This window comes from Aegilops tauschii, chromosome 6 (genome assembly GCF_002575655.3).
Source record: "Aegilops tauschii subsp. strangulata cultivar AL8/78 chromosome 6, Aet v6.0, whole genome shotgun sequence".
Taxonomy (NCBI): Eukaryota; Viridiplantae; Streptophyta; class Magnoliopsida; order Poales; family Poaceae; genus Aegilops; species Aegilops tauschii.
The window spans coordinates 2,226,122-2,297,079 of record NC_053040.3 but is presented as its reverse complement, the minus strand read 5'-3'; the positions used below and the strand labels follow the sequence as shown (position 1 = coordinate 2,297,079).

Here is a 70,958-nt window from a genome sequence, read left to right as displayed (position 1 = left end):
TGGACCACAAGATAAAATCCTAGGGGCATTTTGGGAACTCAAATGAGGTTGGTTCCAACATGACAAATATCCAGGGATTATTTGCCACACTTTGAACATTTTAGTTTTCATGTTTGGCAATTTGAATTTTGGACTTTGATTTGAATTTGAAATTTGAACCGGTTTCGAACCAATGTGAGTTTAACAACAGTAATCATGATGATGTGGCATCATTAAGAGGGAATTACTGTAGCTTAATTATCCGGGCGTCACATTGATGACGACAATCAAGATGATAGTCACGGTCACAACGACTATGCCAACGATGAGGATGTCGACAGCGTGGATGCCAACAATCCGGCATCTACCACGCCCAGGACTCAGCCGTCTTCCTCAAGTGCATCGACGCCGACAAAATTTGTGTCGCCTCCTTCACAAGCCACAACGGATTCTTCCGGGCCTCGTCGCTACAAGACCCTCAAGAAAGTCTACAAGTACGAAAAGCCAGTTAGGCTCGAGTACTCCGATTTGTGTTTACTCGGAGTTGAGGAGCCGGCGAACTTCGTAGAGGTGAGAAAAATTTCAAGTTGGATGCACGCCATGGATGAGGAGATGAAGGCGATCGAGAGCAATGGCACGTGGACTTTGGTAACCCGACCTCCGAACCAAAAGGTGATAGGTTTGAAGTGGGTTTACAAGTTAAAGAAGGACACGAAGGATGCCATTGTGAAGTACAAGGCAAGACTCGTTGCAAAGGGCTACGTACAACGTCAAGGAGTTGACTATGAGGAGGTGTTTGCACCGGTTGCTCGAATCAAGACGGTGAGAGTGCTCCTAGCTTTGGCAGCACAAGAGGATTGGAAGGTTCATCATATGGATGTTAAATCCGCTTTCCTCAACGGTGACCTCACAGAAGAAGTGTACATGGAACAACCCCTCGGCTACGAGAAGAAAGAAGAAGAAGGGAAAGTTTACAAGCTCAAGAAGGCACTTTACGAGCTGAAGCAAGCGCCAAGAGCTTGGAACTCAAAGTTGGACCGAAGTTTGGTCTCACTCGAGTTCAAAAGATGTTCCCTCGGGGATCCGATAGACACGGTACTAAGCACCGAAGAACAGGTGAAGGTTCAAGAAGCGACCAATGAGGAGTGTTGCCGTCAAGCTATGAAGGAGCTAATGGCAGCAAAGACGGTCCCTGAAATGCTACGAAGAATGGCAGATGCAATGCCTAGGATATTGCTTATGAGTAGTAGTCATCGCATTTAGGATCCAGGTCGCACCGAGGAGGCGAGGACGTCATGTTTAGGGGGTGAATATTGGGATAAACCTGACGTCCGAGTATAGATGTGTGTACGTATCCGAGTAATACTCCTAAGTAAGAACCGACTAGGTTAGCTTGGGCTGTTTAGCTCCTTTATATTTTTTTTTTGAAACTGGGCAAAAGATTTGCCACTTTCATTGATTAAGAAGAAGGTTTAGAATTTTTGGCCAAAGGCCGAATTACAAAGACATCACTCTCGCGGCACTACAGTAATTAAATATTTGGCCCCTGCAAGGCACCAACACTTTGAAACATCTTTGATTCTTGCAACAAGAACCCCAACCGGCACCGCGGTGTTACGGAAGACGCGTGCATTCCTCTCGTTCCAAATTTCCCATGAGATAAACCTGGTATATAAAGGAGCTATAAAGGAGGTATATAATATATAGCTCCTTTATATACCCATGTAGCCCCATACTATAACAACGAAAAGAAAGCAATACGAGCCTGTTGCGATCCATCGATTCGGTACCTCGTATCTGTTCCGCCGAGACTGCCGAAGTTAGCTGTCCACGTCTAAAGGAATCGATCAAGCTGCTTGCTAGCTTTGCACTACGTGTATGAGATCCTGGGTGATTTGATCTAGGGATCAAAAACCAACAGGAACGAGCAGAACGATCGGTGGTGGCACGCAGTTAGGGGGCCACGAGTTGTACCGCAAATAAATCCAGTGCAAAGACAACAAGAAAGTCGCGAGTTCTACACGGCACAAACCTCCTGTTCTTCCTCCTTGCGATTGTGTGAGTCCACAGAGAGAGAGAGAGAGGGGGGGAGAGAGAGAGATTTGCCAACGTGCAGTGAGTGCATACGGAAACCATGCAGCTTATATCTATTTTTCACCCTCTGCAAGTTTGTACTCCCTCCGTAAACTAATATAAAAGCGTTTAAATCACTAATTTTTTTTCAGGATATCGGTGGCTCAGAACCGAGCCGAGAATTGAACTGTGTGAGATAAAAAAATACTACTGGGCAAGGGTAACACGGAGGGGTTATGGGCTGTTGATACGTGCCTAGGGCCGACACGTGCGACTCCCGCTCTGACGCTAGGGCCGATACGTGCCTAGGGCCGACACGTGCGACTCGGCACGTGCAGCCCGTTACCGCTCTGACGCTAGGCGGGCGGCTACGGGTTGTCGGGATACAAGGCCACAACAGTTTGTGTTCAACGCGGAGCTGGATGAGACGCTGCAGTGGGCGGCGGCCGAGTCGAGGAACTGCCGTCGGGCGGCCGGAGACCATGAACAGGATCAGCCTCTTCACAGCTCAGGTTAAAACTAACTCATAGCGCAACTCCATCGCGTATAATTTTGTGATAGTCCATGACTCGGGAAATGTTCATAGGGTTTGGTAGAAGGAGCACCTATTTTTTCTTAGCTTATTCCACACATTGCGTGAGATATTAGGGATCAATAAGCAAAATTATTAATCAACAACGCTTTGAGCAGACCACTTGTTTAGGATTGGTCTGGGACTCCATGCGTGGGTAACGGATAAGAAATCCTAGTAATATATCACGAGTTCTGACATGAAGAAGATGCTTCCTTTTTGAAAATTAATTAGTGCAAGTAAGTATAGCAGAGTTCGCACAAAAACATAACAGAAAGGAAAACACCACATACGTGCCAGAAACATAAAATGAATCGATTACAGTTTATGAACAACAAACAGGGACACATTTGAGCATATCACCAAACTTTGACTAACCAGATGCAACAATAACTCAGTAGGAGTTTCCCTTTCACCGTCCAGATAAATGGATTAATTCTGACATCCCACCGGCATAACCAGACTGGAAGGAGTTCTCCTCGTTGCTTACTCCAGAAATTGTCAACTGAAATTGCCTTCGAATTTCAGCATCCATGGGGTTCATACTACTAGTTGAAGCAGAAACAGACAGCTTTTCGCTTGAAACTACTGGCAACAACTCTTTGAGCCTTGAAACAACCTCGGTCATGGTCGGCCTATGGATGGCCGCGTTTTCGACGCAGTTCATGGCGAGGTCTACCACACTCTGGAGAGAATTAGCATCGTACTGATCCAACAACCTCTTATCCACGATGTCATGAATATTGCCCATGGCAATCTTATGGCGTACCCAGTTTGGTAGATGAAAGGTTTGTGGCTCCATCAATACCGGGGGCTGGCTAGTGATGATCTCCAAAAGCACGATGCCGAAGCTATAGACATCTGTCTTGACTGTGAGTTGGAAAGTTGCATGGTACTCAGGGTCAAGGTAGCCAAGAGTGCCAGCAGCAACAGTAGATATGTGTGTGTGAGCATCATTAAAAGCGCGGGAAAGCCCAAAATCAGATATTATCCCCACCAGATTCTTGTCTAGAAGGATGTTGGGGGTCTTTACATCTCTGTGAACTATTGATGGGGTGCATGACTCGTGTAGATACTCCAGCCCTATAGTTTATTGAAGTTCATACTTAGTCAAAACAAGCATACATACATACAATACATGAAATAAATAAATAATCAAAATATGGACCTTGTGCAGCATCAAGTGCAATATGAAGTCGTTGTTCCCAATTCAAACTATAGTCATCTCCTGCATCAAGACATACGAGATTAATATAAGTTCCTTGATACGTGCATAGCATGTAAATATATGTTATTATTATTGGTACTACTACCATTACTACTACTACTACTACTACTACTACTACTTCTACCACCACTACAACCACTACTACTACCACCACCACCACCACAATTATTACTATTATTGTTTTCATGTTGCACATATATTCAAGCTAACAAATTATGCACACTGCCTTAATGGTTGAGCATGGAACCAATTGATATATTAAGATCTTAAACCTACATAAAACTGAGCTTTGATATTCGAGAGGCGACTGATGCTTTTCCTTCTCTTTGTGGGAGTTTTTGTTATATCCAAATCAAATTAAGAAGAGAACCATCTATTACATTATTAGTTTAAAATTTTCCTCAGAGTTGATTTCTTTCTTGTTAGCTTTGAAAGATGCTTACAATTCCATCATATCATGGTTATGACTCTAGGAGTGTAACTATGCTTTCCTCAGTTTGTTAGCCACATATTTATGAACAATTAATTGAACATTCCATGGTTGTGACTTCAAGAATGTGCAGCTAGGGCCTTAATTCTTACTATATCATCTACATATACACAGTAAATTAGGTCCACCAACTCAAATGCATTTACTCAAAGTAACAATAACAGTCTAGGCAACTCAAATGCATTTACTTATGGACATGTCCTATGATTTTTTATATTACTCTACAAAACAGCATATATTCATATAATTTGAGAAGTACTTGTATCCCAAGGGTTAATTAGACCATGTGGTCAAGGTGTCTGTTTTGGTTGTTTGTTCTGGAGGAATTAAAACCCTGAATTTGTCAACCTTCATTTTAGATTTTACCGATTTTAGGTTTCGCTGAAGGTTAAAATTTATTGATTTAGATGACAAACAATATCTATACAAATTTAACTACAACCTAACAAGTCAACAATGTTTGATATAAACATTAATAAAAGGTATAAATTAATAAACAAACCTCCTCTTATGAGCTGTTGAAGATTCCCTCTTGACATGAAGTCATAAATGAGAGCGAGGCACTTCTTGTTTTGGCAATATCCTTTCAAAGTCACAAGATTCTTGTGATGAACTTTGGACAAGGTTTGTACCTGTGGGAATACATATAGTTACCAAACATACAAGCCAATTGCATTTATTGCGTATGGACTACATAAAGGGTATATTTATCTTGCTCATTTATTGTATATGGTCTATTGAAGAATCCATGATTTGACCATGTTGGTTTCGTGTTATACCTCAGGGAGGAAGTCTGTTGAGTCCTCTATTGATGTTTCCATCAGCACCTTAACAGCTACTTCATCACCATTTTCCAGTTTGCCATGATAAACAATACCAAAACCTCCTTTTCCAATGATTGATTGGAAGTCATTTGTTATGAGCTTGAGCTCTACGTATGTGAATCGTCTGATGTCAACATGTAGGGAAGTTTCCTCTTCATACATGGCATAATCCTCATGGTCTGACTTCCCTGGATAGTCAAGAAGTTACGTTACATGAAAGTTTAGGTATGAATTTGTTGTCTAATGTCTACCTAATTTTATTGCAGCAACCAAAGGGGATTTTAGAGCGTAAAAGTTATATTTTACCTTTCCAGCATAACTTCCAGATTATGCACATCAATACTATGAGGGATACCAGTACCACAGGAACCGTCACTGCAATAACCATTGTTTGTATGGCATTCTTATTCTTATTTGAGCAGTATGTATCTTTGACTTTTGAGCATATGGGGTTGCCTTCCAATCTTGTGACACAAATGCACAACATATCTATAAATAATCTCTCAAACATATTAGCTGCAACGGCTCTACAAAATTATGATTGTAACATACTTCCCTTTTCTAGCACGACTAACCCTCTAATAGTTCTTATAAGGACATCCAACCTCTAAATTAACAGACTGCATGGTTTTCAAATCGCATCCCATTATGAATAGGTCATCATCTTCCTCTCATGTTGAAGGCTCACAAATGATAAATCATTTTGTAGTTACTAGATGCTAGTATATGTTACTTGGGTACGTTTGGATGAATAAGAACTGCAAAAGTACGACTATTTTGTGGCAGACTAATTGGGTGCCACACAACTTAGTTGCATTTGACGGGAGTTTATGCATATAGCTGGTTGAGCTATGGAAGTGTGTTGCTGCACAAGTAGAAAGTGAGCATGTGTAGCTCTTGTTTGGGAAGGCGTGCCAAAGAAACATAATGTGTTTCTACCAATAATTTATATAATATTTGCAACTATTGTTCCTAAATGCCCATTATTTCTGTCATAATGAACCTTGGGTTGAGCCTATTGGTGTGTTTTTCAGCTTGATCAGAAATATAAATATATCAACGAATTGCACAATACAGCACGGCAAACCTTAATTCAAGCAAACCAGCCTGAAATCTTCGAAGAATAGAATCAGGGATTGGCCCAACGAGCTGGTTGTTTGACAAGTTGCTGGAAAATAATATTTAAAATTATTCACGTGAAATCAATATCATCAACCAAATATGCATTCAGACTTACAGAATTTTGAGTGACTTTAGTTGATAGTCTGGAATAGCTCCCGTCAAATTGTTGTGTGATAAATCCCTATATAGGTTTTGTGCTTAGGGTAAAAAATATGCCAACATAATCGCAATAACTGTCTAGCATATCATAATATTGTGGTAAGTACCACTTACATGTATACTAGTGATACCATGTTCATCAAAGATACGGCTAATCCACCTTTCAATCCACTCGCAGAGAGATTTCTGCGAAAGCAACTCATGTTACAACAAGTTCTATTAATCTAGTGATTTCATCGAGCTGACATATATTTTCAAGATTATGTAAGCTTATTTCTGTGGTCAAGGTTTACAATAAATTACATGTTCTTCTTTTCTAATAAATTATCTGTGTTATAAAGATCTTTGCCGGTAAGAAACAGGACCAAGGGTCTGTATAGTTAAATATTTATACATAACATATATTTGGAGAAACACTTAAGTCAGGAGGGGGCTTTTGTGGAGCATTAAACTTATGCATTAAAATTGTTAAAAAATTAAACTCCAATGCTTTAATTTCAAATGTATATTGTATTATGTTCTTACACTGAAACAATCCTTGGATTCTGGTTGCTCTTTGAGTAGTCGCAAGTCAAACCTTCCCAGGAATATTCTCTTGGGGAGCACGGATCTCCATTCCAGTTTACCCGTGTCAAATTGTAGTGGTTCTTGACTTCTTTCATGTAATTGACTACAATAGGAAAAACACAGAAAAATATGAACCCGGAATAAAAAACATGTATATGTTGGTTATAGGGCTTATATGTATTAAAAAGACGAAAACATTAACTTAAGTAGTTGTGTTATATGAGGGCATGCTTTCCATTTTCGAGATTGGACTTCTAAAGATAGAGGTTGGTCTTCAAGGTTTGGATTTCCTCGGGGTGTCTCCGTGTATACAAGGAGATACCTGCCATGAATGAAGTATACTGGAAGTTACCCTAACTTCTCCCATCTCTCCCCTTTCCCTAGCCAAAGCATCTCCAACAGCCTAGGCGGTAGGTCATAATAACAATTTGCAAAGTTATTTCAGATGCAAGTATTTATCTTTTCATATAATTGAATAAATTGTATGAATTCATTCCTCAACTATGGTCTTGGCCATGGCTCATTGGCAATTTGACCTTTATATTCTGGTTTACTCAACTAGTGAGCCCACCGGCTGATGAACTTGTTTCTACTAGTTTAGTGCAGATCGTGACAATACCAAATGGAGTCGAGAATCTTTGGGGGCCTACACAGTGATATCCCGGTCATTAACATTTCTTTATAAACGCGTGTATGCAGCTGGAGGTGCTATTCAAGCAACTGAATAAATTGCATCACGATCATATGAATCTGTCATGCATATACGTACTAAATGACAAGTGTGTAATGAACGTGCAGTATATACATCAGCTTACCATCTTCCGAGTCAGTAGTGAGGTTATCCATCCGAACGAGGGAGTAGGACTCGAACGCGTTGATCAATGGCTTGAGTGTCGAGCTGACCGTCTTGTTCAGGAGGAAGGATGCATTTGGGTTGCGCAAGAACCGGCCGTTCTGGTGCATGCTGTCCACCTGGAATCGTGAAGGGGAGAAATCTGAGAAGAGCAATTCGCCGGCACTGTAGATGTCGAACCTCCTGTTTGGGTTGCTCCCATTGATCTCGGCAAAGTGAAAGATTGGGAGAAGCTGCATGTTCTTAGTGTCTATATTGGGACCTTCTGGTGGGGTGATGATTATCCTGGACCTGGAGAAGTTCATGTCTACTGTCAAGGCATTCTGCATGATGACCGACGGTATATTGAAGAAGTTGTTGCCCGGGAGGCTCTCCACTTTATTGGTAGTGCTCAGGATGACCCCGGGGTAGGATGTGGAGTCGCTTTCCCAGATGCGGTCATAATTATCTGTTGGATACCTAATTAATTGGACACAAGTGTTAGAATACATATGGGTTTGAGTTAGAGATAAGAAGATAGAGATATAATTAGTTTAAACATGCAATGTCTTGTCTTGTACTCAAAGTCTCTACCCCACCATGTACTTCTATATATAACTTATATGAGGGTCGGATCAATATAACAGAACAACACAACAAATATTAGCAATCCTATAATTGCAACAACAAGGACACAAACAAGACAGATAAATAGGTAGCACGGTACAGTTTGGCATTTACTTACAAGTTGTATTAAGATTTAATTACTACTATTAGTTTTTGTTAGAAGAAATTGCAGGATAAAGGAAAAAAGCAGCAAACACTATATGTGCATTAAGCTAGCAAACTGAATCGAAAACCATTTGCAGACACAACTTATATCTACTCCAATATTATTATGGACGGACCTTGTGATAGAGTCGGCGACGTTGCCAAATCTGGTTCGAGCCAAAAGGCTGATTGAAACAGAAGTATTGACAAAAGGGTACATCGTATCTTCGAGTGGCCTTAGCTCCAACGAGGATATGAAGGGAATCCCTGAACCCAAGTTTACCAAGCAGACGGACAAGGAGTTGCTCGGAGCAACGGTGAGCAGCTCCTTCCATAGTATACTCGTGTGGTCCCAGTTTGTCAAGTTCACCGCCTCCCAGGAATTAACGCCGATATGGAGCCCAAACAGAAACAGCGACCCGTCCAGAGTCTTGTTCAACCCATCATAGTTGCCATAAGTAAACGTGGCTCTCAATAGATACTTCTTACCGATGGTGGATGGCAGTGTATAGCAATTCCTTGAGCCGTCAGGAAAGCTCATCAGGGTTTTTTGTTGCTCATTGAAGGGATCAGCCATAAACTTTTGAGATATCTGTTTTCTCATGCCACCCTCGACATATCCATCGTCAGGATCGAACCATAGCCCGGTGGCGCTGTCGTTGTAGGAACTGCTGTTTCTCAATCCACAGTCGATGCTTATGAACCCTATATATATACAATGGAGAATATGTATCAATTTCATGTGCTCCAACATCCAACGGTTTGGGATTGATTGATGCAAGATCACTAGCTGTGCACTGGATACTCAGAAGCTGATAATAATGTATGGATGTTCAGATTACCCGCAAAAAAAAAGATTACTGTAAAGCGAGATTTCTTTAAGTTGCATGTTAAAGTAAACACAACTGTACTGTATGCATTGCAGATGGAGCATAGCTTAAAGAACTGTAGGATCTACAACTGAAAAGCTCAGAGGATATGCTTGTGTTACCAGAAGAAGGAGGCTGGCCGTGGACTTGAATCATCGGGACCAGGTTGAGCAGCAGCGCCAAGATCCATGCCGGTTTGGTACTTGGCCAGCAAATGAAATTGATCACCATGGTTTCAAGCAAGAAACGGCGTACGTATCTCCTACAAGTGACTTGTGGGGTTAGTTATATAGCAGAGGAAATCAATTAGCAAGGTTTAGTGCTTGCTTCCCATGACTTGGCCTCGATTGGCACATGCGGTTAACGGTGCGAACAAAACTAAAGTTTTGTTCATCGGTAGGTGAACTTGTCTTGAAAGAAATGCAACTTGCATTAAACTAAGGAATTAATAGAGATGGTGCAACTTGACGTGGAATTTTGTTTCACTGTCTTTGCAATTTTCCGGCCAGCGTGGGCTTTGACCAACCATGCAACTCGGTCCAATAAGCTATAGCGAAAGCACACGTTGATATTTCGTTGAATCAGTTTGCTATGCTAGGTTAAAGGACAAACAAACTAAAGTTACAAGTCTAAAATAAAAGAAAAACATTCAAGAAGAAAGCCCACGATGCTAATGTAATCACAGAAGCAACTGGGAACGTACGTGGGAGCCATTAAGCCAATGATCATTTCTTAATCAGCAAAAAGACAGTCAAGTTGAACCCACGTGGTTAAGGGGCTGGTGCATCCGGAATCCTAATATAAAACACTTCGTTGGAAGGGTCTTGGCTGCGAGACATGCAAGCTGCCACATTCGAATCCCCTCCAACGTAAACAAATATCACAACCCCAAGCAAAACAATGTGCGGGAGCCATTTCACAACCCCAAGCAAAACAATGTGCGGGAGCCATTAAGCAAAGGATCGTTTCTTAATCAGCCCATGCGATTAAGAAACGATCCTAAGCAGACATATATATATATTTATGTTTCTCATTCAAAGCAGCCGACGCGAGCTTGACCAAGGCCTGGGAATCAATCCCATGATTGCACGCGACGCTTTGCTTTGGCTCTCATGAATTAGCAATCTGCTTGGACGCTAGCGGTGTACATTTTTCTGATTGATAAAACAACGAACTACCTAAAATGCCCCTAACTACCCAGTATACTACCAGAAATTTGATGTAGTATTGCCTTATCTGGGCCGTCCAACCACAAAAAACAAACGGTCCTAATTGACTTGACGCACCGTAAAAGGTCTCTAAACCCCGGCTCCCTCCGTATCTCTGTTCTTCTGTTAGGTGTTACTCCCTCCGTTCCAAATTAGTTGACTTGAATTTGTCTAAATACGGATGTATCTATACTTGTTTAGTGTCTAGATACATCTATGTCTAGATAAATATGGGTCAAGTAATTTGGAACTGAGGGAGTAGGTGTCTTGGACATGTTGAGTTTCGTCACTGAAACACTTCACATATGGGCGTTTTTTCCAGCAATCTTCCCAGGCCTCTGACTCCTCAGATTCCTCATGGTCATTGCCTCCTATCGCCCCCTCTGCTTCTCCACAGTGAAGTTTCCGTAATCACGTTTTCAGAAAAATGAGTATTAGTCGTTTTTGAGTTTTGACAAAACTCACTTTTCTTGGAGTGGGATTTCCTCCGCTTTGGTATACCCGAGGATCATATCCCCAAAAGTAGCCCCCCAAGCTGTTGGGGTCCTGAGGTCTCAGGACGAAGGGTGCCAGCTGTTAGAAATCTGCCCTAGAGGCAATAATAAAATGGTTATTATTATATTTCCTTGTTCATAATAAATGTTTATTATCCGTACTATAATTGTATTGACTGGAAACGCAAATACATGTGTGGGCAAGTGACTTGTTGGAAATCACACATGCTGATGTGTGCGGTCCGATGAGTGTTGACGCACGCAGTGGATATCATTATTTTCTCAACTTCACCGTTGAATTGAGTAGATATGGGTATATTTGGTTAATGAAGCATAAGTCTGAAACATTTGAAAAGTTCAAGCAATTTCAGAGTGAAGTTGAGAATCATCATAACAAGAAGATCAAGTTCCTACGATCTGATCAAGGGGAGAGTATCTGAGTTATGAGTTTGGCAATCACTAATGACAAGGTGGAATCGTTCCACAGTTGACGCCACTTCAAACACCATAGTGTAATGGTGTGTCCGAATGTCGTAATCGCACTCTATTGGATATGGTGCGATCTATGATGTCTCTTACCGATCTACCGCTATCGTTTTGGGGTTATGCATTAGAGACAGCTACATTCACTTTAAATAGGGCACCATCTAAGTCCGTGGAGACGACACCGTATGAACTATGATTTGGCAAGAAACCTAAGTTGTTGTTTCTTAAGGTTTGGGGCTACGATGCTTATGTCGATAGGCTTCAGCCAGAAAAGCTCGAACCCAAAGCGGACAATTGTGTCTTTATAGAATACCCAAAGAAGAAAATTGGGTATACCTTCTATCTCAGATCTGAGGGCAAAGTGTTTGTCGCTAAGAACAGGTCCTTTCTCCAGAAAGAGTTTCTCTCTAAAGAATTGAGTGTGAGGAAGATAGAACTTGATGAGGTTGTTGAACCTTTACTTCAACCAGAGAGTAGCGCAGCACAGAAAGATGTTTCTGTGGCACCTGCCTCAGTTGAAGAGAAAGCTAATGATGATGATCATGGAGCTTCAGATCAAGTTACTGTCGAACCTCGTAGGTCTACAAGGGTGTGTACAACTTTTGAGTGGAAACCCTGTCTTAAAGGTCATGTTGTTGGACAACGATGAACCTATGAGCTATGGAGAAGCGATGGTGGGCCCGGATTCCAACAAATGGCGGGAAGCCATGAAATCCGAGATAGGATCCATGTATGAGAACAAAGTATGGACTTTGGTGGACTTGCCCGATGATCGGCAAGCCATTGGGAATAAATGGATCTTTAAGAATAAGACAGACGCTGATGGTAATGTCAGCATTTATGAAGCTCGACTTGTCTCAAAGAAGTTTCCGACAAGTTCAAGGAGTTGACTGTGATGAGACTTTCTCAATCATGGCGATGCTAAAGTCTGTTAGAATTTTGTTAGCAGTTGTTGTTTTCCATTTACGAAATCTGGCAGATGGGTGTCAAAACAAAGTTTCCTTGACGGTTTCCGTGAGGAAAGGTTGTATGTGATACAACCAGAAGGTTTTGTCGATCCTAAGAATGCTAAAAGGTATGCAAGCTCCAGCTATCCTTCTATGGACTGCAGCAAAAATCTCGGAGTTGGAACATACGCTTCGATGAGTTGATCAAAGTTTTTGGGTTTATACAAAGTTTGCAAGAAACTTGTATTTACAAGAAAGTGAGTGGGAGCACTACAACATTTCTGATAAGTATATATGAATGACATATTGTTGATCGGAAATGATGTAGAATTTCTGGAAAGCATAAAGGGTTGTTTGAATGGAGTTTTTCAAAGGAAGACCTGGGTAAAACTGCTTACATATTGGGTATCAAGATCTATAGAGATAGATCAAGACGCCAGATAAGACTTTCACAGAGCACATACCTTGACATGATCTTGAAGGAGTTCAAGATGGATCAGTCAAAGAAGGAGTTCTTGCCTGAGTTGTAAGGTGTGAAGTTAAGACTTAAAGCTCGACCACGGCAGAAGAAAGAGAAAGGGCGAAGGTCGTCCCCTATGCCTTAGCTGTAGGCTCTATTTGGTATGCCATGCTGTGTACTGCACCTGATATGTGCCTTGCCACGAGTTTGGCAAAGGGGTACAAAAGTGATCTAGGAATGGATCATTAGACAGCGGTCAAAATTGTCCTTAGAGGAATAAGGAAACGTTTCTCGGTTTTGGAGGTGATAAAGAGTTCGGCGTAAAGGGTTACGTCGATGCAAGCTTTAACACCTATCCGGATGACTCTGAGTAGCAAACCGGATACGTATAGTGGAGCAACCATTTGGAATAGCTACAAGTGGAGCGTGGAAGCAGCATTTACAATATGACCTAGAGATTTGCGAAGTACATACGGATCTGAATGTTGCAGACCCGTTGACTAAAAACCTCTCTCACAAGCAGAACATGATCAAACCCCAGAACTCATTGAGTCTTAATCACATAATGATGTGAACTAGATTATTGACTCTAGTAAACTCTTTGGGTGTAGTCACATGGCGATGTGGACTATGAGTGTTAATCACATGGTGATGTGAACTAGATTATTGACTCTAGTGCAAGTGGGATACTGTTGGAAATATGCCCTAGAGGCAATAATAAAATGGTTATTATTATATTTCCTTGTTCATGATAATTGTCTATTATTCATGCTATAATTGTATTAACCGGAAACCGTAATACATGTGTGAATACATAGACCACAACATGTCCCTAGTGAGCCTCTAGTTGACTAGCTCGTTGATCAATAGATGGTTGTGGTTTCCTGACCATGGACATTGGATGTCGTTCATAACGGGATCACGTCATTAGGAGAATGATGTGATGGACAAGACCCAATCCTAAGCATAGCACAAGATCGTGTAGTTCGTTATCTAGAGCTTTTCTAATGTCAAGTATCATTTCCTTAGACCATGAGATTGTGCAACTCCCGGATACCGTAGGAATGCTTTGGGTGTATCAAACGTCACAACGTAACTGGGTGACTATAAAGGTACACTACAGGTATCTCCGAAAGTGTTTGTTGGGTTGGCACGAATTGAGACTGGGATTTGTCATTCCATATGACGGAGAGGTATCTCTGGGCCCACTCGGTAATGCATCATCATAATGAGCACAATGTGACTAAGGAGTTAGCCATGGGATCATGCGTTACGGAACGAGTAAAGAGACTTGCCGGTAACGAGATTGAACGAGGTGTTGGGATACCGACGATCGAATCTCGGGCAAGTAACATACCGATGGACAAAGGGAATTGTATACGGGATTGATTGAATCCCCGATATCGTGGTTCATCCGATGAGATCATCGTGGAACATGTGGGAGCCAACATGGGTATCCAGATCCCGCTGTTGGTTATTGGCCGGAGAACATCTCGGTCATGTCTGCATGGTTCCCGAACCCGTAGGGTCTACACACTTAACGTTCGATGACGCTAGAGTTGTTATGGGAAATAGTATGTGGTTACTGAAGGTAGTTCGGAGTCCCGGATGTGATCCCGGACATCACGAGGAGTTCCGGAATGGTCCGGCGGTGAAGATCGATATATTGGACGAAGGGTATTGGAGTCCGGAAGTGTTCCGGGGGTACCAGGCTATGGCCAGCATGACCGAAAGGTGTTTCGGGAGCCCCGACAAGTGTTGGAGGGCCTCATGGGCCAAAGGGGAAGGGGCAAACCAGCCCACTAAGGGGTGGTGCACCCCCCACACCCTTTCCCATGTTACTTGGGGAGGTGGGGCGCCTCCACCTGGCTTGGGAGGCAAGCCTCCACCTGCTTGGCTTGGGGGGCAACTCTCCCTAGGATTTTCCCTAGGGAGATCCAATCTGCTTGGCCGCCGCCCCCTAGGGGAAACCCTAGGGTGCCTCCCCATCTCCCCTTGCCCCTATATATAGTGGAGGGATGGGAGGGCAGCCGTGACCTCTTCCCTGGCGCAACCTGTTGGAAATATGCCCTAGAGGCAATAATAAATGGTTATTATTATATTTCTGTGTTCATGATAATAGTCTATTATTCATGCTATAATTGTATTGTCCGGAAATCGTAATACATGTGTGAATACATAGACCACAACCTGTCCCTAGTACGAGTAAAGAGACTTGCCGGTAACGAGATTGAACAAGGTATTGGGATACCGACGATCGAATCTCGGGCAAGTAACATACCGATTGACAAAGGGAATTGCATACGGATTGATTGAATCCTCGACACCGTGGTTCACCCGATGATATCATCGTGGAACATGTGGGAGCCAACATGGGTATCCAGATCCCGCTGTTGGTTATTGACCGGAGAGGCGTCTCGGTCATGTCTGCATGTCTCCCGAACCCGTAGGGTCTACACACTTAAGGTCCGGTGACGCTAGGGTTGTAGAGATATATGTATGCGGAAACCCGAAAGTTGTTCGGAGTCCCGGATGAGATCCCAGACGTCACGAGAGGTTCCGGAATGGTCCGGAGGTGAAGAATTATATATAGGAAGTCCAGTTTTGGCCACCGGGAAAGTTTCGGGGGTTATCGGTATTGTACCGGGACCACCGGAAGGGTCCCGGGGGTCCACCGGGTGGGGCCACCTGTCCCGGAGGGCCCCGTGGGCTGAAAGTGGAGGGGAACCAGCCCCTAGTGGGCTGGGGCGCCACCTTGGGCCTCCCCCCCATGCGCCTAGGGTTGGGAACCCTAGGGGGGGGAGTTCCCCTTGCCTTGGGGGGCAAGGCAACCCCTTCCCCCCTTGGCCGCCGCCCCCCCTTGGAGATCCCATCTCCTAGGGCTGCGCACCCCCCTTGGGGGCCTATATAAAGGGGGGGGGGGGGAGGGAGGGCAGCACACTACGGCCTTTGGCGCCTCCCTCCTCCCCTGCAACACCTCTCTCTCTCGCGCAGAAGCTCGGCGAAGCCCTGCCGGAGAGCCGCTACATCCACCACCACGCCGTCGTGCTGTTGGATCTCCATCAACCTCTCCTCCCCCCTTGCTGGATCAAGAAAGGAGGAGACGTCGCTGCACCGTACGTGTGTTGAACGCGGAGGTGTCGTACGTTCGGCACTCGGTCATCGGTGATTTGGATCACGGCGAGTACGACTCCGTCATCCACGTTCATTGGAACGCTTCCGCTCGCGATCTACAACGGTATGTAGATGCACTCCCTTCCCCTCGTTGCTAGTAGACTCCATAGATGCATCTTGGTGAGCGTAGGAAAATTTTAAAATATGCTACGATTCCCAACAGTGGCATCATGAGCCAGGCCTATGCGTAGTTACTATGCACGAGTAGAACACAAAGCGGTTGTGGGCGTTGAGTTTGCCAATTCTTCTTGCCGCTACTAGTCGTTTCTTGTTTCGGCGGCATTGTAGGATGAAGCGGCCCGGACCGACCTTACACGTACGCGTACGTGAGACTGGTTCCACCGACTGACATGCACAAGTTGCATAAGGTGGCTAGCGGGTGTCTGTCTCTCCTACTTTAGTCGGAACGGATTCGATGAAAAGGGTCCTTATGAAGGGTAAATAGAAATTGGCAAATCACGTTGTGGTCATACGTAGGTAAGAAACGTTCTTGCTAGAAACCTACAAACCACGTAAAAAACTTGCAACAACAATTAGAGGACGTCTAACTTGTTCTTGCAGCAAGTGCTATGTGATGTGATATGGCCAGAAGATGTGATGAATGATATATGTGATGTATGAGATTGATCATATTCTTGTAATAGGAATCACGACTTGCATGTCGATGAGTATGACAACCGGCAGGAGCCATAGGAGTTGTCTTTATTATTTTGTATGACCTGCGTGTCATTAAGTAGACGCCATGTAAATTACTTTACTTTATTGCTAAACGCGTTAGCCATAGAAGTAGAAGTAATCGTTGGCGTGACGACTTCATGAAGACACAATGATGGAGATCATGATGATGGAGATCATGGTGTCATGCCGGTGACAAAGATGATCATGGTGCCCCGAAGATGGAGATCAAAGGAGCATGATGATATTGGCCATATCATGTCACTATTTGATTGCATGTGATGTTTATCATGTTTTTGCATCTTATTTGCTTAGAACGACGGTAGCAAGTAGGATGATCCCTTATAATAATTTCAAGAAAGTTTTCACCCTAACTGTGCACCGTTGCGAAGGTTCGTCGTTTCGAAGCACCACGTGATGATCGGGTGTGATAGATTCTTACGTTCGCATACAACGGGTGTTGACGAGCCTAGCATGTACAGACATGGCCTCGGAACACACGCAATACACTTAGGTTGACTTGACGAGCCTAGCATGTACAGACATGGCCTCGGAACACGGAGGACCGAAAGGTCGAGCATGAGTCGTATAGAAGATACGATCAACATGGAGATGTTCACCGATCTTGACTAGTCCGTCTCACGTGAAGATCGGACACGGCTAGTTGAGCTCGGATCATGTTTCACTTAGATGACTAGAGGGATGTCTGTCTGAGTGGGAGTTCATTAAATAATTTGATTATATGAACTTTATTATCATGAACTTAGTCTAAAATCTTTACATCATGTATTGTAGATCAAATGGCCCACGTTGTCCTCAATTTCAACGCGTTCCTAGAGAAAACCAAGCTGAAAGATGATGGCAGCAACTATACGGACTGGGTCCGGAACCTGAGGATCATCCTCATAGCAGCCAAGAAAGATTATGTCTTAGAAGCACCGCTAGGTGAAGCACCAATCCCTGAGAACCAAGACGTTATGAACGCTTGGCAGCAGCGTGCTGATGATTACTCCCTCGTTCAGTGCGGCATGCTTTACAGCTTAGAACCGGGTCTCCAAAAGCGTTTTGAGAAACATGGAGCATATGAGATGTTCGAGGAGCTGAAACTGGTTTTTCAAGCTCATGCCCGGGTCGAGAGATATGATGTCTCCGACAAGTTCTTCAGCTGTAAAATGGAGGAGAACAGTTCTGTTAGTGAGCACATACTCAGAATGTCTGGGTTGCACAACCGCTTGTCTCAGCTGGGAGTTAATCTCCCGGATGACGCGGTCATTGACAGAATCCTTCAGTCGCTTCCACCAAGCTACAAGAGCTTTGTGATGAACTACAATATGCAGGGGATGGAAAAGACCATTCCCGAGGTATATTCAATGCTGAAATCAGCTGAGGTAGAGATCAGAAAAGAACATCAAGTGTTGATGGTGAATAAAACCACCAGGTTCAAAAGGGGCAAGGGTAAGAAGAACTTCAAGAAGGACGGCAAGGGAGTTGCCGCGCCCGGTAAGCCAGTTACCGGGAAGAAGTCAAAGAATGGACCTAAGCCCGAGACTGAGTGCTTTTATTGCAAGGGAAGTGGTCACTGGAAGCGGAACTGCCCCAAATATTTAGGGGACAAGAAGAAGGCCGGCAACACCCAAGGTATATGTGATATACAAGTAATTGATGTGTACCTTACCAGTACTCGTAGTAGCTCCTGGGTATTTGATACCGGTGCGGTTGCTCATATTTGTAACTCAAATCAGGAACTACGGAATAAACGGAGGCTGGCAAAAGACGAGGTGACGATGCGCGTCGGGAATGGTTCCAAGGTCGATGTGATCGCCGTCGGCACGCTACCTCTGCATCTACCCACGGGATTAGTTATAAACCTCAATAATTGTTATTTAGTGCCAGCTTTGAGCATGAACATTGTATCTGGATCTCGTTTAATTCGAGATGGCTACTCATTTAAATCTGAGAATAATGGTTATTCTATTTATTTGAGAGATATGTTTTATGGTCATGCCCCGCTGGTCAATGGTTTATTTTTGATGAATCTCGAACGTGATGTTACACATGTTCATAGTGTGAATACCAAAAGATGTAAAGTTGATAACGATAGTCCCACATACTTGTGGCACGGCGGCCTTGGTCACATTGGGGTCAAGCGCATGAAGAAGCTCCATGCAGATGGACTTTTGGAGTCTCTTGATTACGAATCATTTGACACGTGCGAACCATGCCTCATGGGTAAGATGACCAAGACTCCGTTCTCCGGAACAATGGAGCGAGCAACCAACTTATTGGAAATCATACATACCGATGTGTGCGGTCCAATGAGTGTTGAGGCTCGCGGAGGATATCGTTATGTTCTCACTCTCACTGATGATTTGAGTAGATATGGGTATGTCTACCTAATGAAACACAAGTCTGAAACCTTTGAAAAGTTCAAGGAATTTCAGAGTGAAGTCGAGAATCAACGTGACAGAAAAATAAAATTCTTACGATCAGATCGTGGTGGAGAATATTTAAGTCACGAATTTGGTACACACTTAAGGAAATGTGGAATAGTTTCACAACTCACGCCGCCTGGAACACCTCAGAGAAATGGTGTGTCCGAACGTCGTAATCGCACTCTATTGGATATGGTGCGATCTATGATGTCTCTTACCGATTTACCGCTCTCATTTTGGGGTTATGCTTTAGAGACTGCCGCATTCACTTTAAATAGGGCACCGTCTAAATCCGTTGAGACGACACCGTATGAATTATGGTTTGGGAAGAAACCTAAGCTGTCGTTTCTAAAAGTTTGGGGATGCGATGCTTATGTCAAGAAACTTCAACCTGAAAAGCTCGAACCCAAATCGGAAAAATGCGTCTTCATAGGATACCCTAAGGAAACTATTGGGTATACCTTCTACCTCAGATCCGAAGGCAAGATCTTCGTTGCCAAGAACGGGTCCTTTCCAGAGAAGGAGTTTCTCTCGAAAGAATTGAGTGGGAGGAAAGTGGAACTTGATGAGGTGATAGTCACCCCTTCCGAACCGGAAAGTAGCGCAGCACGGGAAAATGTTCCTGTGGTGCCTACACCGACGGGGAAGGAAGTTAATGATGATGATCATGAAGCTTCGGATCAAGTTGCCACTGAACTTCGTAGGTCCACAAGGACACGTTCCGCACCAGAGTGGTACGGCAACCCTGTCCTGGAAATCATGTTGTTAGACAACGGTGAACCTTCGAACTATGAAGAAGCGATGGCGGGCCCGGATTCCGACAAATGGCTAGAAGCCATGAAATCCGAGATAGAATCCATGTATGAAAACAAAGTATGGACTTTGACTAACTTGCCCGATGAGCGGCGAGCCATAGAAAACAAATGGATCTTTAAGAAGAAGACGGACGCAGATGGTAATGTGACCATCTACAAAGCTCGACTTGTCGCTAAGGGTTATCGACAAGTTCAAGGGGTGGACTACGATGAGACTTTCTCACCCGTAGCGAAGCTGAAGTCCGTCCGAATCATGTTAGCGATTGCCGCATACTATGATTATGAGATATGGCAGATGGACGTCAAAACGGCATTCCTTAACGGCTTCCTTAAGGAAGAGTTGTATATGATGCAGCCGGAAGGTTTTGTCGATCCTAAGAATGCTAACAAAGTATGCAAGCTCCAACGCTCAATCTATGGGCTGGTGCAAGCATCTCGGAGTTGGAACATTCGCTTTGATGAGATGATCAAAGCGTTTGGGTTTACACAGACTTATGGAGAAGCCTGTGTTTACAAGAAAGTGAGTGGGAGCTCTGTAGCATTTCTCATATTATATGTGGATGACATACTATTGATGGGAAATGATATAGAATTCTTGGAAAGTATAAAGGCCTATTTGAATAAGTGTTTTTCAATGAAGGACCTTGGAGAAGCTGCTTATATATTAGGCATCAAGATCTATAGAGATAGATCGAGACGCCTCATTGGTCTTTCACAGAGTACATACCTTGACAAGATATTGAAGAAGTTCAATATGGATCAGTCCAAGAAGGGGTTCTTGCCTGTATTGCAAGGTGTGCAATTGAGCACGGCTCAATGCCCGACCACGACAGAAGATATAGAAGAGATGAGTGTCATCCCCTATGCCTCGGCCATAGGGTCTATTATGTATGCCATGCTGTGTACCAGACCTGATGTAAACCTTGCCGTAAGTTTGGTAGGAAGGTACCAAAGTAATCCCGGCAAGGAACACTGGACAGCGGTCAAGAATATCCTGAAGTACCTGAAGAGGACTAAGGATATGTTTCTCGTTTATGGAGGTGACGAAGAGCTCGTCGTAAAGGGTTACATCGACGCTAGCTTCGACACAGATCTGGATGACTCGAAGTCACAGACCGGATACGTGTATATATTGAATAGAGGAGCAGTAAGCTGGTGCAGTTGCAAGCAAAGCGTCGTGGCGGGATCTACATGTGAAGCGGAGTACATGGCAGCCTCGGAGGCAGCACAGGAAGCAGTCTGGATAAAGGAGTTCATTACCGACCTAGGGGTGATTCCCAATGCGTCGGGCCCAATGACTCTCTTCTGTGACAACACTGGAGCTATTGCCCTTGCGAAGGAGCCCAGGTTTCACAGGAAGACCAGGCATATCAAGCGTCGCTTCAACTCCATTCGTGAAAGTGTTCAAAATGGAGACATAGATATTTGTAAAGTACACACGGACCTGAATGTAGCAGATCCGTTGACTAAACCTCTCCCTAGGGCAAAACATGATCAACACCAGGACGCAATGGGTGTTCGATTCATCACAATGTAACTAGATTATTGACTCTAGTGCAAGTGGGAGACTGTTGGAAATATGCCCTAGAGGCAATAATAAATGGTTATTATTATATTTCTGTGTTCATGATAATAGTCTATTATTCATGCTATAATTGTATTGTCCGGAAATCGTAATACATGTGTGAATACATAGACCACAACCTGTCCCTAGTAAGCCTCTAGTTGACTAGCTCGTTGATCAACAGATAGTCATGGTTTCCTGACTATGGACATAGGATGTCACTGATAACGGGATCACATCATTAGGAGAATGATGTGATGGACAAGACCCAACCTAAGCATAGCATAAAAGATCGTGTAGTTTCGTTTGCTAGAGCTTTTCCAATGTCAAGTATCTTTTCCTTAGACCATGAGATCGTGCAACTCCCGGATACCGTAGGAGTGCTTTGGGTGTGCCAAACGTCACAACGTAACTGGGTGACTATAAAGGTGCATTATGGGTATCTCCGAAAGTGTCTGTTGGGTTGGCACGGATCAAGACTGGGATTTGTCACTCCGTGTAAACGGAGAGGTAACTCTGGGCCCACTCGGTAATGCATCATCATAATGAGCTCAATGTGACTAAGGCGTTAGTCACGGGATCATGCATTGCGGTACGAGTAAAGAGACTTGCCGGTAACGAGATTGAACAAGGTATTGGGATACCGACGATCGAATCTCGGGCAAGTAACATACCGATTGACAAAGGGAATTGCATACGGATTGATTGAATCCTCGACACCGTGGTTCACCCGATGATATCATCGTGGAACATGTGGGAGCCAACATGGGTATCCAGATCCCGCTGTTGGTTATTGACCGGAGAGGCGTCTCGGTCATGTCTGCATGTCTCCCGAACCCGTAGGGTCTACACACTTAAGGTCCGGTGACGCTAGGGTTGTAGAGATATATGTATGCGGAAACCCGAAAGTTGTTCGGAGTCCCGGATGAGATCCCGGACGTCACGAGAGGTTCCGGAATGGTCCGGAGGTGAAGAATTATATATAGGAAGTCCAGTTCTGGCCACCGGGAAAGTTTCGGGGGTTATCGGTATTGTACCGGGACCACCGGAAGGGTCCCGGGGGTCCACCGGGTGGGGCCACCTGTCCCGGAGGGCCCCGTGGGCTGAAAGTGGAGGGGAACCAGCCCCTAGTGGGCTGGGGCGCCACCTTGGGCCTCCCCCCCATGTGCCTAGGGTTGGGAACCCTAGGGGGGGGGGAGTTCCCCTTGCCTTGGGGGGCAAGGCAACCCCTTCCCCCCTTGGCCGCCGCCCCCCCTTGGAGATCCCATCTCCTAGGGCTGCGCACCCCCCTTGGGGGCCTATATAAAGGGGGGGGAAGGGAGGGCAGCACACTACAGCCTTTGGCGCCTCCCTCCTCCCCTGCAACACCTCTCTCTCTCTCTCGCAGAAGCTCGGCGAAGCCCTGCCGGAGAGCCGCTACATCCACCACCACGCCGTCGTGCTGTTGGATCTCCATCAACCTCTCCTCCCCCCTTGCTGGATCAAGAAAGGAGGAGACGTCGCTGCACCGTACGTGTGTTGAACGCGGAGGTGCCGTACGTTCGGCACTCGGTCATCGGTGATTTGGATCACGGCGAGTACGACTCCGTCATCCACGTTCATTGGAACGCTTCCGCTCGCGATCTACAACGGTATGTAGATGCACTCCCTTCCCCTCGTTGCTAGTAGACTCCATAGATGCATCTTGGTGAGCGTAGGAAAATTTTAAAATTATGCTACGATTCCCAACACAACCCTCCCTCCTCCTACACCCCCCCTCCTCCATAGTGTTTAGCGAAGCCCTGCTGGAGAACCACGAGCTCCACCACCACCACGCCGTCGTGCTGTTGGAATTCTCCCTCAACTTCTCCTCTCCCCTTGCTGGATCAAGAAGGAGGAGACGTCCCCGGGCTGTACGTGTGTTGAACGCGGATGCGCCGTCCGTTCGGCGCTTGGATCGGATCTTCCGCAATTTGAATCGCCGCGAGTACGACTCCATCAACCGCGTTCTTGTAACGCTTCCGCTTAGCGATCTTCAAGGGTATGAAGATGCACTCCCTCTCTCTCTCGTTGCTAGCATCTCCTAGATTGATCTTGATGACACGTAGGAAAATTTTAAATTATTACTACGTTCCCCAACAAGGGCCGTCAGGACAAAGGTCCTTTCAGCCCCCAATCCGTGAATCACTCACGGGTGCTCCACGAGCCGACCCGACTTTAGTCACCACATGTATCATGTATAAGTTTATAGTATATACCCGTGATCACCTCCCGAGTGATCACGGCCCGATAGTATAGCATGGCAGACGGACAAGAATGTAGGCCACTGATGGAATACTAGCATACTATACTAAGCAGGTAGGATTGCAGGTAAAGGTAACAACAGTAGTAGCAAGGACAGGTTATGCATCAGGATAGGATAAACGGAAAGCAGTAACATGCTACACTACTCTATTGCAAGCAGTATAGAGAAGAATAGGCGATATCTGGTGATCAAGGGGGGGGGCTTGCCTGGTTGCTTTTGCAAGGAGGGGTCGTCGGGGATGTAGTCGTACTCAGTCGCATCAACGTCGGTCTCGGGGTCTACCGGAGAAGAAGAGGGGGAAGAAACAGTAAATACGGAGCAAACAAAGCATCACAAAATATAACAAGGCAATACGCGGTGCTAGGGGTGATCTAACGCAGGGATAGGTGATACCGGCGAAGGGGGAAAACATCCGGGAAAGTATCCCCGGTGTTTCACGTTTTCGGACAGATGAATCGGGGGGAGGGGGGAAGTTGCGTGTTCGATATGCTAGGGGTGTGTGGCGGACGAACGGGCTGCGTATTCGGATTCGTCTCGTCGTTCTGAACAACTTTCATGTACAAAGTATTTTCATCCGAGTTACGATTTATTTTATATGATTTTTCAAAGTTTTATTGATTTTCTGAAATTAATATTAATTCAAAATTAATAGACAAAATGCTATGGGTACCCAGCCCTGTGTACACAGAATGTACACAGAGGCTGACATGTGGGCCAAGGGACCCAGTTGACCAGTCAAAGTTTAACTGGTCAACAGAGGGTGGCCCCCTGTCATTGACTGCCTAGTTAACTAACAGTTTTAGTTAGACTAATTAGGTAGTTAACAGGTTAATTAACATGATTAATTAGATTAATTAATTAGGTTAATTAAACATAATTAATTAAGTTAATTAGCTAATTAATAAATTAATATTTATTATTATTATTATTATTTAAAAAAAATCTTTTTTATAAACGTTCTGGGGTTGGGGCCCCCTTGTCATTGGCTCCCAGAGCCAAACGGGCACGGGAAAACGGGTAGTAGCCCGGGAGCACAGCGGGGCGAGGCTGGCGGGGCTCTGCCCGAGCGGGCGCACGCCCAGGGGCGCGCGGGGCGGCGGACCTGATTGGGTGCCGGAGCAGGGGGGCGGTGGCCTGGGGCTGGCGGTGAGGGGCTGGGCGCGGCAAAGGGGCAGTCCCGGCGGGCGCTGCCAGGCTGCGGCGCGCAGGCGCAGCAGCCAGCCGCGGGAGCAGCGCGCAGGGTTGCGGGACGCGGCACGGGCGGGCGGATGCGACTACGCCGGCGGGGCAGAGGCGGCCAGCGGGCGAGGTGGAGCAGCGGGCAGCGACGGCGGCCTCGGCTGCGAGCGGCGGCTGCAGGGGGCGTTACCGGAGTACGGCCACGGGCGCTGGGCGCGAGCGAGGCGCCGGTGCGGGTGGCAGAGCACGGCGAAGCGCGCGAGCAGGGGCAGGGGGTCGCGGTGGCCGGCGACGGGTGGCCGTGGGCGCAGTCCCGAGCGGCGCAGCGAGTGCGGGTCGGGCACGGGCGCGTGGGCGAAGGCGCGGACGAGGTCATGGTGAGCGTGGGGCGAGGGAGAGAGGAGGTCACGGGCCTCACCGCGGGGCGTGGGGTCAAGGGCAGCGGGGCTCGGGGAGGTAGACGGGGACGACGGTGTTGGCGGAGACGGGGAGGCAGGCCGGCGTGGTGGCTCCGGCGAGGTCCAGGCGGGACAAGGCGGCGACGGTGTGCGTCGGCGGCGCCGGTTCGCGGGGAGGACGGGCGTCAAGGTCGGGCCCCTCCCCGATCCGGATGGGATCGAGAGGAGAGGGGGAGAGGGAGAGGCGAGCGAGTGCGGGGGAGTGGGGGCGCTGGGTGTCGGTTAGGGTTTGGGTTCCAGGGGGGTTAGTAGGCGTGGCTGGGCCAGGTGGGCCGGCCTGGTGTGAGCTGGGCCGCCTGGTCCACTGGGGGGTTTCTTTTTTTTTTTGAAGTTTTGTTTTCTGTTTTTATTCTTTTCCTTTTTCTTTATTTTCTTTTCTGTTTTCACTAATTGTTTGGGCACCAAATGAGTTTGGTAAAATATGAGAGCTGGACCACTAATCACAGCACAATATATCCTACCATCAAAAACTAGTTTGAGATAAATATCATTTCATATTTATTTTGTATTAATAAAAAGGTTATTAAATAATGTTTTCAGCCACTGTTTGACGTTGTTTTAAGCCACTTATAAAATTTCAGTAATGTTGTTTACAATTTTATCATAGCCTCTGATTTATCTACAATTTATTGAACATTTTAGTATTAATATTTGAAAACTTTTATTGTTTGCTTGATTTTGAATTTTGAATTATAATCGGTTTCGAACTAACGCGAGATTAGCAACAATAACCAAGGTGACGTGACATCGTTAACGTGCGATTATTGTAGCTTAATTATCCGTGTGTCACACAACGGCCGCGCCGTGAGCACGCGTGTCCACGTGGTCTGACAGGTGGGGCCAGCTCGTCAGAAAAACGGTTAGATCACTAGTCACCGCGGGTTTGGGTTTTTTGAAACAGCTGACCGCTCGTTTGGTATCTTTCTGAGAAAAATTAAAATCTGGTAATTTTTTAAAACCCTAACCTGTAAACTAGTAGTTTTATGCTATTTACACTCAAATACACCATTTCTTGGTATTTCCCCCACCTGGAGATGGTTGCAGGATAGGTCATTCTAAGTTGCTGAAGATCATTAAGTTTGAATGCGATGGTTCCCGACAGATCGTTGTGGGAAAGTTTGAGCATGTTTAAGCACTTCAGATTGCCGAAAGATGTTTGAATTTCCCCTATTAGCATGTTGGACGCGGCTCGTCTGCCGTGCCTTCACGCACGGCAGAACTGCCGTACGGGCAAAAATCGGCTGTTCGTTCACTGCTTTCCCATCCAACGGACCTCTGCTACCCCCACTAACAAGCGAACCGAATTAGCGGGAGCTGTTAATAAAATAGGCGCCAAAATCACATCGAGCAATTTTTGGCGCGAGAAGGCCAGACGGCGGACGTGATACATTTGGCATTCAGCCGATTTTCAGTAGTGCCCTGTTCAAGAGGCAATTATGTCGGCTGCAACACGTTGCCCTTTTCCTAGATATTGAGTGGTGCTAAGCACGCCCGCAAAAAAGAAAAAGAAAAAAGTGTGGTGCTAAGCACACTTCGGTCGAGTCAATCTTAGTCCTCTAGAAGTCACATCGCATCACTTCATCAATTAATGGTCAAGACTTTGCTACATCTATCTACAGGGAAACTTTACGGAATTGTTGTTACCACTACTAGGAAAAGGGCTATAGATGATATGGACACTAATGACGCACCAGATATATGGTGCGCCACTACTATATAGCAGTGGCGCACCAGATACTACTAATAAAAAATAATAATAAAAATTTGTTACTAATGGCGCACCATAGAATAGTGCGTCATTACTAGTTAGTAATGGCGCATCAGTGGGCAGTGCGCCATTAGTAGTTTGCCATTACTAGTTAAAACTACTAATGGCGCACTGTCCACTGGTGCGCCATTACTAATAATTTTTTTTCAAAACTACTAATGGCGCATCACACACCAGGTGTGCCATTAGTAACCCTGGTGCTATTTGCACCCCCTGGACCGCCTTTTCAGTTTAAAAATAAATAAAAGAAAATGATGAAAATGTCAAAAAAATAAAAAAAATAAGTTTCCCATGTGATATGTGGTCTAGTTGTTGCGAAAATTACAAATATGAATTTCGACTTTATTTGCAAAATCTCTCTGAAATTTAGTAAAATGGGCATAACTTTTGCATACGAACTCGGATTAAAAAAATTTCTATATGAAAAATCATCTACTCGAAAAGTTACATCGATTTGAACCAGGGAACCCCGTTCAACATCTTCAAAATCCCCAAAAACCTAACAGAACGAAAGATACGGGACTTTTAAGATCTAGAGGGGGGATAAATGGAAAAAAATTCAAACTTACTAGTGGCGAACCATTTGCTAGGTGCGCCACTAGTAACAGAAAAAAAATTGGTTTAATTTTTTTTTTCAAAATATGATACGTAATATGACCGGGAAGTTTGAAATAATTTTTCAAAATTTCATCACACTCATGAACATGAGCAAAGTCCTAGACATCAACAAGGTTTAATAGGATTGATATGATAGATATATCAACAAGTGCATGTGAAGTGAGCTGGTGCTGGGGTTGGATAGAACTATGAAGTTAAGCGTGCTCGGGTTGGAGTAGTGTGAGGATGGGTGACCTTCCGGGGAGTTTGACCACAAAGTGTGATTTGACTTGAGATTAGTCATATTGACTCGAGATTAAGAAAAAAACAAAAACAAAAATTTAAAAAAAAATTTGATTTTTTTTTGAAAAAATATTGTTAGTAATGGCGCACTTCTATGTGGTGCGCCATTAGTAAGCCAGACATACTAATGGCGCACCTTGGGATATACTAATGGCGCATTGCGTGGTGCGCCATTAGTATCTATTAATAAAAAATTCTAATGGCGTGATGCTAGTGGCGCACCTGTAGTGCGCCATTAGTAGTCAAAACAGGTGCGCCACTAGTAGGCCTTTTCCTAGTAGTTTACGGATTGAGATGGGAACATTTAATTGGGGAGGAAAGGGGCCACTCCGAAATCAGGGGAGGATTAGTGAGAGATTGGTTGAGGGGAGAGTCTGTATGGAGTGGTCCGTAAGTGTAAAGTTTTTGTTTTTCTTTTGAGAATTTTATCCTCCATTCCATGTCTCACCGCCATTCCTTCCATGTACTAAGAACCAGATCTCCTAACCATGAACCACTAGTAGGGGTTTGCTTTTTCTTTCTTCCTCCCAAAGAAAGAAAAGGTGATCTCTCAAAAGCTCCCGCTAATCAGGAGACTCGCCTCCGCTGTGAAGAGCATGGCGGTGGGTAAAGATCAGATGGAAATGGAGGGAATGGGACACTTAAATGAGGAATGCAAGCCCAGAACATTCTAAATGGGCTGCCAGACCTGAACATGCTGTTGCAGCCCATCCAAGCCCACCAACCTATTTTGCATGCTGCTCCTTTGCCAGCCAAGGACCTTGAGCCTGTTATTCATGGCTTTATACCTGTTGTGGTACCTGAGATTGTGGACACTGCTATCCCTTCAAAGCCAGTGGCAGATTTTGAACTTAACATGACAGTGGCAATGCTAGCAAATGATGAGGTCATGAAACATGACCTCCCGGCCTCTAAGCTAGTTATCCCCGATGCACATCAAGAGGAGGAGACTTTGTTCCTGCAAAACATTGATCTGAAGCTTGAGCCAGTCATTCAACTTGCAAAGTGATGAGATGGGCCTAGGCCCCATCTCACTGCTAAAGTGCTCTATCAAAATCATCACAAAGTTGTTCACCCCAATCAGTATGTTTTTTTGTTTCTAAAAGTAGAACCATTTAGGACTGCCTTGCTTGGGCATTTGAATACCTTCACCAATGTCAACAAACCAAAGAACCAGTTGTTGTGATCAAACTGGATTTTGAAAAAGCATTCGACCTCATTGAGCACAGCACCATTCTGTAAATTTTACAAGCCAGGGGCTTTGGGGGCAGATGGATCAACTGGATGAAGATGATATTTTCCTCAGGAACTTCCTCAATTCTTCTAAATGGGGTGCTGGTAAAGTCTTTCACTCCAAAAGAGGAGTAAAGCAAGGGGGTCCACTTTCCCCCTTGCTCTTTGTTCTGGCTGCTGATCTTCTGCAATCCATCTGTAATGAAGCCATGAAATCACATCTCATCCAAGCACCACTGCTCAGACAGTCATGTCACGATTTTCAAATCATACAATATGTTGATGACACTATTTTAGTCCTTCTAGCTGACCCTACACAACTTTTACAACTCAAGAATCTCATTCTGCACTATGCTGATTATACTGGCCACACCGTGAACTATAGCAAATCAGTATTGGTGCCCATCAACATTCCCAATGAGCAGCTGCCTGGCCTATTTGCAATCCTTGGATGTTAGCAAGGTAGTTTCCCTTGTACCTACCTGGGGCTACCAATGAGTATTATGCTCTCCCCAAAATGGAAGATCTCCACCCAATAATGCAAATAATTGAAAGAAGGCTCCCGGGATGCTCTACAATGCTCTCTTATGATGGAGAAAGTTTGGAATGGAGGAAAAGGGCATGGCCTTAGTTGCTTGGGACAAGATCATCAAACCAAAAACACAGGGAGGCCTAGGCATTTTAAACATCTTGGAGCACAATAAAGCCCTGCTTACGACAAATTTGCATAAATTCTTAAACACGGTAGATCTATCTTGGGTAAAACTTATTTGGGAATTCTATTATTCCTCTGGCCCACCTTTGGAAAAAAGAGAAGGATCATTTTGGTGGAAAACACACTTAAAGCTATTCTCAACATACAAACAATCTTGTCAATGTCTGGGCCAAAGAAACAGCTATTCATCAATGAAAATGTACAATCACTTGCTTGGGAATCAAGAGGGGAACATTTTCTTTAAGCATATCTGGGTTCCTCAAGTAGGCTCAAACATAAGATCTTCTTCTGGCTCATAACCCATGACAGGGTCAACACAAGAAACATGCTTGTGAGAAGGGGCATGCATCTAGGCAATACATTCTGCCCAAACCGTGTAGAGCAAACTGAAGAAACCTTGCACTATTTACTCCGGGGCTGCAATTTTTCTTAGAGCTGCTGGGACACCCTGCTACCAAACAGAAAAAGAGGTACCTCCAATTTTGAAGAAACGTTGCTTGCTAAGGCAGAGTTACCAGTCAACTTTGGTATGGAAGTAGTTATGTTTGGCTGTTGGAATATTTGGATACAAAGGAATGGTCAGGTCTTCAGAAATATCCATCCTACTGTCCAGAGTTGGAGAATCAATTTAAGCCCAGGATAGTTTAGCATCACTGTTGGGCCAACCGAGACTTTTTAGTTGGGAGCTGCAACAGTTTTCACACCTGGGATTAAATCATTCCCGCTAAAGAAGATGGGCTTAAATCGAGAAATACATGATCAAAATGTTTAGAGCTGTTAAGATCAGAAGTCCGAATGTAATATTTTTTTTTTGAGACAGCTCACCATCCATGCCGAATGGGGAAGTCCGATGGTTGATATGTTCTCACATGAGATCTTTCTTTTTTTGCGATGCACATGAGATCAATTGTAGCAAATAGATAACTGGCTTGACCCAAACGTAAGTTCAGAACTGAAAATTCGTAAAAAGAAAACCTTCTTTATAATGACAGGAGCATAACACATATGTCTCACACATCAGACAGAAGTGCTAAAGTCATGACTTGTGTTGGACTGGCGACAAAAAGTTATGAGTAAATATTGTTTGGGCCCTGACGAGATTTATGATGGATATAGATTAATGTCATACGGGACCCCGTAGCCCCTCCCGACGCCTCCCCAGGTGGCGATCCCAAGCGCCGCCAGCAGCCAATGACGACTCGGCCTCCCTCCCGATGCTGCCGCTGGCATAGGCCGCTATGGCTAGCGGGAACCCACTTCTCTGGCGCTGGTGGGCATGGCGGCGACCGTGGATTTGGATCCCACCCAGATCTGACGTCAACTTTCGCGGGCGACCGATGGTGCGATGAGGGGTCGGCTAGGGAGGAGCGTTCCCTATCGGGAATCCGGCGGCTGCACGCGCCATCACGGTGTGGCTCAGTGCGGATCCGGACAGATGCTGGTTCAGAGTTGCGCGAATGCCGGTAATAACCGTGTCGACCTCGGTCATGGCAGACGATGGCGGCGTCTTGGGCGTCATCTCCTTGTCGGAGGCATCGTCGGTTCCAATCATCGTCACATCGTTCCGGCTGCTATGGGGGAAACCCTAGATCTGAGATTCTGGGATTGAACGATGATAGAGGCTTCAGGCCGTCCTCCTTTTTGGGGGCATCGTCTTGGACGAGAAATGGAGAACTATTGTATTTGTGGGTTCCAGCATGTCACAAGTCAGGATTTTAAAAACAACAGCAAATGCATCAACCGAAGACAAAGACACTCTTGTGACCAGTGACGAGCGCATCAAATTGTCTCTGTCCATGCTACCTGTAATCATCGCTTTCTTTGGCTGCGGCACCTCATTGACTGGTCAAGACTGTCATCCCATGGGTTGTGCTGGACAAATATCTTCAGAAGCCCCGCAAAAAAAAAAAAAAAATCTTCAGAAGAATCCAACTGCTGAAGAATCTACCAGTTTTTATATTTTATTTTTGCCAATGAACATCTACTAGTTAAATTTGTCTTGGTAACATCCACACAAGTCCCGACCAGAACCTGATCTCCTATGTACTATGGCACTGCCGTTTCAATGTCCCCCCACAAGATTGATCTTGCCTCTGTGTGCATATCAATAATGCAAAACGCACAAAGAATTACACGCAATTACATGCTGATTAGAATTCTTTCTTTCTAACTAACCTCTCCCGCCTCTTCCCCGCTCCCCCCTGATTTTTACGGGGTGGACCCCTCCTCCCCTTAATCTCCAATTAAAACTCATTAGTTTGTAAATCTCGTGTAACTCTATGTATATGTAGCATTACTCGTGTGCATATACCCTTCTGTCTCTCATACAGTTAGCACGGACCGCTCAAACCCTAGCCCTTGACATGTAGCCAGCCAGACGTTTTTCCCTTCTCCCCTGCAACACGTTGCCCTTGGAAATTGAGTGGTGCTGAGCACACTTGGGTCAAGTCAATCTTAGTCCACATCAATTAATTTGTCTCCTGAATGATTTTTCTCTTTTGAGAATTCTATCCTCCATTCCCCCGTCTCACTGTCATTCATTTGTCTTGGTACCACCTAGAGTACGTACTAAGTCATCACCAGGACCAGATCTCCTATCGTAATAATAGTAGTAGCAGCAGCAGTAGTAGTTTCAATGTCTCTAGCCAGCTTGCTCTTGCTGCTGTGTGTATCTTTCTTTCTTATCGCAGCCACTAAACCAGGCTTGCAAGCAGAAGGCTGCTCACCCGAGCGATGCGGCAACCTGACCATTGCTACCCCGTTCGGGCTCGTCTCAGGGTCGGAGGAGAACACATGTATGCAGCTCGGTTTCCAGGTCCACTGTACCGACGGTGTCCCGTACCTCGGGTACCACTCTGGATACGGACTCCAGATCCTCAACATCTTCCCCGACAACGGCTCCATGGTTGTTTCTGACATCCTCAAGCTCGGGGACTTCAACAGTTCGAGCCACCAAGGTTGCCATGTCTCTATGGCCGACGCCGCCACCAAAATTGGGCCTCCATTCTCAATAAGCCCCCTTAACCAGAACCTCATCTTCTACAACTGCACCAAGCCGCCGCCAGCCCGAGCTAGGCTGGTGGAGACGATGTGCGGGAACAACACCTTTGTCCGCGCGGGAGGGTGGTACAACGCGACAGGCGGGATGAACAGCAGATACGCTTTGGAGGGCTGCAACGCCACCGCCGTGCCGGTGCTGGTGCCGTCTGGCGAGGCGAACGCCGGAGACTACGAGGAGCTCATCAGCGATGGCTTCCTCCTCACATGGCAGCCGCTGCCTTCCGCTGGTGGTAGTGGTAAGCTCACTCATCAAATAATTAATTGCTAGTATTAGGCCGGTTCCATTCTCGTCCACTACTTAATTTGCACATTTCCGTTACTCCTTCCTCCGTGTGCTGTTTCTTGTCGTTGTAACCACCAAGGATTTGGTTACTGGGCTGAAAATTAAATTTGGTTGCCGCCCCGTAACCATGAATAATCTCGGTACTCCATGAGAAATCATCTTACCCAGCAAAAATTTTACCGACGTGACCACGTCCACTACTTTTGAATTTGGCTGAATGTTGATCGAGTTTTGTTTTAAACCACGGTGGTAACCAGAAATCTCGATCGGTACCCCATGAGATTTTTTTCCTTCAGAATCCGAAACCTTGGTAACCACTCACTCACGTGTGGCGAGGGCAAAGGTTCCCTTCCTTGACAGCTCCCTGTATGGACACATTCTACCGACGGGCCCTCCTCCTCACCTCCATTTATTTGTATTGGTACCATATAATCCACGCAACGCAATAGGTCGCCACTTCACCAGAACTCTTATCTTTCCGATCGATGTCCCCAACCTGCAGCCGCCTGTTGCTGCTTCTGTGCATATCTCTCTCTTGTATCGCAGCCATTAAACCTGGCGCGCAAGCACAAGAAGGCTGCTTGCCCGAGCGATGCGGCAACCTGACCATCTCTTCTCCGTTCGGGCTCGTCTCGGTGTTGGAGGAGAACAGGTGCGCTCAACTCGGTTTCCAGGTCCACTGCACCAACGGCACCCCGTACCTTTGGTACTATGAGCCCGGGTTCGGGCTCCAGATCCTCAACATGTTCTACAGCAACGGTTCCTTGCTCGTCGCCGATATCCACAAGCTAGGAGACTTCGAAAGTTCAGGCTGCCATGTACCGGTGACAAATACCTCCTCCAAAATTGGGCATCCGTTCTCGATTAGCAACTTGAATCAGAACATCATCTTCTACAACTGCACCAAGGCGCCGCCGTTGGAGACCGTAAGGCGAGCAGGGCTCGCGGAGACGGTATGCCGCAACAACACCTTTGTCCGCACAGGAGGGCATTACAGTGAGAGGGACGGCGGCTATGCTTTAGAGGGATGCAATGCTATCTTCCTTCCGGTACTGGCAGCATCCGGTGAGGCGAACGCAAGTGATTATGAGGGGCTAATCAGCAATGGCTTCCTCCTGACATGGCGGCAGCCGCCTGCTGGTAGTGGTGAGCTCACTCTGTCATCATTTTTTTTTAAAGGAGTGGATTACCCCGGCCTCTACATCACATGATGCACACATCCATAAAATACTTTTCTGGGCAGCTACTGGGCGCCATGTGCTAGATGCATATATACTAGGATCAAATGCATCAACGAATTTTTTTCTTGCTTAGTCTAGATGGTCGAAATCGCTTGCCATTGCGGTCTCAGTCCCATATTCAAACAAGCTTGAGCATATATATAGATTTGGTTTGAAATGAAAATATGAAGTACATCTAATTAAAATGACTAGTCAGATATTTTGAAGCACAAAATGACTAGTGAGATATGGATATATTATTCCTAGCAAGAGTAAAGAGAGGTGTGACCTGTCACAGTCGGTCATTGCTAGTGGGGAAATGGCACGGTCCTTCCGATCTGTGCACTCCACACAAATATATATCTACCAATCAGGATTTTGCGGTCACCAGAAAAAATTGATAAGCCGGCGACAATGGACAGGTGCAGCACTTGTTAGACTGCACGACACGATACTAGTGACGTAGATTAACATTCCAAAACTCCTTATTACCTTCTAATATACACAGTCCAAAAAAGTCAAATACATCACTGTTCCTACAATCATCTAGAAATGAAAACAAAAGATAGACATGTAATTCAGGCACTTCACTACCTTTTTTTTGTATATTTCGTTGTCAGATGTTGTGTGTGTGTGTGTGGGGGGGGGGGGGGGGGGGGGGGGTGGGCGCGTGCGCGTGCTTCCTTTTAAGAAACCAACCGATATCGTACTACCATGGACATGTTGCTGTTGAACTAAATATTATGTGATATTTCAGGTATCAAGAGGATTAGCAAAAGGATACTAATACTAATAGGTATGATAAACTTTCACAATATTTTCGTATATGATCATTTAAATGTGATTGATTAATCAGGGATAATGTTTTTCTATGTTACTAGTTTTATAATTTTATCTTGCCTATAAGCATTGAACTTTGTTTCTAAGATTAAAATTTAAAACAAGCAACTCTCTATTCGGGCATGATACAACACTGGTCAATTTCAAGCAAATCTATGACCTTTACCTTGTTCCTACTTTTTCCGCCTCGTACTCTTTCAGAAGGACAACTTACATGTTTGAAACTACTGATGGTGTTACAAATTTAACTGTCTATATAACATCTGCTTCAATGACAGTTTCATCAGCAGTTTCAGCCTTGCTCTTTCTATGCGTTTGTGTGATGATGAGGCATCCTAAGGGGAAAAGACCATGGTCTCGCAGCAAAAGGACTAGCAGCGGCACTGAAAGGAATTACGAGGCCATGATATTATCATATGGATCACTAGCCCCCAAAAGGTACACGTACTCACAGGTAATGAAGATAACATCTTCTAGCAATCATGAGCTTGGAAAGGGTGGTTATGGTGTGGTTTTCAAAGGAAGACTACATGATGATCGACTTGTTGCTGTGAAATTCTTGCATGACTGCAAAGGAAATGGGGATGATTTTGTGAATGAGGTTATGAGCATTGGGAGAACCTCTCATGTTAATATTGTTAGCTTATTTGGGTTTTGTTTGGAGGGATCAAAACGAGCTCTTATATATGAGTACATGCCCAATGGTTCCCTGGATAGGTATATTTACTCCGAGAACCCCAAAGAAATTTTAGGATGGGAGAGGCTGTATGCGATAGCAATCGGGATTGCTCGTGGCCTAGAATACTTGCACCATAGTTGTAATACACGGATCGTTCATTTTGATATCAAGCCACAAAATATCCTTCTAGACAAGGATTTTTGCCCAAAGATTGCTGATTTTGGTCTAGCTAAATTGTGTCATGCAAAAGAGAGCAAGCTTTCAATGACTGGTGCTAGAGGAACAATTGGGTTCATTGCTCCAGAAGTTCACTCTCGGACATTTGGTGTTGTTTCAACCAAGTCAGATGTTTATAGTTATGGAATGATGTTGTTAGAGATGGTTGGGGGCAGGAAAAATGTGAAATCGGTGGCTGAAAAATCGAGCGAAGAATATTTTCCAGATTGGATTTATGACCACCTTTGTCAAGATGATGGACTGCGAGCATGTGAAGTCAGAAGTGAAATTGAGGAAATAGCAAAAAAGATGACCTTCATTGGCTTGTGGTGCATACAAGTAGTACCTATGTCTCGCCCTACCATAACCAAAGTTCTAGAAATGTTTGAAAGAAGCTTGGATGAACTGGACATGCCACCTAAGCAAAACTTCCATGGACCACTGTAAGATATTTATCCACATATTTATGTTCCTTTATTTAGTTTAAGTGAAGTGATATTTTCAATAACTTGACGTACACATTTATGTCTTGTTCCAGTGACGACTCAGCACACAATATGAGTGTACAAAGTGCAAGTTATACCATTTCTGAAGACAAGATCCTTGTGAATTCAAAAAACATTCAATTGTTGCCAGCTCTTTGAGAAAGCAACATGCACTAGATTCGGCAAAGCAACAAAGTTCAATGGTGTATCATTAAACATATTTCACTTATGTACAAACTTGATTTAAAGCTGGCTCTACCTGAAACAAACAAACTCGGATAAATGTATTATCGAAGTTCCGTTAATCAAAAGCATTGTTTTTAGTTAGAAGGTTATTACTTTGTCTGTGGAACATGTAAAGATTGACGCATAATGAATTCCCACGCTGGTTACAGCCTGGAAGGACATGAAATGTTTGTTGCTGGCGGTGTACATCTTTACCAATGATGAAGACACGGCCATTGATATCTGGGTGATACAGGACTACCAAGGCGAGGTCTGGGATTTCGTGCGTCGAGTTGAATTGCCCGTTGCGGATATCAGCCGCCAGTGTCAATCTTCTTGGCATGAAGAGGGTGTGATGGCTGTACCTGGGGACGGCGGTGAGTTACTCCTGCTGGTCAGCTGTAACGGATGGTTGTTTCAGGTTGATGTCGATGGCAAGTTGATTGCCAGTTTCCAACACAGAGACCTCAATTCTACTCTATATGTGCTCAAGCAAACTCTTGTTCAACATTCCTTCTTTCCGACACTAGACGGTTATGTTATGAATGCCTTGCCTTTCATCTGACCTGATGGTTTATTGTTGAGTGTGGTGGTGTTTCTTATCAGCCTAGCTCTCCGTACCTACATGAGCTGTTGTATGTATTAACTAGATCCCCGGTGTTATGCTGTGAGCACTTAGCCTTTTATCTTAGAGGTGTCAAGTGTGGTGGTGTTTCTTACCGGCCTAGCTCTCTGTATCCACACGAGCTGCAGTATGTGTTATCGGCCTAGCTCTTTGTGTATTCTTGAACTCAATATTGGATTATATCCCCTCTTTATATGGTGGTTCTCTTTTTACTCAATAGTTCTGTTTATTGACTTGAAGATTTGACTTTATCGAGTTCTTTTATGTAGAGATTGCCTGGTGGTCTTCTTAATACTGGCATTTACAAATATACATTTCTTCCTGTTTATATGTTGTTTCTTAAGCTGACGATGAAATGAGGCCAATTATCCTCCTTATTGACTAAGCAAGTTACAAATGATTTGCTTACAAGAGCTAGCTGTTTCTGAACAACTTTTCATTGAAATGTTCTGTTTGCAATTAATTCTTGTTCATGATTCTATAGCATGTGGTTAGGTGTTGAAACATACTATTATAATTCTGCTTTTGTGTTGCATTGTTTGGAAATATATCAATCATTTCACTTCAGCTTCTAACCACCTCAAGAATCAATGCTTCATGTGATATTTCATCTTAAGATAAGCTTGAGAAATGAAACTTGTAATGATAAGCAAAAGAAAGGTATCATGGTCACGCTCAGGTCCCAGATTGTGTCCCCTCTAGATTCTGCAAGTGCCACCGATGTTCATTTTTTTTCTTTGACCAGCACAATGTGTATGAATTGGGTCCACTATGAGCAGGTATGTTTCTTTTTTATGTAGACCGGTTAGCCACGAGGTGGAGTGAACGGCGGTGCGAAGCGACACCAGGCACAAAGACAAGCAAGCCGGTGGAGTGCTGCTGATATCTCACTAACCCAAATTATGTTTGGACTTGGGAGGTGGCCTACATAGAAATCTTAATACCAATTCTAATCAAAGTGGCAGTATGATTTGGGTACAACCTATAGAGATGCTGTGTGTGTTTATATAGGAGTATTATTTTGGTTACTGGAACCTAATGTGTCCTATAAATTGGCAGTGCGCATGCTGGGAATTTGAGAATAAAATTCTTGGTATCATGCCTCACCATTGGCTAAGAGAGAGTATCCAAACACTCACGTCGGCTCCCCCACGTACCTGTCATCTTACATTTCAGTTTAAGTATTTTTTGGTAATTTTAACCCATAACTGAACCTCATGCCTTTTCAGGATAGGAGAGAGGATACTCCCCTGCAACCTGCACATTTTAGGAAGCATAAAAGGAAACAATTACAGAAACACAAGGAAAAAAATGTTGTGAATAACATGCACAAGCCCAAACATAATCCAGCTGGGAAGGCTACAATGCTAAGGAGAAGCCAAGTGAACACAATCCAGCTGGGAAGGAAGATACTTATAGAGTATCCAAAGGGATCATGTAAGCTGAAGATCTGTTTGGCTCAGCATACCTTCTGTTATGATATATGATCTATATATAACTGCTATAATATTAAATGCACCTACCTTCTGTTTGTCGCAATTTCATAACTAGTGCGGTTATCTTGAAGTCTCGATAGTATGGATGCATGCTTGAGTGACTATTCTGGATATCAACAGTACTTGAATCGTTAACTATGTTGTAGATAGTTATAACCAAAATTACTGTGTATACTTCTTTAGGGAGTCCCTGTACAGGTTATTATTCATGCCTATTTTATGATCAAATTAGTGATATACTTAAAATGAGTCTTTCTGTTTGGCATCTGCCGTTCCCTGGCTCAGTGGTGCATGAATCCAAACTGATGGCCTGGTGATAATATCTCTGTGATTAGTCTCCTGTTGCTGGGAACTTGGGATCATTCCTAGTTAGTAGTTAATGTACTTCATCGTCATGTGTTCTCCATAGTATTGTAGCCTTTGCCTCGAGGATGCTGTAACAATGTAATTTTTCCAAATCATTATACAATCACTAGTTATACCCAATGATGGATCTCTGTGTTTTTTGCTGTTTGCACTCTGCTATTTCTTACATATTAGCTAATGAGATTTTTCTTAAGAACCAATCCTGGTTTTGAAATGGGTCTGATTAATTTTTACGCTCTACATGTTCATTACTTCATTCTTATAGGGAGGTATTGGCTGGTTGCCATTTTTTTTACAAGGCAATAACTGCTGGTAAACTACCTGACATCTTGATGTTTATGGAGATTAAACAAATATTTTTTAGCGCCAATTGAATGTTTGACAGTACTGTATGTATGTATACATTGAGTTTTTTGAGCAAGCCTGTTCCTTCCAAGGGAGATGTAATTCATGTGTATTGATAAACTTTATGTTTATGTAACAAAATCTTATAGTTATAATCATCTCTGACTTGTTTTTTTTTTTGTGATTACCATGTTCAGCGTCTTTTCACGGAAGAAGGCCTTCATGCAGATATTAATGGAGATGGAGTTCGAGATCAAGTTCAGGTGTGTTGAAATGTCAAAATTACAGCTGCGTGACTTGGGCTGTCATTTCCCTCGCCGACCAGCAGATGAGGTCAGGCTCATCAGGTCAGTGACAGTGACATGGCCGGCGACATCGACAACCACAAGAGCACGTCGGCGGCGATATTCTTCATCAGCGATATTTCTATCAATTGGCTGTCACAGAAGTAGAAGGTGGCGGCCCATTCCTCATGTGAGGCCGAGTTCATCGCGGCTGCCTGCCATTGTGTGTGGGTGGAGATCACCGGTGAAGATCTCCAGGTGCCGATGCTTCTTGTGGACAACAAATCTGCCGTAGCCCTATGCAAGGATCCGGTGCTCCATGACAGAAGCAAGCACATTGATGTCCGCTACCACTTTATCAGAGAGTACGTGGACGAAGGAAAGATGTCGGTCGATTTCAACAGGACAGAGAACCAGCTGACAGACCTTCTGACAAAACCCTTGGGGCGCATGAGACTCATCCAACTGCGTGAGAAGACTGGTATGCAGAAAATAAGGTAGGAAGGCGCGTAGTTAGGGGGCCACGAGCCCGTTTCTTCAGTTGTACTGCAAATAAATTCAGTGCAAAGACAACAGAAAAGTCGCAAGTTTTACGCGGCACAAACCTCCTATTCTTCTTTCTCCTTGCGATTGTGTGAGTTAAGAGAGAGAAACCATGCAGGTTATATCTATTTTTCACACTGTGCAAGTTTGCAGTTGGTTAGGATGAATTATTCATCCAGGATATCGGTGGCTCAGAACCGAGGGGTGAAGTGAAAGCGTCCCCAAATGGCGCTTGTATACTGTTATAACCTGCAGCCATGAGATTTTTATCTTTGAGGGAATGCAGCTATGTGTGAGATAAAAAATGACTGCTGGACAAGGGACACACGGAGCGGTTCAACGGGTTGTCGGGATACGGGTTGTCGGGATACCAGTTTGTGTTCAACGCGGAGGAGGATGAGACGCTGCAGCGGGAGGCAGCCGAGCCGAGGAGCTGCCGTCGGGCGGCCGGCGACCATGAATAGGATCGGCCTCTTTACAGCTCAAGTTCGAACTCGCTCATATTGCAACTCCATTGCGTATAATTCGGTGATGGTCCATGACTCGGGAAATGTTCATAGGGTTTGGTAAAAGTAGCACCTATTTTTTTTAGCTTATTCCACACATTGCGTGACATATTAGGAATAAATAAGCAGAATTATTAATCAGCAATGCTTGAGGAGACAACTTGTTTAGGATTGGTCTGGGACTCCTAGTACTCCCTCCATTTACTTATACAAGACCACTATGGAAAAATACACTTTGCATCATACAAGGCCACTAAGTAATCGAGACAAAAGTTAATGATATTTTCTCGAACTAGCAACCTATTTAATACTTGCATGCATGCAATCATAATGACACTCCAATAAGCTTCCTATCCCTTCCTTGGATGCATGTGCGGTGTATTAATGGTCCCACTAGACGAAAAAAGCGGGTTTACAAGGCAAGACATTCAATTTTACCTTGGTATCTGTAATATGAGTTTGTGGTCTTGTATATAAAAATGGAGGGAGTAATATATCACGAGTTCTGACATGAAGAATATGCTTCCTTTTTGAAAATTAATTAGTGCAACTAAGTAGCAGAGTTCGCACAAAAACATAACAGAAAAGAAAACACCACAGACGTGCCAGAAACATAAAATGAATCGATTACAGTTTATGAACAACAAACAGGGAGACATTTGAGCAGATCACCAAACTTTGACTAACCAGATGCAACAATAACTGGGTAGGAGTTCCCTTTCACCGTCCAGATAACGGGATTAATTCGGACATCCCACCAGTATAACCAGACCGGAAGGAGTTCTCCTCGTTGGTTACTCCAGAAATCGTCAACTGAAATTGCCTTTGAATTTCAGCACCCATGGGGTTCATACTACAAGTTGAAGCAGAAACGGACATCTTTTCGCTTGAAACTACTGGCAACAACTCTTTGAGCCTTGAAACAACTTCGGTCATGGTCGACCTGTGGATGGCCGTGTTTTCAACGCAGTTCATGGCAAGGTCTACCACACTCTGGAGTGAACTGGCATCGTACTGATCCAACAACCTCTTGTCCACGATGTCATGAATACTGCCCATGGCAATCTTATGGCGTACCCAGTTTGGTAGATGAAAGGTTTGAGGCTCCATCAATACTGGGGGTTGGCCAGTGATGATCTCCAAAAGCACGATGCCGAAGCTATAAACATCTGTCTTGACCGTGAGTTGGAAAGTTGCATGGTACTCGGGGTCGAGGTAGCCAAGAGTGCCAGCAGCAACTGTTGATATGTGTGTGTGAGCATCATTAAAAGCACGGGAAAGCCCAAAATCAGATATTATCCCCACCAGATTCTTGTCTAGAAGGATGTTGGGGCTCTTTACATCTCTGTGAACTATTGATGGGGTGCATGACTCGTGTAGATACTCCAGCCCTATAGTTTATTGAAGTTCATACTTAGTCAAAACAAGCATACATGCATACAATAAAAAAATAGTAAATAATTGAAATATGGACCTTGTGCAGCATCAAGTGCAATATGAAGGCGTTGTTCCCAATTCAAACTATAGTCATCTCCTGCATCAAGAAATACAAGATTAATATAAGTTTCTTGATACGTGCATAGCACATAAATATATGTTTTTATTATTGGTACTACTACCATTATTATTACTACAACTACTTCTACCACCACTACTACCACTACAACTACCACAACCACAACTACTAATACTATTATTGTTATCATGCTGTACATGTGTTTGCCGTACCAAATTATGCACACTGCCTTAATTGTTAAGCATAGAACAAATTGATGTATTAAGATCTTAAACCAGCATAAAACTGAGACTTGATATTCGAGAGGCGACTGATGCTTTTCCTTCTCTTTACGAGAGTTTTTGTTATATCCAAATCAAATTAAGAAGAGAAACAAATATTGAATTATTACTTTAAATTTTCCTCTAGAGTTGTTTTCATTCTTAATGGCTTTGAAAGATGCTTACAATTCCATCATGTCATGGCTATGACTCTAGGAGTGTAACTATGTTTTCCTCAGTTTGTTAGCCACATATCTATGAACAATTAATTGAACATTCCATGGTTGTGACTTCAAGAATGTGCAACTAGGGCCTTACTTCTTACTACATAATCTACATACACATAGTAACTTAAGTCCGCCAACTCAAATGCATTTACTCAGAGTAACAATAATAGTCTAGGCAACCAACCACACATGTAACAAGAAATCATGTTCACAGCAAGATGTCAAAAGGTGGACTACTTTTACTTTGGAGTTCATTTCTTGTACTTACGGACATGTCCTATGATTTTTATATTACTCTGCAAAACACCATATATTCATATAATTTGAGAAGTACTTGTATCCCAAGGGTTAATTAGACTATGTGGTCAAGGTGTATGTTTTAGTGTTTGTTTTGGAGGAATTAAAACCCTGTATTTCTCAATCAGCATTTCAGATTTTACTTATTTTAGGTTTGTCTGAGGGTTAAAATTTATTGATTTAAGTCATAAACAACCTCTATATAATTTAACTACAGCTTAACAAGTCAACTATGTTTAATATAAACATTAATAAAAGGTAAAGAATTAATAAATAAACCTCCTCTTATGAGCTGTTGAAGATTCCCTCTCGACATGAAGTCATAAATGAGGGCGAGGCACTTCTTGTTTTGGCAATATCCTTTCAATTTCACAAGATTCTTGTGATGAACTTTGGACAAGGTTTCTACCTGCGGGAATACATATAGTTACAAAACATACAAGCCAATTGCATTTATTGGATATAGAATTATAGACTACATAAAGGGTATATTTATCTTGTTGACTTATTGTATACTTGCTATTGAAGAAAAAATGATTCAGCCATGTTGGTTTCGTGTTATACCTCAGGTAGGAAGTCTGTTGACTCCTCTAATGATGTTTCCATCAACACCTTAACGGCAACTTCATCATCATTTTCCAGGCTTGTAGCACAGGGGTTCACGCAGAGACCCGACATCGATTATGATGAAACATATTCTCCTGTTATGAGTGGAACAACGTTCCGATATTTGATATCACTGGCAGTGAAAATGAATTTGTCTATCCAACTGATGGATGTTGTGACTGCATATTTATATGGGTCACTGGATTCGGATATTTATATGGAAGTTCCTGAGGGAATGAAGCTTCCGAATCCAAAGGCTAATCGCAACATGTATTGCATAAAGCTTCAGAAGTCATTATATGGCTTAAAGCAGTCGGGAAGAATGTGGTATAACCGACTGATTATATTCCTTCTTCAGAAGGGTTACTCAAACAACAGTGACTGCCCATGTGTGTTTATTAAGAAATCTAAGAATGGAATTTACATTATTTTTTTGTATGTGGATGATCTGAATATCATTGGGACTACACAAGAAATACTTGAGGCAAGTAATCATCTTAAGACGGAGTTTGAGATGAAAGATCTGGGTAAGACTAAATTTTGTTTGGGCTTACAACTTGAACATCTTCCTTCAGGAATACTTGTTCATCAGTCTGCTTATATCCAAAAGATTCTTGAGAAATTTAATATGGATAAAGCATATCCATCGAAAACACCAATGGTTGTTAGATCTCTTGATAGAGATAAAGACCCATTTAGACCTAAGGGTGATGATGAAGAGGTATTAGGACCTAAGTTTCCTTACCCCAGTGCTATTGGAGCATTAATGTATCTAGCAAACTGCACCAGGCCTGATATATCATTTGCAGTAAATTTATTGGCTAGATTCAGTGCATCACCAACAAAGAGGCATTGGGTTGGTGTGAAGAACGTTTTCAGATATCTTCAAGGAACCAAAGATCTTGGTTTGTTCTATCGGAAAAATCAAAATAAGACCATGGTGGGATATTGTGATGCTGGATACTTATCGGATCCCCATAATGCCAGATCACAGATTGGTTTTGTCTTCTTGAGTGGAGGTACGGCCTTTTATTGGAAGTCGACAAAACAAACTCTGGTGGCTACGTCCACGAATCATTCTGAAATTATTTCTTTGTTTGAAGCATCATGTGAATGTGCATGGCTTCGCAGAATGATTAACTTTGTTGAAAGTTCAACTGGGATTGGATCGTTGGAATCACCCACTATTATCTACGAAGATAATGCTGCATGTATTACACAGATGCAAACAGGTTATATAAAGAGTAATATTACAAAGCATATTTCTCCTAAGTTATTTTATCCCCATGAGTTACAGGAAACTGGGGAGATAAATATGTTGCAAACGAAGTCATGTGACAATCTTGCCGATTTGTTTACAAAGTCATTACCAAGTTCTTTATTTGAGAAGTACATCAACGGAATTGGTATGAAACGACTTCGGGACTTGCAAAGTTCAGGGGGAGTGTCTCCCTGAATGATAATCTGCTTGTGATCCTCGGATCTTTGATATTGCACTCTTTTCCTTTATAAGTTTTTCCTAAATGGTTTCTTATGGAAGGTTTTTAATGAGGCAATAGTAATACATGCATTATGATATGTCGGTTTCTCCTAATTTTCCCACTGGGTTTTTGGAAGGAGTTTTTGATGGCATATTGTACATATCTCCTCATATTTTTCCTATAGGGTTTTTGGAGGAGACTGATCATGATGATGATGATGATGATGGTGATGATGATGATGATGTTTACAAGAATAATGAAAGCAGGGATTAGGGGGAGTGTTAAGATTTAGTTAATTAGTTTAATTAAAGGGAAATCCCAGCTTTTCCAAACCGATGTGCGGTTTCTCCCCCGATGGGTCATGTCCTAATGTAACAGACGCGTCCTTCTAATCTTGCCTCTTGTAAGCGTCGCGACTGTGCGACGTGTCCCCTCCGGACATATAAATATGTACAGTCAATCAACAGAGATCATTTTACTGTTCACGCACAGTTACAGAGACGACACGCGCGCGCAGGCACGCAAGCATACAGTAGCACCGGTGTGAATCCATGTCAAGCGGAACCGGCAGCCTCCTCGGAACTGTAAACGCGCATTAATCGTAATTAACCGGCGGAGGAGACGGATGGCCGCTGCTGGATTAATTACGACGTTTGAACACAACGAGGTTGTGAAAAGGAGAGGGAGGTCGTGCATTTATATAAATGATCGAGCCTCTCTCAGCAATCAGCACCTCACTCTCGCCGTCTCCTCTCCCTGAACCTCACCCTCGCCGTCTCCTCGGCCGACTCGTCTCATCCTCTCCGACCCCGGCGATCCTCCATTCTCGGATCAGTAAGTGCATGCAGGCATCACCGTACTCCATCCGATATCACGGGATTCTCATCAGTTCGTATGTATGTTTCTCGCAGCTCTACTATTGGAGGTTTGTCAGGCATGGCCTTCGCTGGCGTATCTCTCATCGCCGACGGCAGGCTGTGCGCCTCCACCGAGTCGGTCTTCGACTCCGGCGCCGACAGCGGATACCACTTGCTCGTTGTTGAAGGCTACTCGCGCACCAAAGAGACAACTCCCAACAGGAAGTGGATCCTGTCTCGTCCTTTCATTGTTGGAGGCTGTCGCTGGACGGTCGAGTACTACCCTAATGGTTATGGCAGTGGTGACCAAGACTTCATCTCGGTTTTCCTTGAACTCGACGAATCTGTCAGGAACGAAGTTCAGGCTCACGTTGCCTTCAGTTTCATTGACCAACCTGAGTTGCGAGTGTCAAAGCTCATCCGTCAAAACCAACCATGTTACTTCCATGATCACTGCTGTAATGTTGATGAACAGCCAGCAAGATTTGTGACAAAGGAGGCTTTCGAAAGATCAAGCCATCTCAAGAATGACAGCTTCGTCATACGGTGTGATGTCATTGTCAAGGACGACGAAGATGATGAGGACTATTATGAAGAGGAGGAGCATGAGCGTGCTCGTCCGTTCATCAAATTGCCGCCGTCCGACTTGCCAAGCAATTTTAGCGATCTGCTCCTAAGCAAGGAGGGTGCCGACATTACGTTCGAGGTTGGCAGCAAGAAGTTGGCTGCACACCGGTGCGTGCTTGCAGCCCGATCTACCGTCTTCAAGAAACAGCTCTTTGGCACCATGAGTGAGGGCGCTGTTACACCAGGTGTCGTGAAGATAGATGGCATCGAAGCAAATGTCTTTGCTGGATTGCTTACTTTCATCTACACTGATGGAATGCCTGACTTTGATGATGACAAAGGTCAAAAGCATGCAACATGGCTGCTGCAGTTGCTTGAAGCTGCGGAAAGTTATGATCTCCAAAAGTTAAAGTTGGTCTGTGAAGAGAGGTTGGCCAATCTGATATGCGAGGACAGGGTTGCAGGCATTATTCTTGCCGCTGAGTGGAGACGCTGCCGCTGGTTGAAGGAGGCCTGCTTGGAGTTCATCAAAACTCACACGAGTTTGCACAATGCTGTTACAGCGGATGCCCTGGAGCAGATAATCAGGACCTGCAGCCCCTCCGTTGGGGGTGGTTTAGGGGAGGGCGGTGCGGTGAGGCGGTCGCGGGAGCGTCGCCGGCCGCGGAAGGCGGCAGCAGGCGGCGAGGAAAAAGAACACCTGAGCGATCTGTTTCTTTGGGGGAAACTGTTGGGAGAAGGAAGACATAATCTGAGCTGTTCGTTTCGTATCCAACGCTTCAAATTCATCCAGGCCAAATCGACTGATTCAAAACGAGATTCAGTCGACTGGCTCCTAGTCATTCCCTAAGCTGAAACATTTTTGTTTGGGTGCATGCATGGGTGACTTGTTATTCCAATCAGCAGCAAGCGTACAAAATGGCCTGCAGCGTACAAGTTATTTATAGCATGGTCCCTTACCCAAACATCTCTGATCCACAGTAATTTTAGCAACTGATTGAAAGACACGTGATCTGTGACGCTGAGGACTCCGAAGAAACAAATAATTCACCTTATAAGACCTTCTTTTTTGAGGGAATAACATTATAAAACCTTTGCCAAAAGCATGAAAAAAGAAACTCATCAAAGATGTGCCATGCATGTGTCGCTTCCATCAGTGGATTTCGTCACAGCGGTTACCCTTTGCTGAGTTCCTGCCAAACAGAAGCTCACAGGAATTTTCTGTAATCTTTTTTTGAAGTGCGGAAAACATTGCTGAGTTCTCTACAAAGGATCTTGGTAACTACCGTATGCTGGTCCCGGTTGCTGCCACATGGCACATTTTGCTGAGTTCCATGTTGGGAAAGGGGGGATTACCCCGGCCGCTGCATTACATGATGCACACAGCCATAAAATACTTTTTCGGGCGCCATGCGCTAGATGCATACACACTGCTAGGATCAGATGCATAAACGAAACAATTTTGTTCACTTAGTCTTGATTGTCGAAATCGCCTACCATTGCCATGTGAGTCCCCAATTTCAAAGAAGCTAGAGCATATATCGGTTGGTTTGAAACGAAAATATGAAGTACATCTAAAATGACTAGTGAGATATATTTGTAGCAGAAAATGACTAGTGAGATATGGATTATTCCTTGAAAAAGAGAGGTGTGACCTGTCAGAGTCGGTCCTTGCTAGTGGGGCCATGATATTATCACATGGATCACTAGCCCCAAAAAGGTACATGTACTCAGAGGTAATGAAGATAACATCTTCTGGCAATCATGAACTTGGAAAGGGTGGTTATGGTGTGGTTTTCAAAGACACATGATGATCGACCGGTTGCTATGATGATTTTGTGAATGAGGTTATGAACAGTGGCACACCTCTCATGTTAATATTGGTAGTTTAATTATTTCGGTTTTGTTTGTAGGTATCAAAACGAGCTCTTATATGAGTACATCCACAGTGGTTCCTTGGAAATATATTTACTCAGAGAACTGCAAAGAAATTTTAGGATGGAAGACGCACTATGCGATAGAAATGGGATTGCTCGTGGCCTAGAATACTTGCACCATAGCTGCAGTACACAGATCTTTAATTTTCATATCAAGACCCAAAATATCCTTCTACACAAATATTTCTGCACAAAGTTTGCTGATTTTGGTCTAGCTAAATTGTGTCATACAAAGGAGAGCAAGCTTTCAATGACCGGTGCTAGAGGAACAATTGGGTTCATCAATCCAGAAGTTCGCTCTCGGACATTTAGAGTTGTTTCAACTTTCAACCAAGTCAGATGTTTATAGGTATGGAATGATATTGTTAGTGTTGGTTGGGGGCAGGAAAAATGTGAAATCCATGGCTGAAAAATCAAGCGAAGAAACTTTATCCAGATTAGATTTGTGACCATTTTGTTCAAGATGACGAACTGTGGGCATGTGATGACACAAGTGAAATTGAGGAGAAAGCAAAAAAGATGACCTTCATTGGCTTTTGGTGCATTCAAGTAGTACCTATGTATCACCCTAACATAACCAAAGTTGTACAAATGTTTGAGCGAATCTTGGATGAACTGGACAAGCCATTGAAGCAAAACTTCCATGGACTACTGTAAGGTACTTATCCACGTATTTATGTTCCTTTATTAATTTTTAGTGGGGTTGTCCTGAAAGAATATTTTGAAATAACTTGACCTACACATTTATATTGTTCCAGTGAAGATTCAACGCATAATATGTGCGGACAAAGTGCAAGTTGTACCATTCCTGAAGACATAACCCTTGCAAATTCAAAAATCATCCAATGGTTACCAACTCTTTGAGAAAGCAGCATGCACTAGATTCAACAATTAAACACAAGCAATAAAGTTCAATGGTATCATTAAACATATTTCATTTATGTACAGATTTGATTTAAGGCTGGTCTACCTGAAACAAACAAAATCGGATAAATGTATTATCGTCGTGTCTATGCGCGCACAGCCTCGCCAACGACCATTGCCCGAATCCCCTGCCATGGTGCAGAGCAACCATCTACCGTGTACTACTCTCCCTCCCTCCGCTTTCGAGCAGAGGGTTAGCGCCATTGCCCAGGCAACATCACTGCCAAAGTCCCACATTGGCTGCTGCCGCGAGCGGGTCGGAAAGGGCGGAGTTTGTAGGCGATTGCTCGGTGATTTCCTTTTTTGTATCATGGGGATGCTTGGTGATTTCCTGGCATTTTTTATTCAGCGCTTCAGGCGCCCGTTACAACAAGTTTTGCAAACAGGCGGACACTCTCCTCTGCGCTGGGCCGCCCATCTTCCCCCCTTTATTTCCCCCCTTTTTAAGGCCCCAAAAAAAAGTATGCTAGTAGGTCTCAAACCGGCTATCTCCTGGTCCTTTGTTAGCTGCGCTAACCACCCCACCATCCTCACCTGATGTGCTCAATTACACCGTTTTCTATTCGTATTCTTTTTCATTTTTTATTGGAAAGGTTCTATTCGATTTTTTTTCTTTTTTCATTTTGCTAATTGAAATGAACATTTCGAAGTTGATTATTTTCAAAATCAGTAAAAAATTACAAAATTGATGATCTTTTTCAAAATTGATAAAAAAATCAAATCAATGAACCTTTTCCAATATCAATGAATTTTTTCCAAATTTGATAATTTATAAAAAATCAAACAAATAGTTTTCAAATTCGATGAATTTTTTCAAATCGATAAATTTTTTCGAAGTCATGAACATTTTTCAAAATTTGTGAACATTTTTTAATTCACAATTTTTTTTGCTCAGTTTTTCTCCCAAATGGGATTGAGCATGCCAGGAAAACCAGAGCAAATTCAGGATCTACATGGACCGGCCCAGTACCGTCGGCGCGTGGGCACCAGGGAGGTTCCCTGGTGCCCAAAGCGCCTAATAGGGGCTCCCTGATTTCCTTGGCGGCGGCACTCCATGAATTTGTTTTTTATATTAGGTAAGGGATTTTAATTTTCATGCCCTTGGTTCTTTAGTTGTGCTTGCAGATATGATGCAATTGTTTCAGTAATTACTGGATTGAGCACCTGTTTTGGTGTGGGATTTAATAACTACGGGATTGGTTTGGTAAGCACAACCAAGGAACCAGGGGCACAAAAATAGAAATCCTTTAGATAATGGCATCCTTGGACGGTTTGGGCCTTTGGCTCTGGGCCATTTCCGTTCACTTGCGAGCTGAATTATATAAAAGAGGGTTGAGAATCATTCACGTACCCGTTCTGCCTCGGTGGCGCATGAGGGTTCATGATGGCCAGTCCTACTGCCGGATAGGTCCCTGAATAACGACCCTTTTTTGTTGGATCACTAAATAGCGACCTATCACGTACCCCCTCGCGCGCTTGGTGCTCTATATGGGCCGGCCCAATTTGGGTTTCATCCTCACCGGTTTTGGACAAGAGTGTATCGTAGGCTCATAGCTCTGAAGAATGAACCAACATGATCAGCAATTATAAACTACTACTCCCTCCGTTCCTAAATACTTGTCTTTTTAGGCATTTCAACAAGTGACTACATACGGAGTAAAATGAGTGAATCTACACTCTAAAATATGTCTACATACATCCGTATGTGATAGTCATTTAAAATGCCTAGAAAGACAAGTATTTAAAAACGGAGGGAGTATTTTGGTAACGTATAACATACATAGCACAAATAATGGGTCATTTTAATCGCAGGTACTGTGCTAGCAGTGACCACTGCTAAAACACTTGCGAAGACAACACCTTTTGACTCGATGGAGGGCTATCGACAGCAAAATTTCCATACGAAACTTAGCTCTAGCATACTCTCTCTCTCTCTCTCTCTCTCTCTCTCTCTCTCTCTCTCTATATATATATATATATATATATATATATATATATATATATATATATATATATATATATATATATATATATATATATATGTGTGTGTGTGCGCGCGTGTAAAATGTTTAGATGTCTATTTAGAAATAAATCCCACCTCCCTCTTTTCAATTCCATTGGTTTTCCTTCTTATTTCTTATATTTATATAGCATTGTTTTTATAATATGTGATACACATTTTACAGAAACATGACAATTATTTTTCAACTATGCAATTAATATTTTTTGAATACATAATGAAAAATTTGGATGCATGAATGTGAGCATATTTCCCCCATGACGTCCTCTACTTGTTGTTGCAAATTTTACGTGGCTGCTACGGGCTTAGCAAGAACCGTTCTTACCTACGCATCAAAACCACAACGATAGTTTGTCAAGTTGATGCTGTTTTAACTTTCGCAAGGACCGGGCGTAGCCACACTCGGTTCAACTAAAGTTGGAGAAACTGACACCCGCCAGCCACCTGTGTGCAAAGCAAGTCCGTAGAACCAGTCTCGCCTAAGCGTACGCGTAATGTCTGTCCGGGCCGCTTCATCCAACAATACCGCCGAACCAAAGTATGACATGCTGCTAAGCAGTATGATTTATATCGCCCACAACTCACTTGTGTTCTACTCGTGCATATAACATCAATGCATAAAACCAGGCTCGGATGCCACTGTTGGGGAACGTAGTAATTTCAAAAAAATTCCTACGCACACGCAAGATCATGTTGATGCATAGCTACGAGAGGGGAGAGTGTTGTCCATGTACCCTCATAGACCGAAAGCGGAAGCGTTAGCACAACGCGGTTGATGTAGTCGTACGTCTTCACGATCCGACCGATCAAGTACCGAACGCACGGCACCTCCGAGTTCAGCACACGTTCAGCCCGATGACGTCCCTCGAACTCCGATCCAGCCGAGTGTTGAGGGAGAGTTTCGTCAGCACGACGGCGTGGTGACGATGATGATGTTCTACCGACGCAGGGCTTCGCCTAAGCACCGCTATAGTATTATCGAGGTGGACTATGGTGGAGGGGGGCACCGCACACGGCTAAAAGATCAAACGATCAATTGTTGTGTCTTTGGTGTGCCCCCGTATATAGAGGAGCAAGGGGGGAGGTGCGGCCGGCCAGGGAGAGGCGCGCCAGGAGGGGTCCTACTCCCACCGGGAGTAGGACTCCCTCCCTTCCTTGTTGGAATAGGAGAAGGGGGGGAAAGAGGTGGAGGAGGAGAAGGAAAGGGGGGGGCGCCGCCCCCCTCTCCTTGTCCTATTCGGACTGGGGGGAGGGGCGCGCGGCCCTGCCCTGGCCGCCTCTCCTCTTCTCCACTAAGGCCCACTATGGCCCATTAACCCCCGGGGGGGTTCCGGTAACCCCTTCGGTACTCCGGTAAAATCCCGATTTCACCCGGAACACTTCCGATATCCAAATATAGGCTTCCAATATATCAATCTTCATGTCTCGACCATTTCGAGACTCCTCGTCATGTCCGTGATCACATTCGGGACTCCGAACAACCTTCGGTACATCAAAACATATAAACTCATAATATAACTATCATCGAAACGTTAAGCGTGCGGACCCTACGGGTTCGAGAACTATGTAGACATGACCGAGACACGTCTCCGGTCAATAACCAATAGCGGAACCTGGATGCTCATATTGGCTCCCACATATTCTACAAAGATCTTTATCGGTCAGACCGCATAACAACATACGTTGTTCCCTTTGCCATCGGTATGTTACTTGCCCGAGATTCGATCGTCGGTATCTCAATACCTAGTTCAATCTCGTTACCGGCAAGTCTCTTTACTCGTTTCGTAATACATCATCCCGCAACTAACTCATTAGTTGCAATGCTTGCAAGGCTTAAGTGATGTGCATTACCGAGTGGGCCCAGAGATACCTCTCTGACAATCGGAGTGATAAATCCTAATCTCGAAATACGCCAACCCAACAAGTACCTTCGGAGACACCTGTAGAGCACCTTTATAATCACCCAGTTACGTTGTGACGTTTGGTAGCACACAAAGTGTTCCTCCGATAAACGGGAGTTGCATAATCTCATAGTCATAGAAACATGTATAAGTCATGAAGAAAGCAATAGCAACACACTAAACGATCGAGTGCTAAGCTAACGGAATGGGTCATGTCAATCACATCATTCTCCTAATGATGTGATCCCGTTAATCAAATAACAACTCTTTGTCCACGGTTAGGAAACATAACCATCTTTGATTAACGAGCTAGTCAAGTAGAGGCATACTAGTGACACTTTGTTTGTCTATGTATTCACACATGTATTATGTTTCCGGTTAATACAATTCTAGCATGAATAATAAACATTTATCATGATATAAGGAAATAAATAATAACTTTATTATTGCCTCTAGGGCATATTTCCTTAAGTCTCCCACTTGCACTAGAGTCAATAATCTAGTTCACATCACGATGTGATTTAATACCAATAGTTCATATCACCATGTGATTAACACCCATAGTTCACATCGTCATGTGACCAACACCCAAAGGGTTTACTAGAGTCAATAATCCAATTCACATCGCTATGTGATTAACACCCAAAGAGTACTAAGGTGTGATCATGTTTTGCTTGTGAGAGAAGTTTAGTCAACGGGTCTGCCACATTCAGATCCGTATGTATTTTGCAAATTTCTATGTCAACAATGCTCTGCACGGAGCTACTCTAGCTAATTGCTCCCACTTTCAATATGTATCCAGATTGAGACTTAGAGTCATCTGGATCAGTGTCAAAATTTGCATCGACATAACCCTTTACGACGAACCTTTTTGTCACCTCCATAACCGAGAAACATATCCTTATTCCACTAAGGATAATTTTGACCGCTGTCCAGTGATCTACTCCTAGATTACTATTGTACTCCCTTGCCAAAATCAGTGTAGGGTATACAATAGATCTGGTACACAGCATGACATACTTTATAGAACCTATGGCCAAGGCATAGGGAATTACTTTCATTCTCTTTCTATCTTCTGCCGTGGTTGGGTTTTGAGTCTTACTCAATTTCACACCTTGTAACACAGGCAAGAACTCTTTCTTTGACTGTTCCATTTTGAACTACTTTAAAATCTTGTCAAGGTATGTACTCATTGAAAAAATTTGTCAAGCGTCTTGATCTATCTCTATAGATCTTGATGCTCAATATGTAAGCAGCTTCACCGAGGTCTTTCTTTGAAAAACTCCTTTCAAACACTCCTTTATGCTTTGCAGAATAATTCTACATTATTTCCGATCAACAATATGTCATACACATATACTTATCAGAAATGTTGTAGTGCTCCCACTCACTTTCTTGTAAATACAGGCTTCACCGCAAGTCTGTATAAAACTATATCCTTTGATCAACTTATCAAAGCATATATTTCAACTCCGAGATGCTTCCACCAGTCCATAGATGGATCGCTGGAGCTTGCATATTTTGTTAGCACCTTTAGGATTGGCAAAACCTTCTGGTTGCATCATATACAACTCTTCTTTAATAAATCCATTAAGGAATGCAGTTTTGTTCATCCATTTGCCAGATTTCATAAAATGCGGCAATTGCTAACATGATTCGGACAGACTTAAGCATAGATACGAGTGAGAAACTCTCATCGTAGTCAACACCTTGAACTTCTCGAAAACCTTTTGCAACAATTCTAGCTTTGTAGATAGTAACACTACTATCAGCGTCCGTCTTCCTCTTGAAGATCCATTTAATCTCAATGGCTTGCCGATCATTGGGCAAGTCAATCAAAGTCCATACTTTGTTCTCATACATGGATCTCATCTTAGATTTCATGGCCTCAAGCCATTTCGCGGAATCTGGGCTCATCATCGCTTCCTCATAGTTCGTAGGTTCGTCATGGTCAAGTAACATGACCTCCAGAACAGGATTACCGTACCACTCTGGTGTGGATCTCACTCTGGTTTACCTACGAGGTTCGGTAGTAATTTGATCTGAAGTTACATGATCATCATCATTAGCTTCCTCACTAATTGGTGTAGTAGTCACAGGAACAGATTTCTGTGATGAAATACTTTCCAATAAGGGAGCAGGTACAGTTACCTCATCAAGTTCTACTTTCCTCCCACTCACTTCTTTCGAGAGAAACTCCTTCTCTAGAAAGGATCCATTTTCAGCAACGAATATCTTGCCTTCGGATCTGTGATAGAAGGTGTACCCAACATTTTCTTTTGGGTATCCTATGAAGACGCATTTCTCCGATTTGGGTTTGAGCTTATCAGGTTGAAACTTTTTCACATAAGCATTGCAACCTCAAACTTTAAGAAACGACAGCTTAGGTTTCTTGCCAAACCATAGTTCATACGGTGTCGTCTCAACGGATTTAGATGGTGCCCTATTTAACGTGAACGTAGCTGTCTCTAATGCATAACCCTAAAACGATAGTGGTAGATCGGTAAGAGACATCATAGATCGCACCATATCTAATAAAGTACGGTTACGACGTTCGGACACACCATTACACTATGGTGTTTCAGGTGGCGTGAGTAGTGAAACTATTTCACATTGTTTTAACTGAAGGCCAAACTCGTAACTCAAATATTTTACCTCTGCGATCATATCATAGAAACTTTTATTTTTGTTACGATGATTCTCCACTTTACTCTGAAATTCTTTGAACTTTTCAAATGTTTCAGACTTGTGTTTCATCAAGTAGATATACCCATATCTGCTCAAATCATCTGTGAATGTCAGAAAATAATGATACCCGCCGCAAGCCTTAATATTCATCGGACCACATACATCAGTATGTATGATTTTCAACAAATCTGTTGCTTGCTCCATTGTTCCGGAGAATGGCGTTTTAGTCATCTTGCCCAAGAGGCATGGTTCGCAAGCATCAAGTGATTCATAGCCAAGTGATTCCAAAATCCCATCAGCATGGAGTTTCTTCATGCGCTTTACACCAATATGACCTAAACGGCAGTGCCACAAATAAGTTGCACTATCATTATTAACTTTGCATCTTTTGGCTTCATTATTATGAATATGTGTATCACTACGATCGAGATCCAACAAACCATTTTATTGGGTGTATGACCACAGAAGGTTTTATTCATGTAAACAGAACAACAATTATTCTCTAATTTAAATGAATAACCGTATTGCAACAAACATGATCAAATCATATTCATGCTCAACGCAAACACCAAATAACACTTATTTAGTTTCAACACTAATCCCGAAAGTATAGGGAGTGTGCGGTGATGATCATATCAATCTTGGAACTACTTCCAACACACATCGTCACCTTGCCTTTTACTAGTTTCTGTTTATTCTGCAACTCCCGTTTCGAGTTACTACTCTTAGCAACTGAACCAGTATCAAATGTCGAGGGGTTGCTATAAACACTAGTAAAGTACACATCAATAACATGTATATCCAATATACCTTTGTTCACTTTGCCATCCTTCTTATCCGCCAAATACTTGGGGTAGTTCCGCTTCCAGTGACCAGTCCCTTTGCAGTAGAAGCACTTAGTCTTAGGCTTAGGACCAGACTTGGGCTTCTTCACTTGAGCAGCAACTTGCTTGCCGTTCTTCTTGAAGTTCCCCTTCTTCCCTTTGCCCTTTTCTTGAAACTAGTGGTCTCGTCAACCATCAACACTTGATGTTTTTCTTGATTTCTACCTTCGTCGATTTCAGCATTACGAAGAGCTTGGGAATTGTTTCTGTTATCCCTTGCATATTATAGTTCATCATGAAGTTCTACTAACTTGATGATGGTGACTAGAGAATTCTGTCAATCACTATCTTATCTGGAACTCCCACTTGATTCAAGCGATTGTAGTACCCGGACAATCTGAGCACATGCTCACTGCTTGAGCTATTCTCCTCCATCTTTTAGCTGTAGAACTTGTTGGAGATTTCATATCTCTCAACTCGGGTATTTGCTTGAAATATTAACTTCAACTTCTGGAACATCTCATATGGTCCATGACGTTCAAAACGTCTTTGAAGTCCCGATTCTAAGCCGTTAAACATCGTGCACTAAACTATCAAGTAGTCATCATATTGAGCTAGCCAAACGTTCATAACGTCTGCATCTGCTCCTGCAATAGGTCTGTCACCTAGCGGTGCAGCAAGGACATAATTCTTCTGTGCAACAATGAGGATAAACCTCAGATCACGGACCCAGTCCGCATCATTGCTACTATCATCTTTCAACTTAGTTTTCTCTAGGAACATATATAAAACATAGGGAAGCAACAACGCGAGCTATTGATCTACAACATAGATATGCTAATACTACCAGGACTAAGTTCATGATAAATTAAAGTTTAATTAATCATATTACTTAAGAACTCCCACTTAGATAGACATCCCTCTAATCTTCTAAGTGATCACGTGATCCATATCAACTAAACCATGTCCGATCATCACGTGAGATGGAGTAGTTTCAATGGTGAACATCACTATGTTGATCATATCTACTATATGATTCACGCTCGACCTTTCGGTCTCAGTGTTCCGAGGCCATATCTGTTATATGCTAGGCTCGTCAAGTTTAACCTGAGTATTCCGCGTGTGCAACTGTTTTGCACCCGTTGTATTTGAACGTAGAGCCTATCACACCCGATCATCATGTGGTGTCTCAGCACGAAGAACTTTCGCAACGGTGCATACTCAGGGAGAACACTTATACTTTGATAATTTAGTGAGAGATCATCTTGTAATGCTACCGTCAATCAAAGCAAGATAAGATGCATAAAACATAAACATCACATGCAATCAATATAAGTGATATGATATGGCCATCATCATCTTGTGCTTGTGATCTCCATCTCCGAAGCACCGTCATGATCACCATCGTTACCGGCACGATACCTTGATCTTCATCGTAGCATCATTGTCGTCTCGCCAATCTTATGCTTCTACGACTATCGCTACCGCTTAGTGATTAGTAAAGCATTACAGGGCAATTGCATTGCATACGATAAAGCGACAACCATATGGTTCCTGCCAGTTGCCGATAACTCGGTTACAAAACATGATCATCTCATACAATAAAAATTAGCATCATGTCTTGACCATATCACATCACAACATGCCTTGCAAAAACAAGTTAGACGTCCTCTACTTTGTTGTTGCAAATTTTACGTGGCTGCTACGGGCTTAGCAAGAACCGTTCTTATCTACGCATCAAAACCACAACGATAGTTTGTCAAGTTGGTGCTGTTTTAACCTTCGCAAAGACCGGGCGTAGCCACACTCGGTTCAACTAAAGTTGGAGAAACTGACACCTGCCAGCCACCTATGTGCAAAGCACGTCGGTAGAACCAGTCTCGCATAAGCGGACGCGTAATGTCGGTCCGGGCCGCTTCATCCAACAATACCGCCGAACCAAAGTATGACATGCTGGTAAGCAGTATGATTTATATCGCCCATAACTCACTTGTGTTCTACTCGTGCATATAACATCAACGCATAAAACCAGGCTCGGATGCCACTGTTGGGGAACGTAGTAATTTCAAAAAAATTCCTACGCACACGCAAGATCATGGTGATCATAGCAACGAGAGGGGAGACTGTTGTCCACGTCCCCTCGTAGACCGAAAGCGGAAGCGTTAGCACAACGTGGTTGATGTAGTCGTACGTATTCACGATCCGACCGATCAAGTACCGAACGCACGGCACCTCCGAGTTCAGCACACGTTCAGCCCGATGACGTCCCTCGAACTCCGATCCAGCCAAGTGTTGAGGGAGAGTTTCGTCAGCACGACGGCGTGGTGACGATGATGATGTTCTACCGACGCAGGGCTTCGCCTAAGCACCGCTACAATATTATCGAGGTGGACTATGGTGGAGGGGGCACCGCACACGGCTAAAAGATCAAACGATCAATTGTTGTGTCTTTGGGGTGCCCCCTGCCCCCGTATATAAACGAGCAAGGGGGGAGGTGGGGCCGGCCAGGGAGGAGGCGCGCCAGGAGGAGTCCTACTCCCACCGGGAGTAGAACTCCCTCCCTTCCTTGTTGGAATAGGAGAAGGGGGGGAAAGAGGTGGAGGAGGAGAAGGAAAGGGGGGGCGCCGCCCCCCTCTCCTTGTCCTATTCGGACTAGGGGGGAGGGGCGCGCGGCCCTGCCCTGGCCGCCTCTCCTCTTCTCCACTAAGGCCCACTATGGCCCATTAACCCCCCCCCCCCCCGGGGGGGGGGTGTTCCGGTAACCCCTTCGGTACTCCGGTAAAATCCCGATTTCACCCGGAACACTTCCGATATCCAAATATAGGCTTCCAATATATCAATCTTCATGTCTCGACCATTTCGAGACTCCTCGTCATGTCCGTGATCACATTCGGACTCCGAACAACCTTCGGTATATCAAAACATATAAACTCATAATATAACTATCATCGAAACGTTAAGCGTGCGGACCCTACGGGTTCGAGAACTATGTAGACATGACCGAGACACGTCTCCGGTCAATAACCAATAGCGGAACCTGGATGCTCATATTGGCTCCCACATATTCTACGAAGATCTTTATCAGTCAGACCGCATAACAACATACGTTGTTCCCTTTGCCATCGGTATGTTACTTGCCCGAGATTCGATCGTCGGTATCTCAATACCTAGTTCAATCTCGTTACCGGCAAGTCTCTTTACTCGTTCCGTAATACATCATCCCGCAACTAACTCATTAGTTGCAATGCTTGCAAGGCTTAAGTGATGTGCATTACCGAGTGGGCCCAGAGATACCTCTCTGACAATCGGAGTGACAAATCCTAATTTCGAAATACGCCAACCCAACAAGTACCTTCGGAGACACCTGTAGAGCACCTTTATAATCACCCAGTTACGTTGTGACGTTTGGTAGCAGACAAAGTGTTCCTCCGGTAAACGGGAGTTGCATAATCTCATAGTCATAGAAACATGTATAAGCCATGAAGAAAGCAATAGCAACATACTAAACGATCGAGTGCTAAGCTAACGGAATGGGTCAAGTCAATCACATCATTCTCCTAATGATGTGATCCCGTTAATCAAATAACAACTCTTTGTCCATGGTTAGGAAACATAACCATCTTTGATTAATGAGCTAGTCAAGTAGAGGCATACTAGTGACACTCTGTTTGTCTATGTATTCACACATGTATTATGTTTCCGGTTAATACAATTCTAGCATGCATAATAAACATTTATCATGATATAAGGAAATAAATAATAACTTTATTATTGTCTCTAGGGCATATTTCCTTCATACGCAAATAGGAAACTCTAGAATATGTAAAATATTTATGTGGGGCTAGTTACCGAACAATTAGCATTATGCTTCTTTACCCTTTTTTTCATCTTAAATGTGTCTCACATATTATAAAGGATTCAATATTTTTTTTGTACATGTACTTACTCAATATTTGATAATGGAATACAAATAAAGAATAGCATTGTGTAGAACATATAGGGTGTTCATCAGGATAGAAAATCAATCTAGCTAAACGAGCGACCTTGATTTTGCGAGATTTTCCATTCCTGGAGGCGACGTCTCAAGGTGGAGGAAATATCGTGAGGAATATAATTCTTGATCAGTTCTTCATAGCCGGTAACAAAAAGCAGTTAAATCATTCAGAGCATCTGGTAAAATGAAAGTAGGGGGCTCAGAGTTGGTCTTGTACCGCTTAAAAGCATGCCTGCGCAAGCTCTCACGTCAGCATGAACAACTGAGGAAAGCTGCTGTTTTAGGCCCATCTAATAACTCAGCCGAGACCAAAACAATGCAATTTGACAAGGATCCTAAGCCCAATCAACGCGAGACTCTTTAGTTCTCCCAGATGAGATTAAATCATTCCTGCTAAAGAAGATAGGATTAAATGTTTTGAGCTGTTATGGTCAAAAGTCTGACGGTTGATACTTGATACGTTCCCAGATGAGATCAAACGAAGCAAATAGAGAACTGGCTAGTAAGTTCAAAACTGAAAATTCATAATAACATCCCTTCTTTATCATAACAACTGAGACAGAAGTGCTAAAGTTGTGACTTGTGTTGGATTAGCGATGAAAATTCATAAGTATTGACTGGATGTGCCAATACAACACAGATGACTAAATTGGAAAATAGCCTACAATTAGCTGAAGCTTATTACGTGAGTCCGAATCAGAGTTTTTAAGTTGACAATCAAAAGGAATTTGAGTTTCAAACTGTATCCAGCAAACAGGTGGAAATCCCATACTGTTTATAAGTTATAGCATGGCTGAAGAGAAGGAACTCATTCAGGAGCATTGCACGCATAGAAGGAGAATTTTCAACCACAGTAAAGCAGCAGAGTGTCATGCAATAAAACAAAGATGACCAGATTGGTCAATAGCCTATAAGTAACTAAAATTCATTCCACACAAACGAACCGTGTCAGAGAAGAAGAATAGTGAACCAGAGCAAGACAGCAGAGCACTTTGGGCAAAATAGCCTACAATTAGGTAAAACCCATCCACACGAATGAACCATATCATTGCGAGCCAGTATCAGACTTGTTTAAGTTGACTGTTGATTCTGCCATCACTACCACTACAAAAGAACCTTGAGTTTCATGCTGTATCCAACAAACAGGTGAAAATGTCATAACCAGGTGAATGCAAGAGATATTTATCAGTTGTAGCATGGCTTCAAAACAGGGAATTCATTCAGGAATCAGTATGAACTGCAAGCAGAGAAAGAAGAATTTCCATCCACATCAAAAACAGCAGTGTGTCCATCAGTGAACACTCTTAAGAATGAACGAACGAACAGGGTCAGCTATTATCAGCTTCTATTTCAGTTTCTGAATCCAGCAGTTTATTGTATAACATACATAGTACAAAGAATGGGACGAATTATTAACACCTACAAGTTACCGACGCGGGGACATTTCGGTGTGCATCTTCCACTCCCAGGCACCGTCCGTTGCGATGTTGTCCATTATGGTAGCCTCATTACTGTCGCCAGCAGCGAAATATCGGCAAACCACAACGAAGACAACAAATTCTGAATTGATTGTGGAGGGCTATCGACGCACTGTGATCTTGCTCATATGCACTGCAACCAATTACCTAGGCAGGCTAGTGAACCTGAAACATCGTCGCGACAACATGGAAGAGCAGCATTTGGTTAACTTGATTGAAGAGGGACTTTACACCAGGACACATTGTGGTTGTGCTTGCAGCAGGAGAAACATTTCTCTGTCATGAAACAGCTAATGTTGTTGCTGCTGATGTCTGTGACTGCGAGCAGTAAAGAGGTTGAGACGCCTCCTGCCTTGGGTCTTGCTCCTGGTGGTGGAAGGGGTGCGGTGGAAGCGCAGCATCCCGGCGTCGGGGCTCCGGCGGGGCGACGGGCAGTGGACGCTGCTGCTGCGGCCGAGCCAGTAGAACCTCCTGAGCAGGGAGTCGCGGCGGCCGGCGCTATGTACATGCGCGTGCAGCGAGTCGGCCGGCGACACCTCCGAGTCGACGCCGCCGGCGGACGACGACACGGAGTGGCTGCCCCCGTTGACCCGGGCCGCGGCGCCGCCCTGCGCCCGGGACCTCCCCGCGGCGTCCGCGTCCGTCTCCCGCCATGAGTGGGACGAGAGGGATCTGCTGAGGAAGCCCGCCACCGGGTTCGCCGCCCGGCGGGTGCGGTCCCACCACGGCCTGAGCGGGGCCTTGGAGGTGGAGCCGGAGTGGAGCACGAGCGCGGAGGCGGAAGCAGGGGCGGTGGTGCTGGGCGCAGCGGCGGCGGCGGAGGTTGAGGCGGAGGCGGAGGCGGAGTCGTTGGCGTCCCAGGACTGGCGCGAGGGGAGCCAGGAGGCGGGGTCGTGGCCGTGCTCGCAGCAGACGATCCACTCGCAGGACTGCCGGAGGGAGCGCTTCCGCTGCAGCGGCGGGTCGGCCCGGGGCTCGGGATCTTGCTCCCCGGGCCCGTGCGGCGCGGGCCGGTCCTGCTGGTCGTGGAGCTGGAAGAGGCGGAGCAGCGTCGTCCTGCCCCCGCCTTCCTCCGCCACCTCCACCGGTCGAGGAGGAGGAGGAGGGGGGAGGGGGGACGGGGAGGGGGCCGGGGGCGTGGCCGGGAGCGCGGCGGCGGAGAGGCGCTCGAGGAGGCAGGCGGAGCAGAAGCCCGTGAAGGGCGGCTGCGACGGGTGCCTGGCGCACCTGGACAGGTCGGGATTCATCGCCCGCCGGCCACCGCCACCGCCGCCGCCGCCCGGGAGCCAATTCCACGGCAGGGAAAGGGGATCGATTTGGTTTGACCGGAAAAAAGGCTAGGGCTTTGACCAGCCCGCCGCTCCGCTCCGCTCCTAAGCTCACTCTCACTCTCACTCTCAGTGGGTATGGTGGGGAATCCAATTGGAGAGAGAGCCGTTGTGTGGTTGGCTCCTTTTGTCTCGCTCGCTGCCATGTGGGCCCTGCCTCCCAGCGCAACGGCTCTCTCATCTCATCCATCCTCCCCAAACTGATTTATTAGAGGCAAAAGAGGTTACTGCCTCGTTGTAATGGAGAATAGACCCAGAGGGCATTAGTTTACTACTAGTATCTCTCACGAAATCAGGCAAATGACGTGGTAAACAAATTAAAATTGGGCAGTGATTAAATTGCAATATTCATGATTATGACCATTCATGGTACAATCTCATATAGGCATTACGTCTGTGATAAGTATATTGTTAATCCAACTACATCCACTACTAATACTCCACCCCAAAACCGCTATCCAGTATGCATCTCGATGTCTTAACTTCGCAAGAAACAAAACATTACAATAATCAAGATGACATAATGTAGACATGAAGACATCAATCAATATGATGAAACCCCGTCGTTTTATCCTTAGTGGCATGTATTTTCCCTTTTTGTCACTCGTTTAGATCACCTCAAGATTGAACACACTACAAGGCACCACTCCCTCTAAATAAAAACCCATCAAACTTGGCCAAAGAAGGTAGATAGATCGAAGAACATGCAAATTTATTTAATTATACAACAAGAAAACCTCAAAATCAATTGATTTCAATGAACAATCTCTTGAATTTGTGAACATTTTTTAGAAATTTGCGAACATTCTCTTAATTCATGAACATGTTTTTCAACTCATGAACATATTTTTGGAAATAATGAACATTTTAAAATTAAATACAAGTTTTTCAAATAATTTTTTTTCAAATTCGTGGACATTTTGTAGAATTAGCGAACATTTTTCTGAAATGTGAACATTGTTTTCAAATTCGTGAACATTTTTTGAATTAGCAAACATTATTTTGAATCGTGAACATGTTTCTAATTAGCGAACAGTTCTTTGAAACACTAGACCCTGTGCGCCGCCGCCGCCCCCCTGCGCCATGCCGCCGTGTTTTTGTATGTATGTATGTATATGGATGTATGTATGTATGGATGGATGGATATGCATGTATATGGATGGATGTATGTGTATGTGTTCATAGTTTTTTTTTGTTCATAGTTTTTTGTTCATAGCATTTTTAGGCTGTATAGTTTTATTTTTGTTCAATGTTTATGGTTAAAAGAGGAGAGGAAAAAATTGTGTTGCAAAAGTTACATTTAAGGTTAGTTGATTTAGTGCATTTTAGGTTATTAGTTTTACTGTTAGTGCATTTAAAGTTAGTTTATTTTTAGTTGAACTAGTTGATTAATTAATAAAACTACTTTATTTTACTATATATAGAAGTAGTTTATTTTTAGTAAGTACTACTTTATTTTATTTATAGTAAGTGCTTAATTAGTAGTTGAACTAGTTGATTTAACAAAACTAGTTTATTCTACTATAGAAGTAGTTTATTTTTAGTAAGGAAATTAATAGAACTAGTTTGTTTTTTTAGTTAAAGCAATTATTCCCGCATCGACGTCGACGATGCCTATCCCGCATCCTCGTCGTCGACTCGGCGGAGGAGGCCGGCTTGATCAGAGGGGCCATGTCCGGGACTGGGCTCCGCCGGGCTGGTTTTGGGAGGTGCTACCTTCCGGTGGGCGTAGGTTGGTGAGGAGCCAGCCCGTCGTTGACCCGATCCTTGTTTGGTGGCGGTTGCGTGGGCCAGTGACGGTGCCGAGGCTTCCGGACACCGCGGAGGTGGTACATCACCGTGTCAGCGAGGAGGACCAGCACGTCCGTCGCTACATGGTTGCGTTGGAGGGCAGGTTCGACAATACCTGGCAGGTTCTTCAGGGATCTCACTGGAGCTATGATCCTGTGATGGTTCCGTCCCTTTGGGTGTCCACCGCCCGCGCCGATACCCGTCGGGCGCTACGGTTCTAGCTGTACTAGCGATGCTATATGTATGATAGTATTCGAGGTGTATTAGTGATAATATTCGACGATGTACGGACGCATGGAGATGATGTAGTTTTGCTTATAATTGAATGCATCCTAATTTGAATACTACTTTATTTTGTGATTTGATTTTGCTTATTGAATGCTCAAAGTGGAAAACTACTCCTACTTTGAATGCTAAAATTGGAGAGCACTATGCAAGGCGTATGCATATGATTAGTTGATAGCTTATAGGGTTTTTGTTTTCGCAGAAATCTAGGAGCCCCCGGCCCCTCCATCATCCCCGCCGTCGTCCCCGTCACCGCCCCCTCCAACATCAAGGTGAGACCAGCCAAATCCTCTTTTAGAAAGATAATTAAACGATATTTCGGGTTGACTTTAAGTCTGTCGAGTCTCCACCATATATGAGAGGACGAAGAATCCCGACTGTTGTCGTGGGGGTAGCTTCTCCTTCGTTCCCGTGTGTTAGACAATTTGGTGTAATGCACTCGAGAACGAAAGGAGGAGCTACCATCACCGACGGTCGCAAATGTCAGAGAGGAATCAGTGAGGGAGAGTTCCACCATATATATATGAGAGGACGAAGAATCCCGACTGTTGTCGTGGGGGTCGCTTCTCCTTTGTTCCCGTGTGCTAGACATTTTGGTGTAATGCACTCGGGGACAAATGGAGGAGCGACCATCACCAACGGTCGAATGTATACACCACGTGAGCTGAGAGTTTTCAAGAAAAGACTCGACAAACCGATAGTCAACCCGTGATGAATAATAATGATCTAACTTAGGTTTTTTAGTACATATATTTAATTATAGACGTTTAATATTTGAATTATGAACATAGGAAATGTCGTACTCGGACGACGAAAGTCTCCCGGGGGAGTGCGACTGGTGCCACGACGACCGAGGTCAGTGCGACAGGCCTCACCTGGACGAAGATCGGCGCTTCAGTATTAAGCTGGAGGAGACCTTCGATGTTGAAACGGTACGCAACGACGACAAGTGTTATTTTTTCGTAATTAAGCACGACTTCAACTATTTCAACGTGTACTTTTCATCTTTTACAATTCGACTAGCTTATCCCATGCCATGCAAGACGCTACGTCTTGGAGAGGATGGGTTTTGAAGACCATGAAAGTATGGAAACAAAGAAAATTCACCTAAGGACCCATCATGATATAGATTTTGAAGTAAATCTGTATAATTCTGAGAGCGTAACCCATTTTGATTGCAAAAATTGGGAAGCATTTTGCAAGATGTATGATTTTGATGAGGGTATGCTTGTCATCATGGATCTTGGTGATCCTGAAATCGAGCAAGACAATATGGACATTTGGGTCCTTGTTGATACGCCTCCAATTCTACCGCTATGTGAGTTTCTCAAACATAGTTATTAGCTAATTTATATTGTTCATTTCAAAATAGTTGACAGCTTATTTTGATTGTTCAAACAATGTGCGGAACATGGTAGACAGAACCTACTACACCGATGGCTCTGAGTTAACTTATAAGGAGAAAACTCATCTGGTCGGATTTTGTATTGATCTTGAGAATTACAATATCTATTGTAAAACTCCTCCACATTATGGTCAATACGTGCCAGTAGTGCACGTGTTGAACTACGGTAACTACTATGGAGATACCCTGGTAAGATTTCTTACTATTACGACATCCGTGCATCTTTTGCATACTTCTAAAACTAGTACATCATTGCTAACTATGAAGTTATTACTATGTTTTTGAACAGATAATCCCAGAGGATTGTGTGCCTCATTTGATGTATCAGAATGGTAGGCTTGATGTTTTGAACATAAAACCAGGTCATCCTACGAATCTCAACTGTCCATACCGGATTTCTAAAAGAAGTGGAGACATGAAAAATCAAAGAATGGAAAAAATGTATGGACAGTCGCAAGGAGGTTCTTGGAAGCAAAAGGAAGCGAAGCGCAAAAATTGGAGACAGGATGATCTCCATTCTCCATAATGGAGAGTCGGGGTCTATATTGTTTTATGCTATTTACCTTAAAGAGGGTATTTAGGTCCTACCTAATACTGATGATCATGTGCTAAGAACAATTAAGTAGGGTTGGTTCGATGACTATTATGATGATGATCGTATGACTTGTTATTAATAACGAGTAGAAGTTGTATGATGATGATTAGTAGGACTTGTTATTATGATGATGCATGATGCGGGCATGAAGAGTTATTATATAGCAGTGGGTGAAATGAATATAGATTGGAATGAAGTGAAGGCAACAAGCATGTGGTGCATGTCGAAAGTAGTACTAATCCAAACTTGATCAAGTTAGGATTAATATTACTTTCGACATGCACCACATGTTGCCTTCACTTTAATCTAAGCCATGTTTAGGCATAGCAGTAGCGTTGGTAAATCAAGCACGGAAATAAGAGAGGACAGTTCTCTCTGTTAGCTAGCTTACACACCCTAAATTACCCCCTAAACCCTCCCCCTTTCAAAAAAAAAACCCCAGCCACTGAAATGCTGACGCGTGGATGCCTTTTGGTCCCGGTTGGTGTCACCAACCGGGACCAAAGGCCCTCCTGCCTGGGCTGGCCGCAGCGGCCACGTGGAGGCCCATCTGTCCCGGTTCGTGTAAGAACCGGGACTAAAGGGCTAGGACATTAGTAGCGACCCTTTAGTCCCGGTTCAACAACCGGGACAAAAGGCCCTTACCAACCGAGACAGATGACCCTTTTTCTACTAGTGTATTCCAAGTTGTGTTCTTGTGTATTCTAAGAATATATGATATTTACTTCTCTTTTTTGTTCTGTTAGTTTTTGAAATAATATACAGAAACATATACTATTAGGTTATGAAAGTAATTTTAAAATTTGTTCAAAGTATGTATTGTACATTTTCTCAATTGTTAATCTCTCTGCACAACCTATGTGCATCGACAGGCTCACTAGTTTGTTGGCACCAAAAAGGCGGAAGGAGATGGGGCCGCCAACAACTAGCCGAGACAAGGCGCCATACAGACAAGGTTCTGTACGATTTGCGCCAGCAAGGGCATATGAGGACAACCTTCCCGGACCGGGTTGATATCCCGAAGCCTGTTCGTAAAGCGGCCAGGTGCAAAACCCTGGCACTGAAGGTCACAAGCAAAACAACTGCAAAAGAGTAGGCGATCTGCGGATAAACAACATGCGAGGACCGACGACAATGTCCCTTACTTAGCTATCTGTTTGATCGTTTCTTTACTATAGACCAGTGTCTTGTGTAGCTAAGTGTGTGCGGCGAGAATGTGGATTTCCTGTAAAATCGGTCTTGTTTTCATGCTTGCTGAATGTCTTTGTTAATGACTCGTTTCTGAATAAAAATGAAACTCCTCTGGGTGTATGTTCAAACTGATGCCAGCTTAGTATGGATGATGTCTGTTTCTGAATTTTTTGTCAGCATGGGCATGCCTTCTGAATTGTTTTGACAATACGCTTATGTATTCTGGATTTTTTTGACAGTATGATCATGCATTCTGATTTTTTTTTATCAGTATATGGGCGTGCATACTGAATTTTAAAACTGAGGTAATCCAGCTATGTTTGTGTGCTGGAATTTAAAGTGCATGCATCTGTGAGGTCGCGTGCCCAGTGCTCTGTGGATCCTATTGGAAATTCAAACAGTCCAGAATCTGCAAGCTGACGGCCCACCCGGTCACAGACTGGCTGAGGCAGAGCCCATTTGGTTGACGTCGTAGCAGCGGTCGCTTGAGAGGGATACCGCGAGCACGTGTGCTCAGGCTCAGAAGATCACTTTCGGTTTACTTCCCATTTTTCGTCACACTTTTTCTTTTCTTCCGAGAAACACCTATAACTTTATTTATACTCATAATAATTACAAGTGCACTGATTTGTACTTAAGATTCAAGAAAATAAAAAGCAACTCCTATGACTAAGAATTACAATGAATCTATTGATGAAAACACCTCCTTCGCGGTATCAATATCTGCTCGAAAAAATACTCTAAAGAGTTTAGTAAAGAGGTTGCAATTGGACTGAAGCAATGATGTTGTCACTCTTTCGCCCGTACAAACATTACCAATAACCACTACAGGAAAAACACACATTGCCTAGTATCATGCAGCAAGCCGAGTGTAAAATACGAACTGACGGCTTACTATAGGATACACCGAATATGGAGTAAAATGTACATGGCAAACAGAAGGGACACGACTTACGTAAGCGTAAGCCGTGAGAACGAACAGAAGGTATTCGGCTTACAAGAGCTACTCGGCTTACGCTCGAGTAAGCCGTGATGCTCGTTAAAATATACTCGGCATAGAGAACAACATCGGCAAAGTCTGTTGCCACTTGTCCGCCGTTGGCGCACCTAACGGCCGTCGGTATAAACCGAGTGCACTCCGTGGACACTCGGCTTATATTCTCGATTTTCTTTTTCAATACGAGAAAACGCTTGGCCTCCCAGTAAGCCGAGTGGGCGCGAAATGACACTCGGCTTACTCTGGTTTATAAATAGCAGTGCGGCCAGCCCTTTGAGCTCCAAATCACGCCGATGCTCTCTCCCTGACTTCTTCGGCCGCCGTCGCCGTCTCGGCAAC

General features: G+C 44.0%; 5 protein-coding genes and 1 pseudogene across 6 annotated transcripts; 3 read left to right on the top strand and 3 right to left on the bottom strand.

Moving 5' to 3' along the window:
• Nucleotides 1-2,626: 2,626 nt before the first annotated feature.
• On the bottom strand, nucleotides 2,627-10,245 carry LOC109783863 (probable LRR receptor-like serine/threonine-protein kinase At1g51810). The gene is made up of 12 exons (XM_073500565.1): nucleotides 9,608-10,245; nucleotides 8,754-9,321; nucleotides 7,829-8,325; nucleotides 6,972-7,116; nucleotides 6,561-6,632; nucleotides 6,403-6,468; nucleotides 6,253-6,333; nucleotides 5,472-5,629; nucleotides 5,121-5,353; nucleotides 4,844-4,973; nucleotides 3,792-3,851; nucleotides 2,627-3,706 (listed from the first exon to the last, which is right to left on the bottom strand). Exons 1-12 carry the CDS (start codon nucleotides 9,714-9,716, stop codon nucleotides 3,036-3,038), a joined length of 2,790 nt encoding a protein of 929 aa, XP_073356666.1. The 5' UTR covers nucleotides 9,717-10,245; the 3' UTR covers nucleotides 2,627-3,035.
• A 7,239-nt stretch (nucleotides 10,246-17,484) lies between these two features.
• LOC109783864 (uncharacterized) lies at nucleotides 17,485-25,584 on the top strand (annotated as a pseudogene).
• Nucleotides 25,585-32,806: 7,222 nt separating this feature from the next.
• On the top strand, nucleotides 32,807-38,127 carry LOC109780638 (LEAF RUST 10 DISEASE-RESISTANCE LOCUS RECEPTOR-LIKE PROTEIN KINASE-like 2.3). 2 transcript variants are annotated; one of them, XM_045229486.2, is made up of 4 exons: nucleotides 32,807-33,573; nucleotides 35,598-35,636; nucleotides 35,959-37,018; nucleotides 37,114-38,127. In XM_045229486.2, exons 1-4 carry the CDS (start codon nucleotides 32,913-32,915, stop codon nucleotides 37,217-37,219), a joined length of 1,866 nt encoding a protein of 621 aa, XP_045085421.1. In that variant the 5' UTR covers nucleotides 32,807-32,912; the 3' UTR covers nucleotides 37,220-38,127. The 2 variants fall into 2 exon arrangements, with proteins under 2 accessions (XP_045085421.1, XP_045085422.1); XM_045229487.2 differs by having other exon boundaries at nucleotides 32,879-34,766.
• A 3,352-nt stretch (nucleotides 38,128-41,479) lies between these two features.
• Nucleotides 41,480-44,428, bottom strand: LOC109780634 (probable LRR receptor-like serine/threonine-protein kinase PAM74). Its single transcript, XM_020339213.2, has 4 exons — nucleotides 44,315-44,428; nucleotides 44,030-44,159; nucleotides 42,925-42,984; nucleotides 41,480-42,841 (listed from the first exon to the last, which is right to left on the bottom strand). The coding sequence occupies exons 1-4, from the start codon at nucleotides 44,426-44,428 to the stop codon at nucleotides 42,171-42,173; spliced, it is 975 nt and encodes a 324-aa protein (XP_020194802.1). The 3' UTR covers nucleotides 41,480-42,170.
• Nucleotides 44,429-46,773: 2,345 nt separating this feature from the next.
• LOC109780633 (BTB/POZ and MATH domain-containing protein 2-like) lies at nucleotides 46,774-49,572 on the top strand. The gene is made up of 3 exons (XM_020339212.2): nucleotides 46,774-47,895; nucleotides 48,908-48,981; nucleotides 49,175-49,572. The coding sequence occupies exons 1-3, from the start codon at nucleotides 46,774-46,776 to the stop codon at nucleotides 49,545-49,547; spliced, it is 1,569 nt and encodes a 522-aa protein (XP_020194801.2). The 3' UTR covers nucleotides 49,548-49,572.
• Nucleotides 49,573-62,860: 13,288 nt separating this feature from the next.
• Nucleotides 62,861-64,462, bottom strand: LOC109780637 (uncharacterized). The gene has a single exon (XM_020339215.3). It carries the CDS (start codon nucleotides 64,272-64,274, stop codon nucleotides 63,318-63,320), a length of 957 nt encoding a protein of 318 aa, XP_020194804.1. The 5' UTR covers nucleotides 64,275-64,462; the 3' UTR covers nucleotides 62,861-63,317.
• Nucleotides 64,463-70,958: the final 6,496 nt, after the last annotated feature.

What these genes read in the sequence shown, in the direction of transcription:
- LOC109783863 (XM_073500565.1), bottom strand. Translation starts at nt 9,716, where the DNA reads ATGGTGATCAATTTCATTTGCTGGCCAAGTACCAAACCGGCATGGATC. An exon ending in GCTGGTTTGCTTGAATTAAG is followed by an intron (nt 5,630 to 6,252) that starts GTTTGCCGTGCT and finishes TTGTGTCACAAG; the next exon opens with ATTGGAAGGCAACCCCATAT. An exon ending in CAACAGACTTCCTCCCTGAG is followed by an intron (nt 4,974 to 5,120) that starts GTATAACACGAA and finishes GTATTCCCACAG; the next exon opens with GTACAAACCTTGTCCAAAGT.
- LOC109780638 (XM_045229486.2), top strand. Translation starts at nt 32,913, where the DNA reads ATGTCTCTAGCCAGCTTGCTCTTGCTGCTGTGTGTATCTTTCTTTCTT. An exon ending in GCCTTCCGCTGGTGGTAGTG is followed by an intron (nt 33,574 to 35,597) that starts GTAAGCTCACTC and finishes GTGATATTTCAG; the next exon opens with GTATCAAGAGGATTAGCAAA. An exon ending in AAGGATACTAATACTAATAG is followed by an intron (nt 35,637 to 35,958) that starts GTATGATAAACT and finishes CTTCAATGACAG; the next exon opens with TTTCATCAGCAGTTTCAGCC.
- LOC109780634 (XM_020339213.2), bottom strand. Translation starts at nt 44,428, where the DNA reads ATGTCGGGTCTCTGCGTGAACCCCTGTGCTACAAGCCTGGAAAATGAT. An exon ending in TCAACAGCTCATAAGAGGAG is followed by an intron (nt 42,985 to 44,029) that starts GTTTATTTATTA and finishes TTCTTGATGCAG; the next exon opens with GAGATGACTATAGTTTGAAT. An exon ending in TGCACTTGATGCTGCACAAG is followed by an intron (nt 42,842 to 42,924) that starts GTCCATATTTCA and finishes AATAAACTATAG; the next exon opens with GGCTGGAGTATCTACACGAG.
- LOC109780633 (XM_020339212.2), top strand. Translation starts at nt 46,774, where the DNA reads ATGGCCTTCGCTGGCGTATCTCTCATCGCCGACGGCAGGCTGTGCGCC. An exon ending in GTTTAGGGGAGGGCGGTGCG is followed by an intron (nt 47,896 to 48,907) that starts GTGAGGCGGTCG and finishes CTTGAAAAAGAG; the next exon opens with AGGTGTGACCTGTCAGAGTC. An exon ending in GGATCACTAGCCCCAAAAAG is followed by an intron (nt 48,982 to 49,174) that starts GTACATGTACTC and finishes TTTTGTTTGTAG; the next exon opens with GTATCAAAACGAGCTCTTAT.
- LOC109780637 (XM_020339215.3), bottom strand. Translation starts at nt 64,274, where the DNA reads ATGAATCCCGACCTGTCCAGGTGCGCCAGGCACCCGTCGCAGCCGCCC.